We start from the raw sequence: 56,289 nt of genomic DNA on the forward strand, positions 1-56,289 counted from the left end.
CCATATGATTTGTTTGGGTGTATCCTTGTAGTTGACCTTATATTTTACCAGTGAACTGTACTGTCATGAAACACCTTTTACTTTGCAAACTTGTTGCCAATCAATCCCCGGCCAAATGGAGAGTTGGTAACCAAATGGACCCTTATCTTACCAAATGGTGGTCCGTGGCTCAAATGCAGAATAAAATTGACATATTGATTTAAAAAAAAAAAAGGTTGAAAACCACCGCTCTAATGTGCCAGTTGACAATCTGAAAACATTCCAGCTTGCTTAATTTAGCTGAACTACTGCGACTCAGGAGGGGGAGGAAAAACACAAACAAGATATAGTAAAACTTTTATTCTTTTTCATCAAGTCAAAAAACAAACAAAACAAAGATACAGAGAATGAGATATTGGATTGATTTCTATACAGTGGCAATTTCTTTAATTTAAACCTTCCTTTCCTCGACTCTTCTCCAACTTGAGGAAACCCTGTGTCGCCTTTGACATTACACTCAACCCAGTCTCAAAAACGCACACACGCACTTTCACTCACATTGATACAACTGGGAGTCCCGACATCCTGAACTGAATGGACGGCACAATTAAGACAATAGGACCGGATGTTACAAGTGGTGGCCAGAATGACCAGAGCTACAGCCCGGGGGTCCACCACAATGCTTGCAAACATGCAATGACCAAGCCAAACCCGTTTGAATGTAAATGGCCAAAGATGCACAATCATTTTCAATCCCTGATAATTTTGTCATAACGTTTAGGTTGATTTCAAAGTTTTCAGACAGTAAACAAAGCTTTTATGGATGTGGTCCATTCTGGGGTCAAAATTTCACTTCCTGCAGACTCCCAGTCGGATCCAGTGTTCCCTCCCCTTCCCCGCTCCAAGCTTACCTCAATCATGGTACATACACTGGTAGAAAAAAAAAGACAAACATTTCAGAAACGACTAGGATCCATTGTGGATGAAGTGGGGAGATGGAGGAGACCCAACTAATCGTTAATCGGGAATCAAGTCAATTTTGTATTACCTGCTTCACTGACCATAAAGAACATGGGGAAGAAAAAGTATGTTCCATTGTCAGTCAGGCACATGGAAATAATGTTGCGCCCTAAATTCCTCAGACTTGTTATAACGTGAAAGCACCTTGAAAACAAAGTCTGTCAAATCCAAAACTAATTACACTAATGTAGTGGGTAGAGAACATAATGGAGGCAAAAAGTGCTCTTTCATTGGACAGTCTCGGACATGACTAACGCAAGTGTGACTGAACAGACTGTTGGCTTCCAGAGAAGGCAAGCCGCCTTCCTGTGTCCAAAAGCAAACACTTGAGTGAGCGCTTCTACCTGAACTGAAGAGACGCCACAATGTGGTAATACCATTACAGAATGAAGCCTCAAGAATGACAGCATGCAACAATTTTGTACAACTGCTGAATAAACTATAACTCATCTTACTTTAATTACTTTAATTAAGAGAGCCATGGAAGCAGAACTTGTGGACCATTAGGGAAAAGGATAGTGGATTCCAAGATGATGCTCTCAAACTTTACTCCCCTCCGTCCACAGCCCCTTCGTCCACAATGTCTGCAAACTGTTTTACATCACCAGAAGCAAATAAAGAAAAGCAAAAAGTCTTATTTTACTCTATTCTTATTCACACAGAATAGTTAACTTTTACTTAAATAAATTGAATAGCTTGTCCAAATGAAGATACATTAGATATTATCAGAAATGGGCATAGAATTACTTTAGAATGGGAGGGACCCATGAGTCAACCTAAAGCTGGTTTAAAATGTTTAAACATGTGCTACTCATGCAAACAGTGACAAAAGCAGCAATGCCAAACTAGAATCCCTCACCAACCATCTATGCCCCAACTTCCTCCCAGGAAAAATAATAAAATCAAGCACAGAACCTTTTTTATATAAATATTGAACTTCCCAGGAGTGTCCAAGGATACTTTCTGAAGAAAAATGTTTCGTTTTTTGCTTTCGTCGACTCCACATGGTAAAGGACAAAGGGATGCTGGTGGATGTTTAATGACATCGTTTAGGTTTGTCTCTTTAGGGCATTGAGGGGACAAGAGGGGAGGGTGGTGATAAATGTGGATGTGTTGGAAGGATGCTGTGGAGGTGGTCGGGAACATCAGCAGGGGAATTAAATATGACAGTTTTTCCCTGCATTCCAGTTTCTCTCTCTCCATCTTGGAAATATGTCAATCTGCGACTTGAGCCCCCTCTTCCACTACAGAATACTATGCTAGACTTTCCCAGGGGACTGAATTAATGTAATCAACTTTGAATTGCAGAGACAATCTCAGTCATTCTTCCTCACACAAACACCTCAAATAGTTGGCAGCAACTATACCAAAGGAGAAAAAAAAAAAAAAAGAAAAGATTAATGAAGATTTGCCTCTGCAATATGAAATAAAGATCAGCGCAACCCTATAGCGCAACATCCTACTATATATTTACTTTAAGCTTATGCTTTAGGTGATAAATACAATCCGTTTATAGGGTTTCAAAGGCTTTTGGCAATACAGCCAACACTGAAATTCAAAGAGAGAGAGCGACCGGATGCAGTGAAATGGAGGGTAAAATGGAACCCTCCCCAATGTGTCCACATCTCCCTCTCAGTTCACAGACTTTAAATTCTGCTTCAATACGCCATGTGTAATAGTTAAAAACAAATGCTAATTCCAAAAGGCAGGCCTTTTCTCCTGGTTCAAGTCTATTAAATAAAATAGTAAATACGTTTTTTGGGGGGAACCCCCTCCCTAAGATGGACAGGCCTGGGGCACAGGTATCCAATAAAAGAGGATACCCTGAAGTAAAAAAAAAAAAAAGAAATTCACAATTGGAGCCCCTGTGGCTTTGCTTAGCTGTGACTGAAACGAGTCATCCAGCAGGGTTGGGGGGGGTGGGGTGTGATCCTTCAGTTGTCCAACCCCTTAGGTGAATGTGGTGGTGGTCGTGGTGGTTGGGTGGGGGGGGCAGTAGGGGGCCTCAGCTGCTGCCACCCCGTCTTCGTAGCAGCTCAGTTGTTCTCCTCATCGCTGTCGTCGGGGCTGATGGCCGGGCTGGTGAGGCTGTACGTGGGTGAAGTCGGGCTGTAGCCGGGGGAGGTGGGGCTGTAGGTGGAGCCTTTAGGACTAGTGGGCGAGTATGTGGGGGAGGTGGGCGAGTACTTGGGCGAGGTGGGGGAGTAGGTGGGCGAGGTGGGGGAGTACTTGGGGCTGGTGGGGGTGTAGGTAGGGGACGTAGGGCTGTAGGTGGGGGAAGTGGGACTGTACTTTGGAGTCGTCGGGGAGTACGTCGGAGAGGTGGGCGAGTACTTGGGCGAGGTGGGGGAATACTTGGGCGAGGTGGGGGAGTACTTGGGCGAGGTGGGGGTGTACTCCGGGGAGCTGGGGCTGTAGGAGGGGGAGGTGGGGGTGTACTTGGGCGAGGTGGGGGAGTAGGAGGGCGAGCTGGGGCTGTAGGAGGGGGAGCTGGGAGTGTAGGTGGGCGACTGGGGAGTGTAGCGCGGGCTGGAGGGGGAGTAGGAAGGAGAGGTGGGAGAGTAAGAGGGAGAGGTGGGAGAGTAGTTGGGGCTGGTGGGGGTGTAGTTAGGCGAGGTGGGGGAGTAGGAAGGAGACGTAGGGGAGTAGGAGGGGGAGGTGGGGCTGTAACTCGGGGAGGTGGGAGTGTAGTTGGGCGAAGTGGGACTGTAGCTCGGGCTGGTAGGCGAGTAGCTAGGCGACGTCGGGCTGTAGCTTGGCGACGTCGGGCTGTAACTGGGAGAGGTGGGAGAGTAGCTGGGCGACGTCGGGCTGTAACTGGGAGAGGTGGGCGAGTAGCTGGGCGACGTTGGGCTGTAGCTGGGCGACGTCGGGCTGTAGCTGGGAGAGGTGGGAGAGTAACTGGGCGAGGTGGGAGAGTAACTGGGCGAAGTGGGCGAGTAACTGGGTGAGGTGGGCGAGTAGCTGGGCGACGTCGGGCTGTAGCTTGGCGATGTAGGACTGTAACTGGGTGAGGTGGGAGAGTAGGATGGGGAGGTGGGGCTGTAGTTGGGGCTGGTGGGGGAGTAGGAGGGCGAGGTGGGCGAGTAGGAAGGTGACGTCGGGGAGTAACCAGGGCTCTGCGGGGTGTAGCCACCAGGAGAACGAGGCTCGTACGCCGGGGAGGTGGGCGAGTAGTTGGGGGACATGGCTCCACCTGAAGGAAAATGTTAGAACCAAACAAACTGGTCAATTTCTCGACCTGACGAAGACATCAACAGGTCGAAACATGTTGGCAATTTTGATATAATAAACTTAGTTTTAACTTAACATATTCTCCTCCACATTTTTGATTGCTCAGATTTCCTTTTTTAGCTTGCATCCCACTGATCCTAGAGCGTCTTTAGTACACTTTAGACTATCATCTCCTTTCGGCACCGGTTGCCCTCTGTGTTTTTTAAAACTCAACTATCGTTCAACTATCAACTCATTTGTAAATTCTCTGAACACTGACAGTGTGGGGCATCAAATCGATAACATTTTTGTGGTATGCAATTGTCTTTAGTTAAGTTCTAAATTGTCATTGCATTGGGTAACTTAAGATTAGCATTATAGTTCTATAGGAAAGACACATTGACACTCTGCCATCTAACCTGGAGAAGGTATGTACGGGCTGGCTGGGCCAGGTGACCCAGGAGACCCAGGGGTAGGGGACCACGCCGGTGAGTAGCCTGGAGAGAAGCCGCTCGCGTCGGATGCTGCGCTGGGTGAAAAGCCTGCTCCTCCTGGAGTCATGCCGCTTCCTGGAGGTTATAAAGCAGAAGAGTCAATACACATACATAAGAAAAAAACAGATCATCAATGTGAATCCAAGTAACTGTAACTCACCAACGCTAGGGGACCATGCACCGTATGCCGGGGTCGCTCCCGTGTTCCATGGGGTCATGGCAGGGGACATGCCGCTCATGGGGCTGGGTGCCGAACCAAAGAACATTCCAGTGGCTGCAAGTAGGATCGATACAGAGAAGTCAATATCAATGCTCTAACATCTGTAAAAAAGTAATGTAAGAAAGAGTCCAGAAAGAGTCGACTTACGTCCTGCCACACTGATGCCGGGCATGTTTGTAGGGATCTCCATGCCATATTTACACTTCTCGGCATCCAGCAACAGGTCGAAGCATCCCGTCCCAGCTGGAGCCAGCTGACCAAGCATGATGTTCTCGGACACACCCTTCATTGGGTCACCCTCTCCGTGGGACGACGCTTCCATCAGCACGTCAACCTGGAACGGCAAGGAAAATGTGAATCCTTTTATTTGGGTGAAACACGATTACACAAGCAGTTCCAACATCACCCATCACAAAACCTGTATATATTAATGGAGTTTCGATAGCTCGCTTCTCACCGTCTCCTCGAAGGAGCACTTCATGAGAGGCCCTGTGTCTTGCCGGTTGATGCCGTGACGTGTGATGGCCATCAGATGTCCTCTGCATGTCATGGTGTCACACAGTAGGGACAAGTGGCGGTAGTTGACGTAGGAACCGTCGAATGAGATGACATGGTTCAACTCGCGCTCCAGAGCCTTGCGCACCGCCTCGATACCCAGCACCTTCATTGTAGAGAGCAGGGTGTTCAATTGTACTTTTTTCTTTTTACCGCCCTTTTACCCACTCAATATTGACCTCACATTTACTCAACAAGGAAAACGTGTCTAAACCCCATCAAAAACGGTAAAAGAATGATTATAGTAATTATTTCATGACAGTCTCAATTACCATTTCAGACATTTAACCAAAATATTTAATGCAGCACAATATGACACGGCACTGAAAGACTCTCTAATAACAGTATTTAAGACCAAAACGCATGCGAGGGCATCTGCTCGTGTTCATGGTGTACCGTAAAGATCTCCACAATGTCGTTGGAGGTGGTCCGCACAGGGTCCACGTCTTTCTCGCTGAGGACCCTCATGAGGCCCACTCCGTCTGTTTCCAGGATCCACTCCTGCAGGGCTTTGAACTCTCCTTCATCCGTAATGATGATCTTTTTCTTGTTATCCGTCTGGGGCAAGTGCATGTACACCTGAAGGAGAGGGAGACTGGTTTGATTAGCAGTAGAGCAATAAGCCTAGCAATAAGCCTTTAAACTTCAAACCCAAAAATGGAAATTTGGTGTCTCTGGAACTCAAACTTAAAGAACATTATGAATTAAACACTTAAGCCCCGTTTCATAATGAAAATAGATTATCTAAAAGCTCACAACACGTCCTGACATCTACCATTTGCACTTTTGGGGGGCCATGTTTCTTTCTCCCCGCCGCATATTTATTCTGGATTTGACAAGACAAGCCTCTGTTATAGCTCATCAACATTTTGATGGGTCTGTCATGTACACAGAAATCATTCTGGGACAATATCTGAATGACTGGTGGATTCAGTGTGATAGCGTGCGTTCCGTCCAGTACCTTGCTGATCTGCTCGATGCCCTGTAGTGTCATGTCTGTCAGCATGTTGGATTCAATGCATCTCAGGAAAACATCATCATCCATCTTGTCCACCACCTCCTCATCCTAAATATAGAAATCAAAAATATATAAATATTGTTAAGTATTATAGAACAAGAACTACATCTCACAATGTGTGTTACTGCTACAGGACATTTCCTGGTAAGCTGGACGACATGTAGCCTTGTTATTTTCCAGGCTTATAGATTGATAAAACTGGGAATGAATGGGGTTTGTGTTGTGCCGAGCTCACCTCCTGGAACTTGTTCTCGTCACTATTCATGATACGGATTCGCAGAACCAGCTTCTCTGCGTTATCGTCATTGAAGATACAGTTGAGGTCATCACCGAACCCTGGTGGGAGAAACATGAAGGTTAGGTTACAGGGGACTGTGTGTCTGCACGTGTGTGTGTGAGAGAGGGGGGCAATTCCAATGTATTGAGTAATCTGTTCTATATGAGCCACTCACCGGCATTTATCTTCTCAGCGATCTGCTCCATTGTGAGCTTGCGGTCGGTCATGTGCTTGCGGTCCAGTTCAATACGCAGCAGCCAGGGAGAGATGCGCGTCACGTCGAAGTCAGGCATCTCATAGTAGACGTTCACCCACTCCTGGTCCTCATTCACCACTGTGCTCTGGGGGTTGGGGTCATAGTAGATGGCAGTATTGGCTGTCACCTATAACAGAAAAGGGAGAGATTTGTTTTGTCATTGTATGTAAATATGGTGACATTCTTTAGGTTGGCTGCTCAGTCAAGAGGAAAATGTACATCTCACGTTGCAGGAATGTCAAGGATTGTAGATATCCTAGAAGTGTGACTAGTTCAACAACACAGCCACAAGGGAGAGCTTGTGTCTGTTGAGAATAGGGCTGCACGATTTTGGGAAAAAACCTAATTGCGATTTTTCTGACTAATATTGCGATTGCGATTTTATTCGCGATATTTACAGGGGCTAAAGCAAAAAAAAATCCTAAGACGGAAATTTATTTTGACTTGACTAGCAAGTATTATGCTGCATTTTGACGATTTCGGTCATGTTATTAACATCACGGCCATGGCTACACCCCCCCACCCCCATTTTTTGTTTTCTCTTTTTTGGCAAATCTGCCTCGATCTCATAAATGGCCCCTAGAGACTCCTCAGGACGGAAATCCATCCCCAGGACGGAGAACCTTAACCCCTGTATTTATATATGTATTTCAAGGTAGGATAAGTGATAGTTTTTTTTTTTTGTTAAAAGGATATAATAAATTATTTTAACCATAGGAAAATCATTTCACTACCTTAGGTCAAGCTTCCGTTGAATATTTATTGTGTAATACATTTAAAAATAAATTGATTATTATTAACTAGGCTAATTGGCAATCATGTAAATGGTTTGATTCAGTTCAGTTATATTTCCAAAAGATTACCTTTTATTTTGCTTTAGCAATATAAAACGTTTTTATATTCAGCAAAATGTCAGTAATGGTTTTGTCTGCCTCTCATTATTGTCAAGGAAGAAAGTACTGTATGTCGCTGCCTTGCTTAAGTTTTATCAAGGCAAAAAAATGCACCCTAAGACACGCCATACGTTTCATGTGTGGAGGAGGAGGAGCAGCCACCGTTGCACTGAAATCACTTTCACTTTCAGTTTACGACAAACGGGAGCATTTAATCTATGCACAAGGATTTAAGGATGTTATATTTATAATGATTACCAGAACATTCACTACCTGTAGCCATGGAGTACTCCGTTGGAAGGGATCATATACGTTTACGTGCTGTTAGACAGACAGTGTCATGCCTTGGCTTGGCTCCTCTCCTCTGAGGAGATTGGAGCAACCTGTAATGCTAATCCTCGGTGCGGCCGGCGATGCGCAAAGAAAGACACCACAGTTTGATTTGATCATTCCTTAGTCAATTATGAACGGATTTCTAAAATTAAAACGTCTGCATAATGCTTGGGAAGTCAACTTCGCAGAAAATCGCCAAAACCGCGGCCTTTGCGATTCGCTAATCGCGACATTTCACATCGCGATTTCGGTTTGAAAACGATTAACCGTGCAGCCCTAGTTGAGAACCACTGCTCTAATCCACTCCATCCCCATCCTAACCTTGCGCAGGGTGGTGTGCTCCAGTCGACACAAGATGTCCTTGGCCCTCTCTGCATCACGTGCCGCCTGACCCAAGAGGAAGACCGTCAGCGAGGGTGTCTTGGGCCTCTTGGAAATGTTGATCAGCTCCTTGAGACGAGGCACACCCAGGGTGACGTTCTTGGCCGACACACCGGCGTAATGGAAGGTGTTGAGCGTCATCTGGGTGGCGGGCTCTCCCAGCGACTGGGCAGCCAGGGCTCCCACCATCTCACCTGGGTGGGTCTAGAGCAGGGAGATTAATAAGGAATGAATGGGAGCGACTTATTGGCTGCAGTTTAAGTATCCTACAGCACTGCCACCCAAGTGTGGAATGGCCTGAACCCATCCCTTAAAAAAACCTGGATCACTCGCTAACGGGCTTATTCTTTTTAACATTTTTTGACATAAGTTTTAGGAATTAAGCCCCATAGGCCACCATGTAACTTTTTATACCAACACTGCACACTTACATTTATACTGCAGTGTACAGCATACACAGGGACATGACAAACTTACTATGGATCCGTTAAACTTGGCCTCAATCTCTCCTAGGAGCCACTCAAAGGCTTCTGTGGAGAGGCGGAACTCCTCCGTCATGCGTCTGGCGCAGAGGGTGGAGCGCAGGTGGATGTTGAAGAGCAGTGTGGCGTTCTGCTGTGCCTGTTTGCTCAGTTGGTCTTCACCGTTCACAATGATCAGCTTCTTACTCAGCTCCTCAACACCTAATGGGTCAGATGGAAATTCATTATTGAACATTATGTTGTGTGCGGTCTGTGAAATCAATGTGTTCCACCTGGTGTTATCTATGCCGCCAACAACATACTCAAATCTCAAGACATATTACAAACGTTTATGCATGTAGAGCGAGCTCGAAACACGACTCACTGGGAATTGTCATGTTAGCTTTTTATGAAGGACTTATTAAGATACATTTTATTCTAATTAATGTGCTCATTTATTATGCCATTACAGTCAACCACATAACAAAGGTCTGTTCGGTTCATTTCACAACTATTAACACTATGTGTGTCACATGGCACTGGTAACACTTGGCCCACGATGCTGTGATGTTCCCATGTGATCCTTGCACCTCTGAAGCAGACAGGGCATAGACAGACCAGGAGGCTTTATATAGCCATATAAGCAGTGCAGGAGGCCAGGCCTCCTAGTAGTAATCCCCATAGTCAGTTCTTCACCTGATTCACTAGGGCTAATGATATGGTGGGAACAGTAACCCTGTAAAAGGAATTAAAAAAGACTGCTATATAATTGCTCTCTCAGATGCAGTTTCTGAGGCATACCTTCAACCACTCGAAAAGGGTTGAGATCTGTGGGGGTGCGAATGTTAATTCTGAAGATCTTCTGGGCATTCCAGATCATTCTGGCCAGGTTGCATGGCAGCACCACCTAGAGCCCGGGAGAAGCATTGCATCATTGTTAAGACTCATCAGCATGCATATTTGCACTTATGAATACAATGTGGGTGCAAGTGACCACACACCTTGCTATCACCAGTGGGGAAGATGGCCCTGAGGATCTCTCTGTCTTCCTTCAGCTTATCAAATTCCTTCTCTAAGGACCCCTGTACATGAGCGTTTGTCATCACATCTTTCACCACATCCTCATGCAGGGTGCGCCTCAGTGCCCGGTCATTGGTGCAGTCAAACCTAAACCTAGAAAGATTACACAGGGGGATAAGACACTGTTAATCCGCTGAGCTGAGTTCACTTACCGTCAACTGCAGTTAACAAGATCATGAAAATTCCAGTGCGAGCAATATAGAGGAAGAATCCTTGAATAAGACCAGGCAACCACACCACACATTTACACTGTATTTATAAGGGCAACCAATAAAGAACAGCGATAACCAACACAAAAAAAAAAAAGACAGGGAGCTTCCCGTACTCTGACACAAGTGAAAGAAATGTTAGATTATATGTATTTACTTCATGTATGGTCCAGTAATATATATATTTTTAATGTTAGTGTATCTTTTAAAAGCCTGATGGAATGGCTTCTTCTACTCCTCTTTTTTGGTTTTTCTCACTTCTTTTCGAAGGCCTTGTTTGAAGGTTTGAGCGTGGCCATGTTTTGGAACTCCACAGCTTCTCCGGCCAGGCCGTCCTCACCGTAGCGCAGCTGGACCACCTGGTTTATGGAATTACGCACCGTGGCGTCATACTTCACCATCACAGACTCCATGGATTTGATCAGACGGCGCTGGATGTAACCTGACATTGAAGGGAGGCAAAAAGGTTCCCATGGTGAAATCGGTGTTATCCGTACACCGGCTACAACTGCTCATTTCCAACGTCACAACTGATGATTAGCTTCATTCAAGGAGGTGATTGTGTAGGTTTATTTACACAGTCTGCCTAATATACCAATGTAATCTGTAAACACTTACCAGTCTCAGCAGTCTTGACGGCTGTATCAATCAGACCCTCTCTGCCTCCCATGGCATGGAAAAAGAACTCTGTCGGCGTCAGGCCGGCCAGGTAGGAGTTCTCTACGAAGCCTCTGCTCTCAGGGCCATAATCATCCTTAATGAAGTGGGGCAACGTGCGATGCTTGAAGCCAAAAGGGATTCGCTTACCCTCAACGTTCTGCTGCCCCACCACTGCAATAACCTAAGAGCGCAAAGGAGATAAGGAATGGTAAGCCATGGTTACATTATTATAATGGTTAGGTTATAGCCATGTATTTCCCCTAAGGCAGTGGTTCACAAAGTGGAATCCAGGGACTCTGTTGGTTTCCTGTAGGGGGGTCTAAATTCACCCGTAAAAGTCTGTAAAGTCTGTTAAGGGGAGACCTTGAAGTTCAAAACACTGCCCTAAGGGATCAGTGGCGTCAATTATGTGTTATACATATACACAGACAAAATATTAAGAAAATGATAGCCAAGTAACAATGCTTTATATGGCTTTTAACCTGCGCCCCAACCCTCTATCCTGAGGTATGCAGCCCACCTGTGATATGTTGATCTTGGATCCCTTGGACCCAGCCACCACCATGGACTTAAAGTTGTTGTATTCTGACAGGGACTTCTGAGCAGAGGATCCTGTCTTGTCACGGGCGTCGTTAAGGATACGGTTGACCTGGTTCTCAAAGGTCTGCCTCAGTGTGTTACCTGGGGTCGGCTCCAGCTCGTTATTGTGGGCTTTCTCGATGACCTGGGGGAGTACACGCGCACAGTGTCAGACAGAATGATCCGAGTTCAGTCGGTTTTCATTTATTTAATGTTTTGGAAAACACCAGAAAACAATTGAACAGAACAGAAGTGTCATTTTAAGAGCATTACTGATAAACATGTGCTTACTTCTATCACATCCTGTTTAGCTTTCTTGATGGTATTCTGGATGTCCAGGTAAGTCTTTGCATCAGCAATAGAGTCACCAATACCGATGGAGTGACCTAGACAAAAGTGCAACAGAAGGGCCATAAAAATAAATGCAGGGAACATCGACAATAACTTCGTTCAAGCTTTGGATATCCAAATACTTGTTCTCAATTAGCCACTGGTCAGTGAAAGTTGTTTCTTGAGAGCTAATCACATTGCCTGGTTTTACACAAACAAGATTCCAGTGCAGCTTTGTGTTTGGACAATGTCAACTCATGAAAGTTGTATTCAATGTAGTTAATAATCTATGCCTGTAAAAAGAAAAGGTTCTAATGTCCAAATGAATCCAAAGGCAAGAGCTACCCCCCCCCCCCCCATGTTCTTGTGCACACGCATGCGAACTGGTAAGTGCCCAAAAAGGTAGCAAATTTTGCCAGAAAAATAAAATGATCAATGCATGCTATATTATGGTTTGAGGTGAAAATGTGAGAGGGATGCACGAGCAGGGACAAGACAGACCCAATAGAGGGGGCCAGAGGTCTGTCCTCCGAGTATTATTGAGTGGACAATGTCTAGCTGGATAAAATAGTAGCCAGCCGGGCACCTGGACGGTCACCAAGGTGTGTGGACAGATCATCGGTCTTATGTGGCTTAATACGCTCTTTATGGCTGTATTCTTGAGATTCGTAGCTTATCAAAAATAAAAAAATAAAAACATTTAAACATAATGCTGATATACTGTTATTGAGCACATTATGAAAGGCAAACACGGGACATCCTATAGTCTGCTTATGGTATGTACGTTATCATGCAACAATGCTAGCCTAGCGAAAAGGAACATTGAAAAACATTTTGAGCTATCCTCAGGCCCACAAACATAAAGTAAGTCTGTGATACATGTGCACTGTGGAGTTGCCTCAGTGGAAAACCAGTAATAACTGTTAATTAATGCCATCGCCTCCTTACCCTCAATGAGCAGCCAGTTGTTAATCACAGTCTGAATGTTGGAGTAGAAGAGTCTGGTGATGTCGTGACCCATCTCCAAGTAGGAGATGTGGACCAGGGAGCCAGCTGATGTTCCAAGAGACTTCTTACACAAGATGCCCATGATCAGCTCACCATTCTCCACTATGACCTGGGTGAGAACATTTTTGTATGCATTTTTGCTGTATTAAGGCTTTGGTAAGGCTGCTTTAATTACACAGGGAAAGCAAAGCATGAACTGGCTCAGCCACAGGGCAACCTAACAGTGAGGTTAAGTTATTATTTGTCTATAAAACACCATGTCATGTTAAAGTCTGAGAACACCAAGTAGTGCAGAGTTCTGTAGTACCTTGGTGTCTCCTGGGGATATGTGTTTGTAAGGTCCACTGTCCTCCTCGTCAGGATGGGTGCTGTGCGTTCGTATGACATTGATGTGTCCGGGAATGATGAGGCTGAATATCTGCTTGCCTGTCCACAGGGGCCGGGGCTTGATAACAGCTGGCTGGGGCACCTTCCCGTCCCACGTGGAGAGGAACATGAGCAGGTTCATCACCTCACCCTGGGGTGGGAGAATTATGGTGAGCGAAAATGGTGATTGCACTGTGCATTGTTCAAACACTTTTTCAGAACATTTTTGTATCTCAATTATTACACCAATTCCATGTCCCTTATGTAGTCCCTGTGTCACCACTGACCTATACTGTACTGTTTGGTCATGTAAAGTCGAACTTACCCGCTCTAAGAAAACATCCCTTTTGGTGAATTTGCGCACAGCTGTGAGCGTATCCTGCACAATTCCCATGACAGGCCTGTTGGACTGAGGTGTGACGATCATACGTGGCACCATGGCCAACTCCTGGATCTCTGCCTTGGTCTCCAGGGACTGGGGCAGATGGAGGTTCATCTCGTCGCCATCAAAGTCAGCGTTGTATGGGGTGGTCACACTGCAAATCATACACACTCATTTAATCAGGCCTTTACATAACGTATTATACTTAGTCTTATATGTAAATGTAAAGCATGCAGCATGTAATAGCTCAGTCTAGTTCAAACGGGAATTCATTTGGCACCTGAGATTCATTCGGAAGGTGGACCACGGAAGGATCCGAACTCTGTGCCCCATCATGGACATTTTATGTAGTGTTGGCTGTCGGTTGAAGATGATAATGTCACCGTCGTACATGTGTCTTTCCACCTAACAGGAGAAAAGGATACAAGAAAAGAAAATTGCATGAAGGCATTCAATATTTTAAATTTCTGGCAGAACTCCTTTGCTCTATAGGATATTTTCATCTAGAGAATCTTACCTTGTAGCCAATCTGTAGATGAAGATCACTTGGTTTGGGGTGGAATCGCAGGTCAATTCTGTCCCCATTATCACGTATAATATATTTGGCTCCTGGGTACTGGCTGTTGCCTCGCCGTACCAACTCTTGTAACCTGGAAAGGCCATCAAAAAGCCTTTACTTTTTCGCACAATGTACTACTACACATAAGTATACTACACATTAAGCAACTTAAGCCATCAAGAAAATGTGATATATAGCACTATTAGTATTAACCCCCAGTCCCCAGATTGGAATTTCAGGGTTTACAGCAGCATGAAATAAAAAATAACCACAAGACAATAAGATGTACTCACTTGCAAGTAACCCTGCACATCACCACAAACATACTGGTTTGTTTCAAAGTTTGCTAAGCAGCCTATTATGTTTCTGTTAATTGTACCTGTCAATGTTAAATGGTGTGACTATTTCTGGGAAGGTCATGTTGGCTGCAATGGATCGTGGAACGCCCACTTGGTCAATTTGCAGATTGGGGTCAGGGGTGATGACAGTTCGGGCAGAGAAGTCCACACGCTTCCCCATCAGGTTACCGCGGACACGCCCTTCCTTTCCCTTTAGACGCTGTTTGAGGGATTTGAGTGGGCGGCCAGACTTTTGCATTGCCTGAGAAATGGACAAGATGCCAAGTTAGTGCATGTGAAAAAAATGTGTGACCAAAAGAACAATTTTAGGAAACCATATGAAAGCAACAGAAGATAAAATGTCTAAGTTTAAATTACATTTAGATGACCATTCTAAACCAGAGGCTGGGGTAAAGTCTATCCAGCCAACAACAAATCCCAGGCAGACAGTATGGAATTGCATAGTTACCCTGGGCAGGCCTGGCAGCTCATTGTCTATCATTGTGGCTACATGGAACTGAAGGAGCTTGACGTCTTCAGCGATAACGTGAGCCGCTGCACCACTCTGCTCATTTCTTCTCAGCTGGTTGTTAATCTTGACTATATCAGCCAGTTTGTGGGTCAAGTCATCCTTCATTAAAGAACACATCAATTATTACTGCTGCTAATGCTATTAAATAACAACCTTCAACATTATCGATAATGGAAATTCAGTACAACTCAGCAACAGATTGAAATGGCTTTTGAAGGGAAAACAAATACAATAAGTAATCAAGGACTATATAGGCTCACCTGGTTGCGGGCAGACCCCTGCATGACTACAGCTGGCCTGACGGCCAGTGGAGGCACAGGCAAAACAGTGACTATCATCCACTCCGGCCGGGCGAACTTGGGGTCCATGCCCAGAATGTGGTCCTCCTCGTCCGAGATGCGCTTGAAGATTTCGTGCACGCGCTCAGGGCTCAACAGGATCTTCTTCTCCTGGGAGTCCTCATTGACGTGCTTCCACTCTGCGTACAGCTCCAGGCCGGAGCGACGGATACGGGGCTGGTAACGCCCGCAGCCACCATGACCCTGAGTGGGTTGGAGAAAAGAATATTGGTTTAGAAAAGGTATTGAAACTGAAGGTTGAAGAGAAACCACCTGCCCCTTTCTCCATTAAGTCTGATGTACAAATATTATTACAGAACATTAACAAAACAAGACTGTTGACATGGCTGATAAATACTGCCCAAGTACCTTCTCCTTAGTAATGTCTTCCGAGTCTGCCTCCCGCTCCTCGACTCCAAATTTATTATCCATCTCCTCTCCTCCTTCACAGATATTTTTGCCTTTACACAACTCGTATACGTGTGTCAAGCGCTTTCTGGGCTGCCCTTTAGATTTGCACAGGATGTCTTTGATCTTTGGATTATTCTAGAAGTGAAGACAGCAGAAGACAAAGTTACAAGTCATGAACATGATTCAAAGTCAAAACAACTCATCCCATGAGCAACATTGGTAAGCGTTAAGCAAGGTGGCTGTACTAACCGAATCCACTAACAGCTTGGAGCAAAAGAAGCACACACATCGCAGAACCTTCATGATCTTGGTTATGAAGCCGACATGGAAGACTGGCTTTGCCAGCTCTATATGTCCAAAATGGCCTGGACATTCTGTCATGTTACCTGAGAGAGTGAAGAAAAGCCATGTTAACTCTTAACTGCATATGGACACTGATGGGATTGACACCAAGTGGAACTGTCACTGACTGGTACATCTCTATAAGTAGAAAGATGCAATTGGAAAGTCCAAGTGTGGTAGCCGTGACACAAGTCACACTTACAAATAAATATCTATATGTATCTGTCAGTACTTGTCCCTATAGAGCAGTGAAGTCATGACGTGACTCGCTCATCCCCCGGTTCATGCAAGTAATTTCTCTATGGAGAATAACATTGGGTCATCTTAAAATCGTCTCATATAAGCATTGTGGTCCAAAAATAAACAAACGGTTTGCGCAATATTGTCGGGGAGGTGGCTCTGTATGGTTTATGATAGTCATTCACTCATATTTGATTAAGCCTGTTTCTAGCGAAAATTTAACTAATTCGGCGACAGTAACATTAGCGTTTTCTCACCATCAGTTGATTCTTCATATCCATACGAGTAAAAACCGTTGAGATCATTTGTTTATGTTTGGAACACAGTTCTTATATGACGCGATATGAAAAAAGTCTATGGGAATTCAGAATAGGGGGGAAAAAACGTGAACCAGCTAGGATGGATAAATGACGTCAGACTTGTGCATTCCGTCCTTGTTGCTTTTATGCCCATATATGGAGATCCCTGATGTCATCAATATTAACCCATATATTATCATGTGGTCTGTGATGTCAGACATCTATGATGTCAGTCGGCTCCATATTTGGGAAAAGTTTAATTTGTATTATTGTGTGTGTCTCCCTCTCCATATATGGAGCTGACTATCACCACCTGGATCTCCATATATGAAGATCACGACACTGGCCTCATCAGCCGTATATGGATATGACTGGATCATCACTTAGATCTCCATATATGGAGCTGGCCAATATACCTCTACATCTGACATCACAAACTCCAGATATGGATATAGCTCCATATATGGATATAGGGAAAATTAATTCACTAATAAATTAATATCAATTAAACTATAAAACTTTTCTCCACGATATTCCCGGTGAAGCCGGTCATTTGATATATGGCGCGAGTGTGTGGCACAAAAACTGTGGGAGGAGTAAGTAGCGCACCAAATGTATAAAGTACTATATAGTGTGTTGCCCTGTTAGGGCACCCACACTAACTATATTGGCAATATGGTGGTGTACCTGCACATGTTTGACACCTTCCAGATCGTTCGATCACCCCTTGCCTTGGGTCCATAAGGCCACCAAGTTTCGGACGCCCTCCTTCTGTGGTTTCGGGGTACTTGATTCCCCCTTCTGTGACAGACATCCGTTTCTGGGGAAACAGTTACCATGTAAATGGTCATGATACATTTTCAACCCTTCAAATGGTTAATTAGAAAAATCATGCAACAAAAAAATGTGCCAATAGGCAAGACTTGCAAAGTATAGAGATGCTCACCAAGTAAAATACACAGTTTAAAAAAACAAAACACTGACTGTTGATGTTACATTTTATTCTCATTTATTTATTTCACAATAGATGTATGCATGCACAACTGCAGACAAAAACAGTATTTCTACATAGACCATAATGCCTTTAGCGCTTAAAAGGCTAATCAGTCTTCATTTTAGTGGTCACCAACTACATAAACATTCAATTAATACAAAAATGTCGCTACATTGAGCTACACACGTACACAGGATACTAACGAACAACATGTACGTGTGTTTAAATGATTCACTTTCAGTTTTTGTCGCCGTTTTGGCGATAAACACACCGTCCAATGTATAATCTTATTCAACGCAAACTTGATTCGTCAACGGAGACTACTGTTGCTACTTGCAAGGCATTGTGTGATCTACGTAAAACACATTTAACAAACCATGTCCATAAAACAATAACCAGTCAGTGTTAGTTGTGTGAATTAACATGTAACATTTTCCATATAAAAGGGCGTTTATTTCATGTGTGACGTCCTAGAATAGATGATCGTAATGTAGTTTCGTAACTGTTGTGCTCACTGAAAGTTTTCCCAAACTTCCTGCAACATGCACTTGCTAGTTAGCCCAAGCTCCCACTAGCTTAGCATGTGCTAGCTAGGCTAACTGCAAGCATTGTCTTGGTAAAAACAGACCCATGTTTGTAGTCAATTACTGTCAACAGTGTATCTATGAGTATATATTGCATGAAATAAATTAATGTGAATGTTTGCAAAAATACAGAAAAGGCCCGCTCCCCAAAAGAAAACCTACAAGCTCATCTGGGCTGAGGATGCCGAATTGTACTCTCTTGATGAGGCGCAGTGGGCATGCGCTGTCGCCGGAGGGCGGTCCATGCATCCTGTCTATTCAAAGAGACGCGTCCTCCCTCGGCACGCCGCTTTGTGAGAAAGGAACAGCCTTAAAACTGTCACCAGGGCTCTGGCCAGGCTGCCAACGGTGACCGGAATGTCTCCGAAGGCGATATCCCAAGACCCTAGTTGTTTGTTGCCCCTAACAACCGAGTTATTTACGTTTTATTCCTAACGGTTCTGTCTAACGGCTGTCCCCCTCCCTTTTCTTGTTCTACACTGTAGCGCTCTCCAAGCGCTTCTGAGTGAAAATCTGTCCAACGCCCGCATATATAGACCGAACGCGTACCACGGGTTCGCCCACCCGAAGAAGCAGGGGCCGAGCGCTCAGAAGGCGGGCCATCGACCCGTGTAGTAACAAGCTCATTGGCTATACGAGACAGACATATTAATAATGAATGTGACGGTACGCACAGCCAATGAGGGCGCACGTTTATCTCCCCCACGAATGAAAACTGGAAGGAGGGCATCTATTTCAGTCTAAACGTTATCTCATTGGCTAGATTGGGAGTAAGGAGGCGGAACTGTTTCAATTTAGCTCAGAATATGCATGTATTTCGCATAATTTGCCGTTAGGCTCATTAATATGTAACGACAGAGGAAAAACGGACCAATTGCTGCTGGTATATGAAGGCCGTGAATAATTTAGGCAAGAACCCGCCTTGTTTCCGAGAGTTGCCGAACATGTCCGATGTGAATTTCTTCCCTCAGAGCTAAAATAAAAAAAATCCTTGCTGTCTCGTTCGTCTCGCTCTGGATCAGCCTCTGCTCTAAGAAAAGAAGCTCAGGGCTCGGGCCTACCAATGTGCTTGATGAAAGCATAGGAAAAAGCATATATTTTCTAAACATTTTCAACTCAAACTATTTTCACACTCGTTATTTTTACAGCTGTTTTCAGTACACGTCGAAGTATCCGTTTTTTTAGGACGAGATTTTTGCATCTACGGGACTTTGCCTCGATCCTCGGACTTGCGTGGAGACTGTGGCCAGTTAAAGGATTGCATTTACCCGCACCGTCGTCTGGAAAGTCCGGGAGAAGCCTACAATGTTGAATTAAGTGCATTTTAGCAAAGAATGTTGTCTAATTTGTATAGAATGGCTGTGAATGTATATTAGACCTCGTTTTATTTAAGAAATGTTGCATTTAAAACCCGTTTCTTTGTTAAAATGTTAAGTTTGATTGCAGGCCATGGTTTTTCGGAGCAGTCTGAACGCCTTTTGGCTTTGGCGGTAAGACGTGGACATATCACGAAATTTGTCATTTTATTCAGTTAAAAAACCTTTTGTCAGACCCAGTTAAGATACAAATCAACAAATGAACTGATGCAATACGACTGATATTGTAAGTACATTGCCATTAAGTTAACTCAGAGTATTACTATTTGCATTTTGCTTAACAACTTTCTTTACCCCAGCTAGACAGTTATTAGTCCTGTCCAGAGCCTTCTAGAAAACTCTGGTCCTGTCCAATTACCTTTTTTTTTCTTGATTTTGTTTCTGGCCACTATTAAGTATTTATTTTATTTTCATACATTTGACTTCGTATTATGGCAGCACGCATGTTTCAGGCCCAATTCGAGATGTTTTGACGTTTATTTGGGGTACATTCTTTAATGGATTGAATTGTAAATGGTAAATATGTTACCATCTTACCCCATCATGGCATCATCAAAATATAAGGCTGTTCTACTCCAGTGTTTACACATTAACAAACTAGACCCGAAATACAGCTAAAACGATCTGTTGTTGACCATGAACAGTGAGTCAATCATATATCGGACATGTCTTCCCCGCTAGACGTTTCTTAGTAGGCTACTACTGGGCTTATTATAACGTCACGTCAGTCACCAGTGTATTTACTTACGGTTGTATAACTGTTAAGGCCTTTTGCGTCTTATTTTAAAGCATGATAATGCATGTTGACGCAACGTTAGGCCATCTAGCCGTGTTTTGTCGTTTCGGTCGGTGTAGTCTCTAGCTAGCTAGCTAGTCTCCCGATCTGGTTAAGCGCCATACCCACTGGGCAAGCTAAGATAACTATATCTTTCGCCATGTGTATTTGATGTTTTATAGTTGATGGTGTGGACACTGCCACCCACTTAGAACAAATGTATATTTTCTAGTTAATAGTGCTCAGTGTGAATGTCCCAATTTAGCCGTGTCTATTTTGTCTATAACAGGATAACATTTGTAGGGTTGTTCTTTACATACAGTCATGGTACTGCTATGCAGTGATTCTCAAACCTTTTCACGTCTAGGACCCCCAAATTGACACTTATAAGCCCGCGGACCCCCATTTGAAATGATCTTTTAGGACTCTAGCAGTGATTCTCAACCATTTAATTCAAGGACCCCGAGTTTAACATGCATTAAGCTACGGGCCCCATTTAATGGCATTTCTATCTTTGAGACCCCAATTTATATTGTAAAATCATTGTTAATTTAACTTGGAGTGTACAGAAGGAACCAAATGGTCCCGTTAGCGTCCGACTCCATGGTTCCATTTGTACACGGTTCATAACTATCATTTAGCTGGGGACTCCCTCAAGGACCCCTGGGGGTCCCCGGATCCCACTTTGAGAACCAATGTTTTAAAACATGATAAATAGATGCTAACGCAACGTTAGGCTGTGTACGCGTTGTGTGTCTGTAGTGTGTATACTAAAGTCTCTTTTTAGCTAGCTAGCTAGTCCCCCGATCTTGTTAGCCGTGTCTATTTAGTCTATAACGGGATTAATAACGTTTGTTGGGTTGTTTGCAGTCATGGTGAAAATGTTACTTAATCTGGATTGGGCGGTATTGATATTTCTTGTTGATTGGTATTTTAATGTGGTAGAAGTTAACGGTAGCACTAGCTTGTGGCTAACTAATAGACATTGTTGGTTCCGTAATGTTTCAATATGGCGGCGGTGTCGCTCCGTAGGCTGTTGTGAAGCAGACAAATGGAGTCTAGACCGTCTTGTTGGTTAACTTGGTCAGAATGGTCACTCAGCCTGTCCCTGATCATGTTCCTCTTGTCTTGAACCCTTTGGGCTGAATGAGAACACGTTTGAATGAGAAATCAGTGTAATGTCCTCCCAGTTAACAGTACAATTACCGTTTTTAAGTTGTCATTAACTAAGGTTCTTAATATTCGTCTGTGGTGAAGCCATTTTGCTAGCTAGCAGCCTAGCACACAATGCACAATAAGCCTCTATGCATATGTATTTAAAAAATAAGCGCTCTATGGTTTTGACTACTACTACTTCTAAGTAGCCAGATGGACAACTTTATACATAGACTTCTGGCAGCTTATAATGTAAAGGACATCATGTTTTAGCATATTGGGACTGGAAAACGGCCCTTTTCAGTCACAATACTGCACATTAATCCTGTTAGGGTTTTGTTCCCTGTCCTTGGGGACAAGTAGTTATAGTCAGTGTTCTGTTGACTGTTCACAAGCAGGAACTTACACCTTTCTACTATATAAGGTTTGACAAGTAAGAAGAGTAAAGAGTATTAATTTCCTACCAGATTTTATCAGACGTTAATGGATGAATCTGGCAAGTGTGTAAGTGAGAAAAGTGACACCTTTCTACTATAATATAGACATCATATTGTATGAGGTCTTTGACAGACAAGAAGAAGAGTATTGTTTTCCTTTCAGAATTCATCAGATATATATAAATGTTGCATGACTGTGTTGTTAGTATTTATTTTATGTACTGGGCCGTGAATTCTAGTTTATGATGGAATGCCTGATGTATGATCCAGTCAGTGAAGGGATTGTTTTGTTAATCTTGTAACAATTGAAACATACTTTTTTTTGTGTGTAAGTGACGACTATTCAAATAAAGATATCAAACAAACATGTAACTGCTTATGACTCTTTTTTTCTTTTTAATACAATACACCTTGACAACTGCCTTGTGTTTCACTTGCTATGCTTGACCATGTGTTTGGCAGGTTCAGCACAGAGGAAGATGACATTCTCAAGTCCAAGTGCAGGGACAGATCGTATATCTGCAGTATCCTTATTGCATGAAACAATTAATTTCAATTTACTTAATAACATGTAATTAAAGAAAAAGATGATGTGATAGATAGCACTCTACTGTCCATGTGCCAGGCATGCAGCTTCCATGATCATACAAAGGAGCTATTATATTACAGTTAGCACCCTCCTCTGGTGAAAAATGAGAAAAGACCATTGTGGTGAAATTACACAACCATACTTTCAATGCGGAAGTGGATTCCAGAAGGCCGACTGCTGAGTGCTGACATCTTTGCCCCCTCTACTGCTCAGAGGAGGTTGGTGCATAATGGTCTGGAAAAGTGACAGGTCACATGGCTACTTGACAGAAATTCATACAAGTATACTTCATGGCTGCCCGTACAAGACATTGGGTCAGCAAATGCTTTATCAGGTAATGTTTTTTTTTTTTTTTTTTTCTGAATTAAAATAGATTTGTACAATGTCAAATTAAAGATAATAAAGAAGGGGATAAAAGGTCAGTGACTACCATTGACACCGAATCGGTCAGTTTTTTACCTGCACCTGGATTTAATATACCATTGTAAACAAATGAATGCATATAACAGGCAGGCAATGTGCATATTTGAAGATACCATGCATCTGAGTCATCAATGCTGCCAAGTCATGAATATTCAATCTTTGCCATTCAATGGTTCCTACCAAGCAGAGGTTGATGTTTGTATTTGGTACATTATAAGCTGGCGCCATCAGGAATAACTAAGTCTTATGGTAATATTATACAGTGCAGCGTTGTAATAATAGACCTCTCACTTTCTTTACAACCATTAATAACAGCCACCCTCAAGGCTGTTTTACCTGTTATAATTTCTCTAGTGGTGCTGCTTGTGTATTACTTGTTTTTTAGAGGATTTTGTTTCCTGCATGGAGGTGAAGCCTGGCGAAGATTCACTTATCCAGGGGGAGCTGTTGTCTGGTGATGTCAGTGAGCTTGTTTTCAGAAGAGGCGGGGCTGTATAGCACAATAATAAAAGAGGCAGGCCAGGAAGACAGGCAGGCGCTTAGCAGGGAAGGGAGGACAGGCCTGTTTCCAAAATTGACTTATTATAGGAAAACCTAGTAGCTCTTTAGACTTATGTAATTCATTTGTAATGGAGCGTTATGATAGTCAGATAGTTGTATTGTACCTTCAACTCAAGCCCTGTTGTTAAAGCAAAAACTGATTAAAAAAATAGCTTTTCCTTTTGCTTCCTCAGACAAGTCAGCCAGTGAATATGTAAACAGTTATTTCGCAAAGTTTGAAAGGAGAGAGAAACAGCCACCTGTGACACCATCGACTCCACTGGTGGCATGATGGAAATCGTGGACTTTTACTTACAGGTATAACCAACAAAATGATTGTTACCTTCTTTCTACCATTAAAAGTCCATATTTACTCTCGGCAGCAATGCCAATATTTGTCTTTTGATAATGACAAAGAAAGCCTCGACTAGCAAATTTCACTGAACTGTCCACCACCATTGAAATAACACAAATTCTCTTAGTTATGTGCCTGGTTGTTGTTTAGTAATGAAAAATCGTGTGTGTGTGTGTGTGTGTGTGTGTGTGTGTGTGTGTGTGTGTGTGTGTGTGTGTGTGTGTGTGTGTGTGTGTGTGTGTGTGTGTGTGTGTGTGTGTGTGTGTGTGTGTGTGTGTGTGTGTGTGTGTGTGTGTGTGTGTGTGTGTGTGTGTGTACCGATTTTTGTGACATTTGAAGAAAATATGTAGGAAAAGGAGCAAAAAGTGTGTTTTGGAGAAAATTCAAGATGGCGGAAAATCTATCCTGGCGCAAATGGGCGTGGCCTATATGGGGAGATGCGTCTTGACCCAAGGAATCCAGGGAAAAAAGAATTTTAATTTTCCGATCTACGGTTCAAGAGTTACGGGGCAAAACGTAAAGTGGGCCGTTATAGCGCCACCATGAGGCCGAGTGATGTAATTATTTTTCGATTCATTCTTAAAATCATTATGAATCTCCTCTCCGAGGTTTGAAACTGTAGCTCCTATGGTTTACGAGAGAAAAATACTTGAAAGTGATTTCTTGCATTGTCCCATTATAAGTCAATGGGGACAATTAAGCGTCGTTTTTTGCCGATTACGTCGGCATGGTAAAGCGGATCGGAACGAAAGGTAATAGAACACCATTCCCGGCCGAGCCGCACATTTTGATGTATATATTGCGCGAGTGGCGTAAATGGTGCGGCACTAGTTACGCGCCGAAGTCAGGCTACATACACACACACACACACACAGACACACACACAGACAGACCCACACAGCCACGTATAGGGAGCTGCACACAGCTCCAAAAATGGGGGACGTGCGGGTGAGCTCCTCCACTGGAACAGGCCAGCCCTTTCTGCCTGCAGAGGGAATGTCCTGTTCCTCTAGTGTTTGTTTTGGATGTGTCAGCAAGCCCCTGCCAAGAGTGTCCATTTTTTTATCCTTCCTTTCATAATCTAGTTGTCATCCTATTACTCCAGCGTCTGTATCATGCTAACAACCATTTACAGCAAGTTCATGGATAATTTTGCAAAACTTTGTTGTGGTCGACTTTGATCAGTCATTTGCCAATATTAGCTTTCCCAGAGAACACACCAGCTTTCTTTGCTTGGAATTTTTAAATTATTAGCCATTTAAACCCCAGCATCCGTATTCTGTGCAAAAACGTAACTGATATACAAGCTAATCTAGACGCGGAGGGATTCGGGGGGGTTCTACATTTTGAAAGGCTATTGCAGTGTCCTCCAGGAACTATCTGGGTGATAAATTAATTGTTCTATAACCTGTGTTGTGTTGCAATTAGCTCTCACAGACAGTGGAGCTAGGCCAGGCCTGGGTGGCGATGCAGCATCAAGTTCTCCACATCTCTCTTCCCCGAGGCATTTGTCTTTCTTTCACTCCTGCCCTGTTGGTACTTCTGCTCACTAGCCTTATTGCATTACTTTGTCAGGGTTCCTTTTCAGCACTTTTCAAAGATTTTTTTCCCCCTTTGAAAACCGTTTGCAAATTACCACACCGCACCGCATGGTATTTTTCTCATCTGTTCCCCTCCACAGTTCTCCCTTGCTGTCACATGTTTACTGGTTCTCCCTCCCCTCAATCTCCCCAATGCTCTGAACCTCTCCATTTCACTACAGCCTTCTTTTCATTTTGACCCCCTCTCTCTCACTCTGTACCATCTTCCCACTTCCCTCACTCCATTTTGCCTCCTTCCCGCTCTCACGCATGCTAAGACGTAGAGACGGCCACATGCTGTCCTGCAGACTATGCACGACTCTCCTCATCCCTAAGGCCTTTCGCAGCAGTTTTTCCTCTTGTTCCTCTTTTCTTCTCTTGCGTTTCTTTGCTGTACCGCCGTTGTGTTCCCTCTGGCACCGTGCCACTGCCTCTGACCATCTGCCTCACTTTTTTTTAGCTGCCTCTTTTCCTTCTGTATCAACACCAAGTTAACAGTGCAGTTCTTTACTCTTTTTGATGGCTGATTTCATGATCCTCCACTATCTCCTCTCCCTGTTTCTTTCGTGCACTCTACCTTTTTGGTTTCCCTCTCAAGTAACCACCCATCCCGCTCCGCCACCCCCACTGAAGATTCAAATTGAGGTGCAGATGCTATTTAAAGACGCGTATGGAAGAGATGGGATATGTACAGTGGCCTCAAAATACATGCTGTCTAGAAACAGGAAGTACCACAGCCCCGAAACGCGGCAGCACTCATCGTCAGTCAACAAGCAGCAGCCACTTCCTCCTCCTCCTCATTACACAGCACAGGACCGGCCCTTGCAAAACAACAAGAATTATGCACCCCCCAGCCCGCAGCACACCCCTGCCGCTCCTTCTGAACTCACTCTTATTCTCTTATGCATACAGGCTCCTTCCCCCCCCCCCCCCCCCCCCCCCCCCTCCATCTCTCTCTTCGCCAGTATGGCATGCCTGAGTAGCTGCCTGGAGATGAAGAAGCTAATTAATTTGATTTAGCCGTTCTCTCTGGCAGTGGAAAAACCAGCCTCGCTCCCTCCCTCCAGCCCTGCGCCCCCACCTCACCCACCCCGAACCATATCAGGCACCCCTCCCAGATGATTTTCCACCTATCCTTTCCAGTCTCCTTTGGCAACAGCCGCTCTCCCTAACCTTCGCTTCCTCTCTCCTTCCCTTCTATGTGTCCTTTTGCACATTTGACTTTATACCGGTGGTTGCTTTTAGAGCAAACATCACCAAATTGATCTAGTACTTCCTACCTGTGTGTACCGTACACACTTTTATTGTGCACTTTAGCATTCCTGTTTGCACTGAAAGTGTTACAGTGACTCGGCACTATCTTAGGCCTGCTCACTGCTGTGCTCATACAAGTATGCTGGTCATGGCCTGATTCGCTGGCCTCTGGGATATGAATCACTTAGCAGCCGCTTCGTGCTGAAACCCCACTTCCGTCATCTGATACTCTGAGGGATCCACCCTATGCCCTAGTCCTGTGACACGCTCTGCACTTTCCATCACGCCAGTTTAACCACGTGAACACTAGCATCCTTATTCTGGGGTGACATTTTGAAAATAGCAGATCTACAAGCATGTGTCGATGTGTTGCAGCTGTTCAGATCAGCTCTTTTTGATGAAGAGATTTGAGCAGAGGGAAACGGGAAGGGATCAAGTATAGAGCCCTGGGGGACCCCGGTCACTAAGTATAAGTGGTTGGACAGCTGACCACGGTAGTACGCGCATGTGTATGTTTGTGCACGCATTGTGCACATATGTTCAATATACATTGAAAATGTTCTCACCATAATGTGCAAGATGGTTTTAACACATGCTCTGTAATATCCATTTGTAAAATAAAATGCTCATGTCAGCCATTTCTTCTGCTTTTCTGTAGGCTGGCAATAGGACATTGGGTGTCATCGTTGTGAGGCAGCTCACCTTTAAGACATCTGATGCACAATCTTCTGGAACTTCCTTGATGTCAGTCTGACTCAGATAGCCAGGTCAGTATTCATCATCGCTTCTCTGAGATTATTCTGCGTCTTTGTTGCTTATATTCGATTCATTATCAATTGTCATAGAGTCTACACTGTAGACTCTAATGTATTGTAGACTCTACATGTCAGGTCACTATTCACTTTTTGCTCAAGCTCCACATCCCCCCCTCCATCCTTTACGTATCTAATTATTATTATTTTTTTTGGTAGAGATGTTTGCTCTAAAAGCCATGAAAGCAGCCCCTAGAGTCAATGCCGCTCCTTACACCTAAGTGGAAATCGGCCTAACGGGCACTTCACACAGCACATGCATAGGCAGAAATTGCCATTGACATACATGGAGAGTTGGTGCGTGCTTGCTTGCTACGCTCTGGTGTCTTGGTCAGTGTTGGGACTAACGTGTTACAAAACTAATTACTGGTAACTAATTACTTTTTTCAGGAACGAGTACTCTAACACGTTCTTTTTTAAATTGAGTAACTCAGTTACCGTTACTACACGGTGCGTTCCTCTGTTCTTTTGCGTTATTTTATGCATCTAGAGCTGAGCTGAATCTTCCTCTGTCACTCACAAGCAGACAGAGGAGAGGGGAGACAGAGACACGAAATGCCTGACAGAGCCGCGGTGATGTGCGCTGTGGTGCGCACTGGGCATGTTTGTGCTTTACCAACAGACTAGTGCAGACATACAGACTGCAAACGTGACAACAGATAGCCCGCACTAGGTACAATATGATAGAATGCGATCACTTACAGTATAGCTGACCTTTCCCGTCCACTGCGTACGGTGGACAGCTGTGCGTTATTGATGAGATGATTGACAACGTCTTGTAAATCCATGCGTCCAGTCGACCTACAGTATTATAATTATATAACTCTACGGTCCCGACTCGCGGTCAAATCTGTTGTCGGGTCTATTTAATTGAGGCTCATCAAAGTATCAAACCATGATATTGTTGTTAGAGAAAGAAAGCTTATAAACTTCCTGTGGTCATTATTTCATAAATGGAAAATATGTTTTTTTTGTAGCCTACATTGCTTGCAAATTAATAATAAAGGTCAAAGTTATTTTGTAAGCAATTCCATGAATACATTATAAATAAAATCGAAGAAATTCCATAAATTAGAACACAAATATTTAAGAAATAGTGAAAATAGCTGATCTACAAGCTCACAACGCAGCACAAAGCGATGCGTTGTGAGCTTGTAGATCTGCTGTTTTCACTAGTTTGGGTCACGGGCAAATGTCTAATTTCTCTTTTGAGTTACAAGCTATAAAGTTTAACCAGGCTATAAGGTCATTACTATAAATTAGCTACTAAAATAAAAACTAAAAAGTAACTAAAAAGTTACTTTTCACAGTAACGCATTACTTTTTGGTGTGAGTAATCAGTAAAGTAACTGAGTTACTTTTGAAATTAACTAACTAGTAATGGTAACTAGTTACTATTTTTCATTAACTTTCCCAACACTGGTCTTGGTGAACATCACACCTCTACTCTCTGTCTCCTCTCTCCTATGATTCTTCACCCAAATGTATCTTTGACTATTGACCTATACCAGCCTCTGACCTTTCAACATGCAGCCAATAGATAAAGTAGTAGAGTAGTCTAGTCTTGCATAGCCAGACGATCAGAGATCTCCTTCTCCACCTACAGATTAGTCTGGTGACATCTACTGTAATTTCAGTGAATGACTAAAACTGGAAATAATGTAAGAAATGTTAAAGATAACAGATTTGCAGATTCGAACCAATGCAGAGATTTGGTCCCTCATATGGGATGGTATCAGAATTGGGGTTTTAAAGCAGTGGGCGTAGGAATATTAACTGATGGGTTTCTATAAGCCCATTCAGTGAATTTAGATTTCCCCAGACATATCAGTAGGAGGAGATCTCTGATAGTCTGGCAATGCGAGACTAGGACAGTACTGAATGGAACAACTTTGTGAAAGCCCCCACAAAATGAATTGTGTGACCTCAGTCGCAAAGTTATTGGAGTCAAACACTCTGAACTACCGTGATTTAGAAATAGGTCAATTAACAAATGTGCATGGTGAAACATCGGTTTTCAATTGGGAATTTGGGGCTAAAAGATCTGAAACAAATAAGCACTACTACATTGATATTTACCATACCAAGCAGTGTAGCTTGCTACATTAGCCATTTAGATTACAATACACAAAGATGGCTGCCAATATAGATCTTTTTGTCCAATTAATCTAACATGGTGCTGTGATATTCCCTATTTTATTTTGAGTGGTAAGTTTGGCTTAAGAGTGGCACTAAAGGGAAGGACACTGAGTAACCAAAATCATTAGGGATCATCCTCCAGGGAGCATGCATGCGCTCAGCGAGTTTCATGGCAATGTGCTCATTACACTTTGGGATATTGTGTGTGCAAAGTGGAAATTTTGGTCTAATGATGACACTAGAGGAAAGACCATTGGGTCACCAAAGTCAGTAGGGGCCATCCTCTTGAGCATGAAAGTGCACAGGAAGGTCCATAGCAATCCAGCCAGTAATTGTTGATCGTTGAGTAAAATGTGTGGAAGTGGAAATTGTGGCCAATGGTGGCATTAGAAAAAAGGCTTTGGGGTCAGTAGTGACCAATGGACCACCATCTAGGGTACATAAAGGTGCACATGCGATTCCTTGTCAATCCAGACAATAGTTTCTGAAATACAGTATTGTACTGTATGTTGTATTGTACTGTGGTGAATGGACAGAATGACCAACCTACAAAGGGAGTCCTACTGCTGGGCTAGAATATTGTTCATAATTTGGTATAGGGTTGGGTATTGGCACTTTGGCAGGTAGCTCACGATACAATATTCTTGCCTATATGACACACACGATCAAAATGTTGCTGCCGCTCTCCTCGGCTCTCACTACTTTATCCCTTTGCATTGCAAAATGTATTACTGTAGGGCTCAGCAATACAAATGAAGACAATTGCAGTGATGTTAATAGGTTTTTAATGTAATGAGTCCTGGGACCCAAGAGGGGTCTTTCGGATGAGTCCCAGGGATATTTTATGGGTCCCACAAAAATTCAACGCGTCATGTCATTTTTGACAAAGTGCAGCATTTAACTTGAATTGGTTATTATATGGTTATGTTCATGTTACGTAGAAATGTGTATGAAAGAAATTAACCACAATTCCAAATCTTACAATTTGGAATTGTAAGATTATTTTATCGAAAAATAAAAACATATATTTTCTTTATTTTTCAAAAGTTTTTCCCCCAAAAAAGGTTTTAATCGTTCAAAACGTTATAAGCGTTAATGTTTTCCATATGTGAGAGGACCGTGTGTGTGTGTGTGTGTGTGTGTGTGTGTGTGTGTGTGTGTGTGTGTGTGTGTGTGTGTGTGTGTGTGTGTGTGTGTGTGTGTGTGTGTGTGTGTGTGTGTGTGTGTGTGTGTCGGAGACGAGTGCATGCCTGTGTTGTGCATTAACATGCATGCGGCGCTAGTCAGGTCCGCGGACTACTGATTGAGAAACACTGCTGGAACGGGCTGATGCGAGCGTCAATGCGTCATAGCAGTGCGCGAATGCGCGTTGACTTGCCTGACTGTATCAACTCTATGGACTGGATGCTTTTGTTTACCTCCTGCCTCTGCATGCATGCTTGACACGAAAAGCTCGCTTGTTAATGGCAGCGTCGCCGTCGTGTGCGATGATCGCAAAATACACGTTAATGCGACACCACTGTGGACGCGGTCGGGGAGAGAGCGAGGCAGACACTGCTCCACATATAATACACTAACACTAGCCTTAGCTACACTAGCCTGGGGTGCGCTAGCCTGAGCGCCCCCACTACGTTCCATGGACTCTGTAAAACTCCGCTTCTAGTCTCTAAAGAACAGACTCCATGCTAACGCAAGGAAGAGCAATTATTTATTATAAATATTATCAGGGCTTTGATGCAAGTTCTGATGGGTGCAGCTGCATAAAGTGTTGCTTGCTTGTTGTGTCGCTGCAGTGTAGAGACGTCATATTTCAGCGCTGTGCCTTGCACACGTTCTGTGGGGGAACCCTTTTCGGTGTATCACCAAACATGCTGTGCCACTATGGTCAGAGAGCGGCCCGGTGCTACGCTAAAACTCAGGCACCCATTGAATTCTGTGACCATCTACGGTCGCCCAAAATGGCATCGGTGGACGATAGAACGCACTGTCGTTAGTTCTATCGTCTGTTTTAAGACCTTCTACGCGGATTTCATTTGTGTTAACATAGCATTAAGTAGCATGCCTTCACCCATGAACAATGGTGGCGTCTGGACTTTTTAAAATATATTTTTTTCGCGACGTGGTAAATTATTTTAACGTGGATGCGTCCATGGGACCCAAGGACACTGACGTGAATGCGTCTTTAGGCAACGTGAATGCGTCAGAGACGCGTGACGCGCACGTATTGACGTCACTGCAATTGATTAAAACAAAAGAAAACATAAAAAATAAAATAATAATCAAAATATTGCAATACAGGGCACTGACACATCCCTATATTCAATATTTTGAGCACATTCCTGGTTTGGCAATACTGTAGCTTGTGGAGAGAAGAGTCAAAACAGGGTCTTACATTGTTTCAGAAATGTAAAATAAACAGAATGTAAAATGTTCAGGAAATAATGGATGAATACATTAGCGATTAATAAAGATGTAAGTATTATCGCATATTTCCGCCCATATATTTCGGAACTACCGTATATTTCACAGCATAAAAATCACATAAACCCCTGCATATTTCGCATCCTTTCGAATATTTCGCACAATTCACAACTTTTCACATATTTTTCAACTTTCCGCAATTTCACCACATAAAAACCTGCATATATCCTCACAAAATCAAGGATTTTTGCCCGCATAATCAATGATTTTAGACCACATAATCAAGGCCTTTGCCTGCAGTCAGTATTATGTGGTGATCTATAACAGTTCTGCCTTAGGTACAATATAAAAACTTACAATTTCTTGTATTCTTTACAGCCCCACTAAAACTGCTTAGCCTAGGGGCCAGTTCTGGGAACTGAAAAAACAAAACCAACGTTTGCGCTTTTTCCTCATCGTCAGCCTTAGACATTATGTTCTCATCAGTGCTCATCTTAGCTTGCGGCAAATAAAACAAAGCAGGGTTGTGGTATGTAACAGTAGCTCAAAATGTAGTAATGACACAAAAACAGTGTGACATTGTCAACCGCCGAGTCATTAGACAATTGCATGTTTCCCAATGAAAAATGTGTTAGTGTTCAAAATATTAGTTAATGTGACATTAGAAGGCTTTGGCATACCTGAACATTTTAATCTGTTGTAGACACCTACATAGGCTATATAGAACAATATAGCCTGTCAAAGATTTGAGTGGTAACACTTCCTATGCATCCGTGTTTATAATGCATTATAATCTACTTGTAAAAACACTGTAATTAATTAAGAATGAATAAATACTCCTTTATGACAATAAGTTACATATTATAAAGCATTTTATTGCGATAGGTCGCAGTTAACTATGAAAACCGGCACATCTTGTCCACGTTCCGCATATCTCTGTAGGTCACACCTGACACTGTGGTACCCCTGACACATCACTGTGACATCACAGGTCTATGGGTTTGCTGTGATGTCAGGGGAACCACTCTTAACAGAATGGGTTTGCCGCTCTGACATCATGCTCTGGCTTCACTGTGATGGCACACTAACAGATTCCCTTTTATGCCCATATATGGAGTTCCCTGATGTCATCAATATATCTAACCATATCTAACTGGACTTCATATGGGAATGCCCATATATGGAGGCCACATCGGCCACATACCACACTAACAGAATCCATATATGGCCAAGACAGATGGCCAAGACAGCCCATATCTGTGTGGCTGGTTCTACAGACAGGGATCTCCATGTATGGGCATAAGGTTAAGGTGAAGTTCTTGCATAGATTTAATGATATTTTTCCACACTTATAATAAAACACTCAATGACCATTTATCGTAACTTATAATTTCATTATGCGAGGCGAGAGTGGACTAGCAGCCAACATGCAATTTCATTATAATGCATTAAAAATATTTTAATGTATTACAACTCTTATTATTACATAGTACTGGCCAAAAGAAAAGATCTGTGAGTGACCTGTAATTATGAAGTATTATGATACTTGACATTATATGTCATTATAAAAGGCTTTATAATGTGTTTAGATTGCATTTAGTACTTATGGGTGCTTATACAGTACCTTTAATTTATAGTGTTATAAGGAGATTACAGTAGCCTTACAGTATGTGACCTTATAAGTCATTATAAAATGCTTTATAATGTGTTAGGATTACTGTTATGAAACATTATTAGTATTTATGAGCTTTCCACCTCTTTCCGCGGGAATTTACTGGAGAATTCTTTGCACCACACTTCTGGTTAACAGCAGACATACAAGCTCGCGTCGCAGATGCAACCGTTGTGAGCTTGTAGATCACACTCGACTGCGGCGCCGGAAGCTCCATACAAATTCTGCGCAATGCATGATGGGATGTTGGAAAGTTGTGGATAGGCCTAACAAAAATATATAGTGTTGTAGGCAGATAATAATGCATTTTAAGTACATGACCTGTACTTGTCAGACGGGCAAGTGCTTCTGATACCTTAGTGTCAACCCCTGTTTAGATATTTGATATTCATTTTATCAGACACACCCCCTTCCTATACGAACCCATTGTAACTTCAAACTCCATTTTAACCGTGATAGATCATCGAAATCACCCGTCCTTGGTTCTGGTAACTCATACTACCCTCCTAGTACGTGAGTTGGCCGTGTTTTTTTTTTTTTTTTTTTTCTGAAGCGGTGAAAGCCGCTTCCAAGGAGTGGCTTTGTCTGTCCCGTACCTGTTTTTTTGAGGATTCCCATAGATTCTCAAGGAGTGAGAATGTCTGTCCCGTACATGTCCCATGCATGCATAATTGAGGATTGGTCAAGCTTCACATGACAATTTGGCCCTCCAGACAAAATCATTCATTCATTCATTCAGAATTCATAAAAGTATAGCACATGGAAAGTATAGATCTAGAACACAGAATGTATAGATCTAGAACACAGATTTCAAAGCTCTAGAACACATAGAATAAAAATTCACCGCTTCACTTCGAACCGAGGTTTGATTTTTCAATTACTTTTTTATTTGTTTAAATAATTATCAAAAGGTTTTTTGAAGTATCCCTTTAACCACTTTCAACCTGGTGTCCCTCAGTGTTTTGCGCTTGCCATTATATTGTAGGTGAAAAGCTTTTCAAATATTTATTTTTAAAATAGCAGAGAGAGTTCTACATGTTCACGAAATGTCGCTTTCGCTATTTTTGAAATGGGGCTGAAGTGGGTAGAAGTGTCCCACAGACCATTCTTTTTGAAAGAGTGATGTTTTTTTTAATTTATTTTTTTCGTAGATAAGGGTTAAGTGTTGCACGGTGCTGTTTATGGCTTACATTTTCCACCAAGATGGCTCCCTTAGCTCTGCCATCTTTGTGCATTCAGATGTGTGTCGCTTGGTAGCACAGCATGAAAAGCTATGATCACGTTCGGGCAAAGGCCCATGAATAGAGACGGCTGGACGACGGGGGCTGCCTCTGAATACAGAGGAGTTAGTGGCTGGCTTCAGCCACGGGACAATGCTAGCACACATGTGTGGAGCGGACGGCCGCACTCCTGGAACACACACACACACACACACACACACACACACACACACACACACACACACACACACACACACTATTGTCTTTGCCAACGGGCAATCTGCTTCACACACAATTTCTCTCTCCCACCCTCTGTCTTTCTCGCACACACACACGCTCGAACGAATGAACGCACGTGTGCACACAGTGAAATCATCTGTTAGTCTTTATTCTGAGAGTGTAAAAATGGACCATGGGTAAAAAAAAATTATTTAATCTCAGAGAACCACTCTTGATCATTGTAACATGCCTACCCGAGCATAGTATACTATACACACACTATATACACACACACACACACACACACACACACACACACACACACACACACACACACACACACACACACACACACACACACACACACACTATTGTAGATACATACATACAATACTTACATACATACATACATATAGAACACATACACACACCAACATGCTGTGAAAACGTGAAAGAGTACGTTGGGGGTCCTCTAACTCCAGCTCCAACTCTAAGAGCCTGAGAGGTCACAGGAACTATCCAATCCCAGAGCAGTTCCCATGGAGACAAGTGTGGCAGCATACAATGAGAGAGAGAGAGAGGGCAGGGGGAGGAGAGGGTGGGGTGCTGGCGTCAAGGTTCAGTTGGTGGGTATGGGTGGGAGAAGGAGAGGTGTGGTGTGGTGGGGTGGGGTGGGGGGCTAGTTGTGCAGCAGTCCTGCTTAAAGGACAGTGGGGAAGTGTGATGGTGTTGCGGGATAGCGGCTCTAGAACATTCTTTTGCCCCGCCACCCCGACCACCCCACCCCATACTCTCTCTGTAATTTTTTTCTGGCTGAGAGAATACCCCCCCTCCCCATCTCAGTCTGAGGCAGTTGAGTGGCGCATGGCAGCCGAGAGAGGAGAAGTATGCGGAATTTCCATTTACCATGACGCGCGTGGTAGAGACCAGCTATTCAGGGGCAAAGTATGAGGAAAGTTCATTTGAAAGTTGCTTAGCGCGAGCGTTTGCCGTTGTGTACGAACCAGAAGGAATGTGTGTGTGCTACGGTAATGTTTACGCATAACCTATCATTGTGCAGCGCGACACCGAGAGGTCAAGGTGGTGGGATAGTGTGGTGGTCAGTGGGAGGGAGAGAACGGTTGAGTAACAGCAAAATCAAACAGGTGCCTGTCAGCGAAAAGGTATAAAGCCAGAGTTTGGCTAAAGGGTCACGTGCACAAATGTACACTACGTGTGCACATGCACATAAGCCCCGGTGTCCTAAAACACACCGTGACTTGTTTGTTGCCATATCTCCATGTTAAACCTGAACCCTTTAAACTAAGGCCATAAAGAAATCCAAGTCTGTCTCTGCCTGTCCCACTTTATCTCACTGTCTCTGTCTTCCCCCTATCTGTCCCTGTCTCTCTTTCTCTCCCTCTAATCATCGGCCTTTTTATTTCAACTCGCGTTCTTCTCGCACAGAGCACTTCCATCCGCCATTTGCCCGTTGTCAGTTTGTCCATTCTCTCTCGCGTGCACGCGCACAACGCACACAGTCCCTCACCTACTCGCTCCCTTGCTCTCACTCCATGGTCTGTCTGTCTGTCCTTGTGCCCAGGTTTTTTTTCTCGTAGTTGGCACGGCTCCTGTTTGTTTTCAGCCATTTTGGGGACTTGCAGTGCTCGTAACAAACTGCTTAAATGGCGTCCTCTTGCTCGCTCTCCCACTCTGTCTCCCTCTGCCTCTCTCTCCCTCCCTCTCCCTATCGCTGGGCTTTGTGTATATAAAGTAGTGTGTGAGTGTGTGCGTGCGTGCGTGCGTGCGTGCGTGCGTGCGTGCGGGCGTGCGTGCGTGTGTGTGTGCGTGCGTGTGTGTGGAGAACAACACTTCCAAATAAAAAGAAGATTGGATTCGAGGGGGATTCACTTGCTGGAAAAAGGGCAAAAACACTAAGAACCGTGTGTCAGAGACACAACTGGAGTGAGAAGAGTCCAGGCGAAAGAGCAAGAGAGAGAACAGAGACAGAGTTAAAGCGAGAAAGGGGGAGTGAGCGGGCGAGGGAGTCAGAGTGTGAGAATCGCTCCTGCCCTCTGTCTTCACACACTGCTGCCTGTGTGTGTGTGAGTGTGTGTGCCTGCCTCTCCCTGTGCTCTCTCCCTCATACACGCAGCCACGCGCAGTCAGACGCGCGCATACACAGACCGAGGCAGAGCGAGAGGGAGGGAGGGAGGGAGAGAGAGAGAGTGCGTGCGAGCAAGAGAGAGAGAGAGAGAGGGAGTGTGAGGGGAGAGGGAGAGAACACATCGCAGCAGAGATGCAGCAGGAGGTTTTCCGAGGTACGTTCTCTTGTGTGCTTGCCTTCCTGAGAGAGAGAGCGAGATAGAGGGGGGAATGAGGGGACGAGAGGCTGAATGCTGTTGTTTTCCTGCTTGTTTTTGCCACTCACTCCATTGCTGCGGTTGTTGTTTTCGCATGTGAGGAGAAAATGAGGGTTTTTATGTAATGTGCATGTCCTGGGTGTGAGTGCTCAGGGGGTGTGCGTAGTTATGCATGGCCGTGTGCAGTGTGTGTTTGTGTATATGTGAGTGTGTGTTTATGTGTGTGTTTGTGCAGTTTGTCCTGTGTGTCAGTGTGTCCTGTGTATGGAGCCAAAAAGAGGCCTTGTCTCCCTCATCCTCCCCTCGCTGGCGCACCACGCAGTTCTTTTTCAGGAGCGATGACTCGTTTCGAGATTGTGATGAAACTTTTAATTTAGAGACGGCTCTTGCGTCCCTGTGAATCAGCCAGGACAGAGGGGAGGGGGAGGATGGGGGGGGGGGGGGGGGTGACGTTTAGGGGGGTAGCCAGCACACGTCAGAACAGGCGTTTTAACATGACGTGGGCTTTGTTGTTGAGGGAAACCTTGTCTTTGCCGTGTTACTGTGGCGGGCCGATCTCCTCCCTCTCTGTCCATCAACTTACTAACAACACTGGAGAGAGGAATAGTTCTGAGGAGGGAAAAAAAAGCATGTATGCGGGTTACGGTAAACATCTGCAATTCTACTGATCCATCCCCTTCCTCATCTCTATGGTGCCGTGGCAAAACAGTCGTCCATGTTACAGTGTGGCCTGGCAGTTTGTTGTGGAGTGGCCATCTCTCGCACAGAGGGCATTTTGATGTCACCAGTCACCGTTGTTGCTGCTCTCTCCCTCCTTTTTTCCTTTCTTTTTTCCTTTCTCTTTTTTTCCTCAAAACAGCCAACTATGCAGCCAACTCTTCCACATTCCTGGTCTCCATGGATGCCGACCCAAGCCCCTGCACTGCACTGTATGGAAAATGTGACCCACAATGCCACTGGGGCTTTAGGGGTCAGAGGTCAGGTCCACCATCTGACCTCTGACGTGGTGGTGGTGTGGTTGCTGGTCTGCTTAGTGATGTCACACCTTTGGAAGTGTGGCCTTTTGAAACCAGACGTGTGTTTTGGCCACACAGCATGGCAAACAATGTTAGGTGTTCTCTGTGTGGCCTATTTACACACAACTACTGGTGCACTGTACTCATGGAGGGTATGGCATGTTTAATAGCTTCATTTAAACTGTGCACATTTTGTTTTTCAGAATCAGAGTCACTGTTCCACTACAAATGGTGGATGTACAGGGGTTTGCCGTTGTTTTGGGGGGGGTGTTGTGAACTTGACATGCTACTGTGCTCTAGCTGAGTGGAAACTGGTGCGGCCTAAACCGCCATCCTGACAGCAGATATGCTGACCGTAGGAACGTAACTCCGATTAAGCTCACAAACAGCCCTCAGTTGTTTTACACCGAAAACTTCCAAAGAGCCTTTCACTGCACCTTCAAGAAGGGACTGTGCGCGAAATTGAAAATGATTTTGGGGAAATTACCTCAAAGAGGTCATTGGTGTTGTGTTACCTCTCTCCTGGGGTACTTTTTCGGTCTTGCTTTCTGCTAATGCTTCCCATGATTCTGTTACGGGGGGCAGAATTACGGGAATTATGTGCTGGGTTGGGAGCTAACAGACCATGGAGAGTATGCCGCTTTAGACACGGGCTGGCTCGCCGGCGCGTGGAGTGGCATGCAAAATCACCACGGTACCACAGTTTACACTTAGGGAGGGAGAGGGGGGTGGAAGGGGGAATCGCAGACATGCTGCATGGGACCTGAAATACAAGGAAACTTGAACATGGAGGAGATGCTTTTGAAGTCACCTCTACCGCCTACAGCCGCCACCTCCACAACTTATACAACAATCTCAACCACTCCCCAACCCCTACCAGCTTCCCTTCTCCTCCCTCTCCTCCATTTCTCTCTCCCACCCTCTATCCCATCTGGCTGGCTCCACCATGCTCTCTTGGCCGGGGGGTTGTGGAGAGTTCAGTACCCCTTCTTGCTAACAACACCCCTCCCACACTCCCACACATGCACGCATCCCCCCCCTCACAGACCAACTGCTGCTCTAATGGCTGGGCCCCTCTGGCCGGCCCTCGCTGGGGAGAAAGCCCAACCGACACCTTCCTCTTTCCACATGCTCCCTGCCGCTGGCTTGCCGGCTGGAACACCGAGGCCCCCCGCATTCCGCCTTGCAGGCACTCCCTCCCTCCCGACCCCTCACACCCCTCCTCCCAGTGCCAAACACTCGCATAATGCCCGTATATCACAGCTTGACATACAGTTACAGTGTCGAAGCAATCAGAAACATTGGTCACGATTCGTTTCATCAAAATAACATGAAAGCATAGTTATTGATGTACTGTACATGTTGAGACATTGCAGAAACTTTGATTGCACCTTTGTGGCATTAAAGATGTCAGCTGTAGCAATTAAGGCCTGTCCATCCATACTTTGACCGCCCTTTTCGGTCAAAACTAAAGGTCTGGTTCGACTTCAAAATCACTCGCGACTTCTGAAAAGCTTTAGAATGAGAAATTTGCACGTCGGAAAGTTCAACTCACCGAACATTTCGGAGATACTATGGACAGGCCTTCAGTCTCTTAAGAATACTGTAGTTAGAAAGAAAACGAATTAATCAGGCTATTTTATACTAAACGTAAGTTTAGCACACAGTTTTGGCTAGTATTGTTTTGCATTTGATCTCAACACCACCCGATTCCTTTTTTTTTTAAGGTTTGTTTTTGGGCTTTTTTGCCTTTGTTGATAGGACAGTAGACTGACAGGAAATGGGGGGGGGGGGGAGATGAGGAGTGACGCACGGCAAAGGTCGTACGCATTGGGAATCGAACCGGCGACGCCGCCAGGCTTCCATGTCTAATGTGGCAATGCTTAAGTGGTATGCGCCTGGACCAGCGGGCACCCCACCATCTGATTCCTGAGCTCTATTTGTGACACTCTGCCAGGGTTGTAATAAAAGTCCACATCTATGGGTAGAAGTGTACTGTGTGGAATAAGCGAATGGCTCGATAACTGTCCCAAGGTCCAGGGCCTAAGCTAAAGCATCTACAAAAAACAACTGCCACCATCATTATTGTCTAATATTTATTGTAGGGGTATACCATTTATGGCCATACCATTGAGCAGCCTTCTGTATGTCTCTGTTATGTTGCTGAAATTTAGCTGAAAACAGTGGCGTCGGTTCAGCAAAAGCTAGGGTATGGCAAAGATGGGAGTCCTCATGAAAAAGAGGCATTACATTTTGTATAACACGGTTATATCGTGAAAATAGCAGATCTACATGCTCACAACGCCTTGCGCTGCGAGGCGTTGTGAGCATGTAGATCGGCTATTTTTCACAATGTCTGAAAAAAAGGGGCTGGATATTGCAGCCTGGAACGGTTGTTCAAGTGCAGCTAAACTTAACATGTTAGTAAACGTGCCACAATGAACAATAATGCATGCTGACCTGCGGAACCTGGGAATATACCATTTTGTCAAGATGTGGAGAATACAAGTGTGGAGAATATAATTGTAATTAATACCTTGTTAAAGTGACCATTTTGTTTAATTTTGCATTTGTAGTTATTTTACTGTGATTTAACAACATAATACCAGCGCAGATAGACAAAGAGACATTCATGGATTTATATTTAAAAGTAACTTTTATTTCCCCCCCTGGACCCAGGGTATGGCAGCTGCTAGGCAGCTGCATACCCCTGCCATACCCAATTGACGCCCCTGGCTGAAAAGCTTACCCCAGTAATGTCACAGAGTTACACTCTTTGGATGTGAAAGCAACAACACTTACTTCCTGGTTTTTAGCCACCTACCCTCAGTGGTGGTGATGTTGTCTGTACAGCTAAATAGGGATCTTGACTTTCAGAACATATGAATCAGGTTGATGTGATGGCGTACATACAGTAGAATGCAACGGCCTGCCACGTCACTGCTTACTTGCGAAATACAGTGTATGGCTGAATTAGGCCTGAGATGGGAGTATCCTCTGTCAATATGGGTTCTATCATACATATTGTTATTTCTGTAGACTACGATAATCATCAGTACAGTGCTGAAATGCTCATCAATGATGTCTCCCTTTAAGTTAGATAAATGTTTTGTGCCGCGTTGAGAGCTTGTAGATCTGCTATTTTCACTACTTCCTATTTTCTTTTTTTTCTTTTCAAATTTATGTATTGATTTTTAGATTGTTTAGTATAATAATTATTAGTGTGGTTGCTTCTGCAGGGCAACCAGACTTGTCTGACTATATTCCATCTTAAACCTTTCCCAAATATGGAGATGGGTGACATCATAGATGTCTGACATCATAGACCACATGAGACTGACAAAGTATGTACATATATAGGCTTTCCAAGATATGGGCTGAGTATTGATGACATCAGGGATGTCCATATATGGGCATAAAAGGGACAAGGTCTGATCCTCCATGTATGGCCATTCATTTATTAGTGAATTAATTTCCCCCATTGACTTGAATGGGGAAAATTCAAATAGTAAGACGAAATTCATTTGTGAAATTCATGTTACGGCAACCACACTTGCAATTTCCAATTCCATCTTTCTAGTTGAATTTATTTTTCATTCATGAAAATGTTTGCTTTTTTGGAATGTTTTTGAAAATGTTTTGAAATAATAATAATTAAAACCCAAATGTAGGAAACCAAAAATTAAAGGACCCATAAAAATGTGCCCGCGAACCACAAATGGGTCCCAAAACAGTGTTTGGGAACTAGTGCAGGGGTTTTCAAAGTGGGTGACGACTAACGAGGCACCCTGAGGTGCCATGATGGCAGTCCACGGGTGCAGCGAGATAATTTGATAATATTTGGAATTTATTTGGACACTTAAAAAATACATTTAGTATCATTTTAAACATGAAGTACAAAGTTATTTTCATTCAGTTCTAACCAAAATGGCTATTATCTCAACGTTTTCCTCGCAACACTAAAATATGCCATAAATATAAGGTGCTGGGAGTGAAAATTATGAATATAATGTAGGGTGCCTCGGATAAAAAATAAATTATAGGGGTGCCCTGAGCCCAAAAAGTTTAGGAACCTCTGCTCTACAGGGTCACAGACTCGTCCTTCTTTTTAAGTAGTTACTATTAGAGGTTGTGCAGGATGTTAAACAGTTAAAGGGATCACGCCTGATGGTTTGTTGGTCAGTCATTTCAAATAGGTAGCATAATATGCTAATATACAAATGAATTAGTAATAATAACATAATTACACACAATCAAGCAATTAAAAACTATATTTAGACCTATTTAACAGTTATCAGATCTCAACAATATCATGGAGAGTGACGTCTTCCAAGGCACGTCCTTCTGTAGTTCTATCTTTCTTAACAGTCATTACATGTTGAAAGATATCATAACCTATTACACTTTCACCTGTGTACCACAGAAGAAACACATGTTCTGCTCATTAGCCTATACTTGTGTGGGACACTGCTGCACTTAAAAGTAAGCCACTTCATTTGGTATAACACTTTTTTCCCCCTTTCCTTTTTTTCTCCCAATTTTGTGAGGCTAGTTAGTAATTTGTCCCACACTAGCTGAGCACCTGTTCTTGCTGTACTGTTTTGCAGTGATTCAAGCTTAAAGATGTACTTCCCCCCAAAATTGACTTTTTTGTTTGGTTTATGTATTTTTTAAGCGTACCCATGTAAATCCTGGTAGTTTCTTTGCTCTGCATATCTCCAAAGTGTTAATATAGAGTTTTACAACTACAATCTGTTTTTCAGACTAGCACTCGCTGGAAACAGGTCAGTCGAGCTAACATGTTTGTTTGCGCAGAACATCCTGTCCCTTACAGGCGTGGGGACAGGGTTTTGTTTTGAAGTTGCTTTAGGGTCCTTGCCAGTTGCCACTTGAAGGCTTGGAAGTTATTTGTGTGTCTGCGTGTGATAGGGAAGGCTGTTTTGGGGCATGTGGTTGTATATGCATGCATACTTGTACATTACATGCAAACACATCCACACACCTGTGCCATTGCGAGATAATTGCAGATTGATAATCATGCTTTTCACGCGTGTCCTTTACATGTTTGCCTGTATGCACTATAGCGTGTATGTACACCGCTAAAGCACATTTACGGCAGCTTGTCACGGTCAGCCAGTCTGTTGTGCAGGCTCTGCTAACGTTGAGGCTGTGTGCGTCACAGGCAGATGAGGAGAAAGTGCGAGGGGGCGTCATACGCATTTTCCTGTCCCCGACACAAATGGCAGATGAAATTGTGACATTTTTAGCCCTTGCGCCGTCTCACAAAGCGTCCGCCGACTGCCGCTTGACATAAGGGATTTCCTGCACAGTGTCTACTGCTCAGTAAATGTGACAGCAACAGCAAAGGCCTACTTCAGTATGCACATACAAAACAGGTGGCCACACAGTGGAGTAAAATAGTTTGTTGCCGGTATTTAATCCAGGACACAAACCTTAATTCAGTATGTTAGTACTAGTATATCTTTCTTTTCCTTCTCTCCTCTCCCCTGGCCCCCCCCACACACATGTAAACACACGTAGAAAATCCCTATATAAATTCCAGATATTATTATTATTGTCATTATATATGTGTATATATACACAGTTGTTTTCAAATCGTCTGACTGTGGTAAATTGACAGTAGTTCATTCCACCTGTCCCTATGGTGCGTTGCATTCAGATTCACTTTATTTTGCATGACATTTACAACTGGGCTTATCCATGTAAAACGAGTTTGTTAATGTTTGTGCCTTGCCCATGGGTATGTATGTATGGGTTTATGCCTCGTGTTGGATATGTGGATTTGTGTTTGGGCGCAAGCGTGTGCGTACGTGCGTGCGTGTGTACGTACGTACGTACGTACGTACGTACGTACGTGCTTGCGTGCATGTGTGCGTGTGCGCAGGCGCTTGTGCGCACGCACGCACACACACACACACACACACACACACACACACACTGTTGTGTGTGCCGTGCGTGCGTGCGTGTGTGTGTGTTTGCCTGGGCTCCTGTCTGTCTGACTGTTCCTGTTTCAGCCCCCTCCTTTCTATCACTCTTTGGCTTACCCACACTGTCTTTCTCTTTCCCCTCTTCTCTCTCTCCTTTAGCCTCTCTCTCTCTCTCTCTCTATCATGCTCACATGCGTGTGCAGACACACATGCACACACTCTCATTTTCCCTCTTTCTCCCTCTCTCCCTCTTTCTCTCTCCCTCTCTCTCTCTCTCTCCCTCTGTCTCGCTCTCGCTCTCCCTCCTCTTCCCTCTGCAATAACAGTGCTGACCTAGTTTCTGCCTGTTCAGGGCTGCCTGTGGAATTTTACAGCGGCCTGCCTTCCTGGCTTGCTCGCCGCTTTAAAAACGCAGGCAGAAAAGCATGACTGAGGGTTTTTCTCCTCGTCGCATCATTGTGGCAATATGCTGTCTCCATCCCCATGTCCAATCTGCAGACCCCGCCACCTGATCCCGTTGTAAATGAGTTATAACAAACACTTGCATATTGCGGGCGAAACTGGAGCTGGCATTTGCATGAATAAATTTGGGTCCGTCTATCCACCACCATGGCGGCGGAATTAGAATAGAAATGGGAAGAGCCCATCCACAGTCGCTCATCCTCTCTCTCTCTCTCTCTCTCTCTCTCTCTCTCTCTCTCTCTCTCTCTCTCTCTCTCTCTCTCTCTTTCTCCCGAGCTTAGCTGCGATTTCACCGGATGCAAAGTGCAGCAAAACACCCCTTCTCCACACGCACTCACAAATGCCCCCCCCCCTTCTCTCCCTCCCTCGCCTTCACAAATAAATGGTTAGAGTCATGCCCGGCAGATACTAGCCACTGCCAGGAATGGCTAACAAGGCTCTGATCAGAACCACCCCCTTTCCTTTAGTCTTCTAAAAGCCAGAGAGAGAAGGAGAAGGAAGGACTATTTCTATGTGCAGCAGGGCCATGGATGCAAGTCAACACTCTATTCTGAGGGAACCTTGATTAAATCTGAACGCCTTCCAATTAGGCTGTTGTGTCACAGCCGAGAGAGAGATGGATCTCTGGAATGCCTTTCTGAAGGCTTGGCCGTGGCACGCTGAAATCTAAACCAGCACTGCCGCAGATTCATTCCTTACCCCTAGCCTCTCCCTCCTCTCCCTTGTCATTCCTGCCTGAGCTTTTGGAGCTCAGCACTGCTGGGGCATTTTGGTTTCATTGCCGTCCGTGAAAAAGTGTGCCGTCAGCATCATGGCTGTTACTGTGCAAGCTCTCGGTATTGCCGTCAGTTCTTTGCTTCGTATTGCATGTGTGCATTTATGCTAGTTTTGTGGTTGTGTTGCGTTTACTGTGAAACGCTAATCCGCTGCTCCTGCTGTGTCTTTCAGATTTTGCTGGCTGGTCATGGTGTCCGGTGAGAAAGTGTGGGACCCCCTCCATGCGGGCTTCCTTCCATCACGTCTGAGCGAGCAGCACCGCGCCACCAGGCTCACGCACATTGGAACCGAGGACACTGACGTGCACCAGAGACTCTCATCGACCCCGCCACCGCCGCCGCAGACTGTGGTGGTTCCAGACATTCACCCAGCGCAGGCCTCCTCCTGCGGCCTACTGGGACTGTCCCACCTGCTCGACAGTTTTGACACTACCCGCTGCAGCCCCAGTGGGACTGGACGACTGTACAAGCCCAGCTGTGGACTTGGAGTAGGCGCTCGGCCTGTTTCAGAGGAGGGGGGAGGGGAGGCTGAGCAGCGGGACATGAAGGGTAAAAGCAGGCAGGGAGGCCGGGCAGAGGCTCTGCTGGATGACCGGCTGGAGGACATGGCCGACGGGCCCAAGAACGCCAAAATCACCCTCAGCTTCCCACTCAGTGCTGCCCCGCTTCCTGCCACTCTCACTTCCCCAAACCACTGTCGCACGTCCTCCACCTCTTGTCCGTCTCCGCACCGGCGGCGGCCTTCCTCGTCTGGCTCTAAGGGTTCCGATGAGGGGTCGCTGTGGAAACTGGATGCCACCATGGACGTAAAGCACAGACCCTTTAAGCCCCCCAGGCACGACAGCTCTCCGTCCTCCTCACCCTCCTCCTCCTCTTCTCCCATGACTGTTAACACGCTCGCCAGGAGGGATATCAAATCCCCGCCTCCTCTGAAATGTTCCCCCAAAGTCAGTCCAGAGAATCAGTTCAACAGGTTAGTCTCCAGGTCCTCCAATGGGCCAACCGGAGGCTGTTATACAGGCGACGGGTGGGACGAGAGGCACAGGGCGGCTAATGGCACAGTGTCGCCCTCTCAAACTGCCCAGATTCTTTTCAATCTGGGCAACGCAGCCTATCCGGGCCAGAGGAGTGGGGACGCGGAAAGAAAGGACAAAATGACAGGGGGGCCAGGCGTGAAGGTGGGAAGCCCCCACAGGCCGAAACTTCACCCGCCTACCCTCCATCTCCCACCTCCACAGCCGCCTCCCCCTCCTCCCCCCTCTGACGCTCTCACCGACCCCCCCCACTCGTCCTCCTTCCCCCCCGGCAGTGACGGTGTGAAAGCAGAGCTGATCTGTGGGGTGTGCCACCGGCTCTTCAGCTCGGCCTCCTCGCTGACAGTCCACATGCGGCTGCACCGTGGCAGCCGGGCCCTCAGCTGCCGCTATTGTGGCAAAGCGTTCATCCACAGCAAGAGACTGCAGTCCCACGAGGCCGCCTGCGGGGCCCCGGCCCTGGCGTCAAGCAGCCTGGGCCCTCCTTCGCTCACTGTCCAGCCCAAGGAAGAGCCGCTGGAAGAGGGCGAGGTGAGGGTGGAGGGGGGAGTCATTGTGGGAGCAGGGGGAGTGATAGACAGCAAGGCGAGGCCGGGGAAGAAGGCGCGGAGCATTCTGGCACGAATCCAAGGTGATGATGCAGCAGCCGCTGAGCTGCTGGGGGGAGATGAGAACCATTTTGTGAAGGTGGTAGACGGCAATGTCATCTATTTCTGCTCTGTGTGCGAGCGGTCATATATGACATTATCCAGCCTGAAGCGGCACTCCAACGTGCACTCATGGCGCCGCAAGTACCCCTGCCACTTCTGCGACAAGGTCTTCGCCCTGGCCGAGTACCGCACCAAGCATGAAGTGTGGCACACAGGGGAACGCCGATACCAGTGTATCTTCTGCTGGGACGCCTTTGCTACCTACTACAACCTCAAAACCCACCAGAAGACCATTCATGGCATCAACCCTGGGCTCATCTCCAGTGAGAAGACTGCCAATGGTGGCTACAAGCAGAAAGTTAATGCCCTGAAGCTCTACCGCCTTCTCCCCATGCGTTCCCAGAAGAGACCCTATAAGACCTACAGTGATGGCCTGCCAAATGGCCTACTTCTACCCCCCCCTGACCCCACTGACTCCATCCCCCTGTCTCTGGGCCTGGACTGCGGCCTGGGTACCGGAGACCTCCAGAGCCTCATTAGTGGGGCCCTCCCTCAGAGTATGAAGCCCGACCCAGATGCCTTCCTCGATGGCTTCCCTGTTTCTCTGGACGTAGAACACAGGGACCTGTCCACGCTAGCCCCCCTCCCCCAAACAGACACGCCCGAGGTTAGAAAACACGAGAGAGATGCCCCTGAGTTAGAGCAGGTGAGAAGAGAAGGCAGCTTCAAAATGTCCAGTAGCAGCAAAACCAAATCTCCCAAAAGCAGTAGGGTCACAGAAGCGGGCGTGTCTTCTGTGATAACGTATGGCCACACAAAACCCTCCGTCATTGTCCATGGAAAAGCATTGTCATCCTCAGTCATCGTCCATAGCAACCAAGTGGCCTCTGGTAGTGATAAAAGCTCAGTGAACAGCCCCTCCCCCGAAACCAGTGACAGTCAGACATCTCACAGCTCCACTCCAAGGTTAAACAGAAAACAAAGGGAGAGCACAGAGAGCCATAGAAAGAGGTCCAGAGACAGTTCAGACACCACAGAGGAGGGTCAGAGAGGCAGACAGGATGCAGAAACAGGCAGATCCCATCACAAATTGCGCAGGTCCCACAGCAAGAGTGACATGTCCACTGCCAAGCAGTTGTCAGCATCAGGAGGGTCACAGGTCAAAGGGACAGGGCCGTTGTGTCAGATTACGGTGCGTATTGGCGAGGAGGCCATGGTCAAGCGCAGCATTTCTGAGACGGACCTCAGAAGGGACAAGAGCCATTCCCCTCCGAAGGGCAAGCGGAGCGAAGTCACCTCTCCACCAGATGCCAAGGAACCGCGCCACACTCATTCTCACCACCATCACCACAAGCACCGTGCCCACCGCTCTGCCAGCCTGGGTGCCGAGAAAGAACAGGAAGGAGGAGGAGGTTCTGGGGGTGAGGTCAGGAAAAAGACTTCCAAATGCCCTGACAAAGTAAGCGAAGTGAGGGAATACTACTTCCGCCAGGAGGTGCGTCAGCAGGGGGAGAGTGACCATGATGCAGAGGACTTGTGGCTGCCTTACTACGCCTACAAACCCAAGAGGAAAGCCCAAGCACATTTCCAGAGGGCCAAGAACTGGCAGCGGAAGCTGCAGTACAAGCGCTCCCTCCGGCTGATGAGGCGGGCAGAGAGACTCATGAACCATGTCAGTAAGGAAACAGAGAAAAGGCAAGGTGAGGAAGAGGATGGTAAAGGGGATGAGGTGGGTGGGGAAGAGGTTGAGGGCGAAAAGGAAGAGGTAGAGGAGGCTGAGGACAAAACAAAACTTCAAGTGGAAAAAGAGGACAGAAAAAGTACAGATTATGTCACTGTCCCTTCCAGAGCAACAAGCAAAGATGCCTGTGAGGCAAGCACTGAGGCAGCTCATTCCAAGGCTTCCACCCCTCCTCTGTGCTCTCCAAAGCCTCCTCCATCTACCTCAGCCACTCCTGGGGGAATAAAGCGCAGACCCTGGACTAGCGGGAATGCAGCAGAGTGTGGCACGTGTGGACGCTGGTTCTCCAGCCCAAGAAAACGAGACAAACACGAACTGAGCCACCTGCTCGAGTTTGTCTGCCTCTTCTGCCGAGCCACTTTCCCCTCCAGAGAAAAGCTGGAGGATCATCAGAGAGCCCAGCATCCCAAGCCCCCCGAGGCCGTCTCCTTACCCCCCAAAATGGCACTTAATGAACCAGGTGATGGGTTTGGGGCTGGCGCTGGGGGGGCAGAAACATCAAGGGAGGATGAGGAGAGGGCAGGAAGGGTAGCGAGGGCCACCTCCAGTCCAAGTCGCCTTAGCAGGAGAGCGTTAGCCAGGCACACCTGTCCACAGTGTCACAAGGTGTGCAAGACATCCTCAGCACTCACACGACACACTCGACGTCACGAATTAAGCAGTTCCCCAGAAAGAGAGAGGGAGGAGGTTGAATCACAGCCAAAATATGCAGAGTCAGTGGTCGACAGTGTTAGCAAAGACCCAGATATCGAAAAAGACCAGGCTCCCACCGCTGCTCAGTCCGTTTCAGTTATCAGCTTTTCAACAACAGAGCCACCCTGTGGTGATGACCGTTTAGAAACCCAGCAGTGTGACAACCCTCCCATCCAGCTTAGAGAAGAATTTTGTGACAAGACTGAACAGCCAGAACTAAAAACAACAGGTCCTGAAAGAGAACCCAGCCCACAGATTATGGTAAAGCCTCTTTTAGACAGCCCAGTTAACCTCACACCCACCAAACCTGAGTTCACTCCTCCCGCACCCACCTCGACCTCCACTCTCCAGAGTGTGTTGGTCATGAGCGGCTCTGAATGTCTGGATTACCGGACCCACAGGAAGAAGAGCCTAGACAGCCAAATCCACAGAATACCCAGCCCTGCACATGTCATGGCACCTGTTATCACCTCCCCGAACATGCCCATGACCTCACAGACCAGAATAACCACTGCTGCTCCTGTTGTTTCCATGACAACTGTTCCCAGCACAGAGGTGGGAATCATGAAACGGGAAGGTGTCATTATGGATAGAGACAGGCAGGTAGGAAATGGCACATTCCTCCCTGTAGGTTATGAGGAACCGCCTTTTGTTCAAGATCTTAGAGTCCCCAGCTCCCTGCCCAGGAGCCCCTCTCCCACCGAAGCACAAGACCTCACTATGTCCTCTATACTAGCCAGAGAGAAAGAGATGCAGATGCAGAGGCAGAGAGAAAAAGAGAGGGAGATCGAGAGACAGAGAGAGAGGGAGAAAGAGCTAGAGAGAGAAAGAGAAAGGGAGAAGGTAGAAGCGGCCCAGCAAATGAGCAGTGCAGCCCACCCTAGACAGGAGGAGGTTACTCTCCTGGTCCCTAAAGAGGAGCCTCTGAGCCCTGTGCCGTCCCCCCAGCACATCACCTTTCAAACCACTATTATTAATGGACCCTCATCGCCCAGGCCCCCTCCCAAATCACCCTGCCAGTGCCCCACAGCCATGGACCTCTTAGCCCAAGTCAAACGCCGGCAGCAGGCCCACCACCGGTTACAGGCCTCAGATAGGCTCTCACTGCCCACTGGTGCAGCTGGCACCGGCGACCGCCCCTCTGCCCATGCCCTCCTGCTCCCCCGGGCCCCACGGCCACCTGAGCCTGAGCACCACGACACAGGCTCTTCCACAGACTCCAACCAGGGGGAGGCCAACTCAACAGGCTACCCCATGCAGGACTTTCCCCTGCCCCTCATCGTACCAGGCGGATACCGCTCTGGAAAGAAGCAGGACGACAACCTGCTCATGTCGTCCTATCCCGTGGGAGCTCTTCCCTTTGGGCCACTGGGGAAGGTAATGGTCCCAGGTGGCGGTGACCTGGCCAAGCTGCCCTTCTACCCCGACCCCTACCAGCTGCTTTACCATCCCCAGCTGCTGGCCTACCCTTATAACCTGGCCGCTCTCCCCGTGGCTCTGAACATGATGGCGCCCGGTGGGGACAAGGTGGAGCAGCTGCCCTTCCTGCCTGCTATCTTCAACTACGCAGCCGCAGCGGCTGCCGCAGGTCCCTACATGGGCACAGTGTCTCATCCCTTTGTGGCCAATCCTAACCTCTATAGCAGCAGCAGTAGCAGTGGCAAGAAACAGCGGGACGGCAACGGCAGTAAACCTTAGGATGCAGACGCACCGTAAATGAGGAATATACTGTATGTCAAAGAGGACCTGGAGTGTGGTGGATTAGGGGTTTCTGCGCGTGTTGGCTTGGCGTGTACACTCGCACAGTCTCCCCCTGCCTCTCTTTTGTTCAGTAGAGATCAGAGCTACGCATGAAATCAGGAGAGAGGGTGAAAGGAGGAGAAAGAGCGAAGGAAAAAAGGGGAGGAGACACAAACATTACAGTGACGTATCATTACCTCCCCTCTCTTTCCTCCTGTTCACCTTTCTCTGTGTTTCTCCTGTCTTTCTGTGGTGTTGTAGTTCTAGAGCTTGATTAACCTCCCTCTCGGACTCTTTATGATATTATCTATAATATAAGAATAAGAACTGCTAACAGGGTGTGTGTTCTGTGAAAAAGAAAATAGTTCTGCTTCCCTTTATAGTGGCTGCATAATGAGGATAAAAGCTCTTCTGGGAAGGCTTTTGTAGGCAAGGAAAAGGGATGAGACAGATTTCTCAACACACTTGGAGGCAGAGCATTAAACAACGCATTGTGCACATGTGACTTTTTTGACTGTGTGTGTGTATGACAGAGAGAGAGAGAGAGAGATAGAGAGAGAAAGTGAGTGAATGAGTCAAAATACTGGTGTATTCCGTGTTGAAGTTGTCTGTGAAAGCTGTATGTGAGTACATACATGCACAGTATATAGGAATTTGTGCATGCAGAATGGGCTTACACAGTTATTTGTGTTGCTGTGTGTATGTGTATGCTTATCCTCATGTGCGTTGCGGGAGTACGTGCATGAATGGCTGGAGTACGCCATCCAAGCGCTGATCATTCCATAATGGTTCTGAGGCGTGCACAGCATTCCTACGCTAGTTGGACTAGCTACGGTCAGTGCATTGAAGTGCATTTATAAGTGATTCCTCTATATCCCCAAAATAGATACAAATCGGAACTGAATGATAGCGACGATAAGTGTTTTGGCTGGATTTGAATCCATGACAACAACAGGTCCTCTGAGCTTTTAATGTCTCGCCTAATCCAAGACCTTGTGGCCAGATGACATTCTGTAGGATTTGCCTAGCATTCACCTTAGTTTTTACCTTATCTGCACAATAGGAAAAAATAGCACTTGGTTACTTAAAGGGGATAATATCAACACTCGTAGCTGCTCCAGACATGTAGCTGGCCACTGGGCAAGAATCGTAGGCTAATAGACCATTGCACTTCCAGGTTTCATCTCATTTTCCTTCAGAGAGAAAAAAAAGAGAGAAATAATTTTAAAAAAATCATTCAACCTCCATCTTCAGTGGCCTTTTCCTCTTCCAAAGGCACACTCTGTTTCCTTGGCCAGGAAGAAAGCGAGAGTAAGGAAGGAAAGAGAGAAAATGGATTCAGGGTATTGAGTTATTTCTGGGTAGGGAAAGAAAATGGATCAGGCACAGAAAGGTCAGGGGTCGGAGTCAGAACCTCCTACTGAACAAACTTTTCCGGACAAAAAAAAGTCTGTCCTGGCCCTCTCACAGAGGGGCCGTTGGAAAGAGTCTGGACCATTTTGTTCTTTTCTGCTTTTTGTAGAAGAAGAGAGGAATGGTGTAATTTGCTAGGATAGGGCTGGAAGAAACAGCCAAGTGGTGGTCAGAACTCCCCGAATGCCCCCTGGGCCTTTTATTTTGTTACTTGTAATGTTATCTCCGTTATTTTGTTTTGTTTTGTTACACTATGTTGTTTGTTCATGTTGTTTAGCCCCCTTTTACTGGTTGGAAGTGGCTTTGGTGTGGGAAAGAAGAGAGGAGCGGGGGTTAATCTACACACAGACACTACTACACATATGAATGTAAATTTAGTCATGAGGTTAATGAAGTACAACTGCATTAAATGTAGATTGGTTTCAGTTCCTTTGTTATTTGAAACAAATAACCTGTTTAAGAACCGTTATAATGTCTGGTATGCATATATTCAGTAGTCCTAGGAACATGTCAATAAACTTGGGTTCTGTATCCACAAAGCATGAGCAACACTTGCTTCCTAACAGTTTATATCCTCAGAAAGTCTGACACATGCACAGCTTGTGTGTCTTCTTACCTTCTACGCCTTTTGGCCTCTCAATCTTCCAGATCTGTTAAGTTGTTTTTTCTGTTTCTTTCATTATTGTTCAGAATTTTCAGTCTCAAACCGAAATTAGTTGCATCATATGATTGTCACAAACACTACAGTATATAAGAGCTGTGTTTAAGTTATCTCCTCACTACAAGACATACAGTACTAACACACTGCACCAACTCCTAATTACAGTATGTACACCTGTGTGTGTGTGTGTGTGTGTGTGTGTGTGTGTGTGTGTGTGTGTGTGTGTGTGTGTGTGTGTGTGTGTGTGTGTGTGTGTGTGTGTGTGTGTGTGTGTGTGTGTGTGTGTGTGTGTGTGTGTGTGTGTGTGTGTGTGTGTGTGTGTGTGTGTGCGTGCGTGTGCGTGTGCGTGTGATAGCACTTGGGCGCTGTTTAGTTTTAGACAGTCGTGTGAAACTGTAGGGGCTCATGAGCCTCCTCGTGTGTATGGTTAGAATACTTTTGTGTGTGTGCCCGTGTGTATGTATTTGTATTTGTGAATGAGTGTCTGCATGTGTGATAATACGAAAACCAAAATAAATCTGCCTAAGCAACATAACCCGTGGGAATATATGGGCCGGTTTTAACAGTGTAAACCTCTCCAGCCAAGCCTTGCTGTCTCCAAACACTATCGGAAGCCATTCCCGTAGATTAACATTTGTGTTTTTGGACCATTTCTTATGCCATAGTTTGCCGTCATGGTTATCATACAGACCAACAGCATGCAAATCGACGTATTGTAGTGACTGGACTGGAATCTGGTGGTTATATACAAACATTTACTGTATGTTTAGTTTAAATGAATGTGCCTCTGCTTTGATATTTAAACGATAATTATCTATAGTCAGATGTGGATCTGCCAGATTTCAACTGCTAAGGTGCCTTGTTATGGCATAAGAAATTTGATTTGGTAAAAAGGAGTGATTTCTTGAAAAATGTCATGATCTGGAGATAAATCTTGTGGCTTAGTTTGCTATGAAGCTGGTCATAGATGTAGGGGTGTGGCTAAACTGTTTGGTATTGTGTACATGTTTAGGATAATACTGTGCCATATAGAGCCCACGAAAATATGTTAATGTTATTTTTAAAAGATGTTTTAATGTTGCCTGACGAATTTGTCTTTAGATTTGATACAAAGGCTTGTAGCCACAGCTATCCCAAAGTCTGTAGTCTCTTTTCTGACATTCTCTCTCCTCTTGTTTCCGTCTCCCTTTCTTTCTCTTTGCTGCAAATCAAACAAAATAAAGTATTAACCTGATGACCCAACAGAATATGTTTGGTCCTGTCTCATGTTTTTGTTTTTCCCTTGTTTGTTTGTTTTTAATCTACTAGTTCTATTACTGGTGTGCAGTTGTATCTTTAGGATCAGGCACATGGAATGGACATTTGGACCTTGTGTAGATGAGTTGCCTTCAGGTCTCCAGCTCTCATCACCCGTGGCCTCACACCTGATCATTTTGAAAATTGGTATTGGTTAAGAATTCTACACAATGGCATTTTCGTTTTCAATTCACACATCTGAGGATGTGGCATGATGGATGTGGCATGATGGAAACATCACCAGACAACCTGTAGGTACTCCGTTAGAAACCTATTGGTTATGGCTCAGGACTAGTCATTGGTTAAAGGACAACTTTGTTTTTATTTTACAGCAAGGGTTCATATTTTAGATTGTAATTAGAGAAAATAAAATATGAGTGTTAAAATGTTTTACTGCTTTCTATTGATTTTAGCTACAGGTATTTTGATTTCAGTGGGTGGGGGCATGTGTACAAATGGCTAAATATGTCTTTTAGACACAATAAGCTGGTGATTTCTTTACTATTTACAGTAACACTACTAGCCCCCTTAAATCACATCTGCCCATGAAAGATTGTGGTGCATCTTGGAAATGGGCATATTTAGCCACTTGTACGCATGCCCCCACACACTGAAATCAAAATCAGTTGTCCTTTGAGTTTACATCCTAGGTAATGTGAGAGACAACAAAGCATAGGAGCTGGAGGCATCTTCTCATATGTGGGTCCACTCATATTATATATATATATATCCTATATATATATATATATATATATATATATATATATATATATATATATATATATATATATAGGCCTATATATATGTTTTATGTATGCAATATACTGACCGTAGAGCTAGACTTGTAGAGACAGCTTGTATTCATTCCTTCAAGTGTTGTCAACACCCTCTCACCAGTGACACTCAGTGGTTTAAATGAGAACCACAGCTATTATCCAGAAGAATGTTATGCCTACTACTAACTCTATTATTGTATTACTTTTATGAATTGGTCATATCAAGGCAAGCTCAAACTCTGATTTAGGTAGGAGATACTGATTTCAAATGGTTTGTTTTAATGTAAATAATTACAATTCTATTCATGCCATATATCTTGATGTTGTAGTACATATACATAAACTTTACATTATAGGGTTCATATTCTGATCAGCCAACTGGACTTTTCCTCCCCAGAAATGATGATGAAATGATATTTAATG

At 45.1% G+C, this 56,289-nt stretch overlaps 2 protein-coding genes across 3 annotated transcripts; one reads left to right on the plus strand and one right to left on the minus strand.

Annotated features, from left to right (window-relative positions):
• Positions 1 to 324: 324 nt before the first annotated feature.
• Positions 325 to 18,822, minus strand: polr2a (RNA polymerase II subunit A). Its single transcript, XM_080741864.1, has 29 exons — positions 18,514 to 18,822; positions 17,461 to 17,593; positions 16,142 to 16,278; positions 15,851 to 16,027; positions 15,404 to 15,685; positions 15,081 to 15,242; positions 14,653 to 14,873; positions 14,232 to 14,364; positions 13,995 to 14,119; positions 13,658 to 13,868; positions 13,274 to 13,483; positions 12,907 to 13,075; positions 11,920 to 12,014; positions 11,570 to 11,773; positions 11,008 to 11,230; positions 10,648 to 10,831; positions 10,102 to 10,273; positions 9,902 to 10,007; positions 9,117 to 9,322; positions 8,580 to 8,843; positions 6,952 to 7,159; positions 6,735 to 6,835; positions 6,443 to 6,547; positions 5,878 to 6,060; positions 5,384 to 5,587; positions 5,074 to 5,260; positions 4,867 to 4,980; positions 4,632 to 4,781; positions 325 to 4,195 (listed from the first exon to the last, which is right to left on the minus strand). Exons 1-29 carry the CDS (start codon positions 18,598 to 18,600, stop codon positions 3,036 to 3,038), a joined length of 5,913 nt encoding a protein of 1,970 aa, XP_080597990.1. The 5' UTR covers positions 18,601 to 18,822; the 3' UTR covers positions 325 to 3,035.
• Positions 18,823 to 23,648: 4,826 nt separating this feature from the next.
• Positions 23,649 to 53,682, plus strand: zbtb4 (zinc finger and BTB domain containing 4). 2 transcript variants are annotated; one of them, XM_080742353.1, is made up of 3 exons: positions 23,649 to 23,964; positions 27,494 to 27,602; positions 46,035 to 53,682. In XM_080742353.1, the coding sequence occupies exon 3, from the start codon at positions 46,051 to 46,053 to the stop codon at positions 51,676 to 51,678; it is 5,628 nt and encodes a 1,875-aa protein (XP_080598479.1). In that variant the 5' UTR covers positions 23,649 to 23,964; positions 27,494 to 27,602; positions 46,035 to 46,050; the 3' UTR covers positions 51,679 to 53,682. The 2 variants fall into 2 exon arrangements, with proteins under 2 accessions (XP_080598479.1, XP_080598480.1); XM_080742354.1 differs by lacking the exons at positions 23,649 to 23,964; positions 27,494 to 27,602 and adding an exon at positions 37,522 to 37,618.
• Positions 53,683 to 56,289: the final 2,607 nt, after the last annotated feature.

The sequence above is a fragment of the Nannobrachium achirus genome (genome assembly GCF_963921795.1).
Source record: "Nannobrachium achirus genome assembly, chromosome: 14".
Taxonomy (NCBI): Eukaryota; Metazoa; Chordata; class Actinopteri; order Myctophiformes; family Myctophidae; genus Nannobrachium; species Nannobrachium achirus.

Coding starts and splice junctions, on each gene's coding strand:
- zbtb4 (XM_080742353.1), top strand. CDS start 46,051: ATGGTGTCCGGTGAGAAAGTGTGGGACCCCCTCCATGCGGGCTTCCTT.
- polr2a (XM_080741864.1), bottom strand. CDS start 18,600: ATGCATGGACCGCCCTCCGGCGACAGCGCATGCCCACTGCGCCTCATC. Junction 16,279..17,460: donor AAGGTGTCAAACATGTGCAG/GTACACCACCAT, acceptor TCACTCTCTCAG/GTAACATGACAGAATGTCCA. Junction 7,160..8,579: donor AGCACACCACCCTGCGCAAG/GTTAGGATGGGG, acceptor TTTCTGTTATAG/GTGACAGCCAATACTGCCAT.